This window comes from Phaethon aethereus, assembly GCF_964289735.1.
Source record: "Phaethon aethereus genome assembly, chromosome: 12".
Taxonomy (NCBI): domain Eukaryota; kingdom Metazoa; phylum Chordata; class Aves; order Phaethontiformes; family Phaethontidae; genus Phaethon; species Phaethon aethereus.
This window is the reverse complement of record NC_138588.1, coordinates 3,565,442-3,635,391: the sequence shown is the minus strand read 5'-3', so window position 1 is coordinate 3,635,391 and position 69,950 is coordinate 3,565,442. Positions and strand designations below refer to the sequence as shown.

General features: G+C 53.0%; 4 protein-coding genes across 5 annotated transcripts in view; all 4 read right to left on the bottom strand.

The window, feature by feature from the left end:
* Nucleotides 1–2,625, bottom strand: part of CHSY1 (chondroitin sulfate synthase 1) — a gene marked incomplete at both ends in the record, with an annotated part of 77,630 nt that extends 75,005 nt beyond the window's left edge. Inside the window, one exon of the mRNA XM_082005258.1 lies at nucleotides 2,363–2,625. Coding sequence (XP_081861384.1) covers nucleotides 2,363–2,625 — 263 coding nt within the window. The remainder of the gene's footprint in view (nucleotides 1–2,362) is intronic.
* Nucleotides 2,626–12,699: 10,074 nt separating this feature from the next.
* Nucleotides 12,700–18,591, bottom strand: SELENOS (selenoprotein S; the record flags this gene model as incomplete). Of its 2 annotated transcripts, none has more annotated exons than XM_082005112.1 (6): nucleotides 12,700–12,779; nucleotides 14,806–14,884; nucleotides 14,985–15,074; nucleotides 16,481–16,587; nucleotides 18,175–18,309; nucleotides 18,507–18,591. In XM_082005112.1, the coding sequence occupies 6 exons, from the start codon at nucleotides 18,589–18,591 to the stop codon at nucleotides 12,700–12,702; spliced, it is 576 nt and encodes a 191-aa protein (XP_081861238.1). The 2 variants fall into 2 exon arrangements, with proteins under 2 accessions (XP_081861238.1, XP_081861239.1); XM_082005113.1 differs by having other exon boundaries at nucleotides 14,988–15,074.
* Nucleotides 18,592–19,014: 423 nt separating this feature from the next.
* SNRPA1 (small nuclear ribonucleoprotein polypeptide A') lies at nucleotides 19,015–24,876 on the bottom strand (the record flags this gene model as incomplete). The annotated part of the gene is made up of 9 exons (XM_082005004.1): nucleotides 19,015–19,148; nucleotides 19,724–19,817; nucleotides 20,251–20,326; nucleotides 21,570–21,649; nucleotides 22,189–22,291; nucleotides 23,009–23,055; nucleotides 23,433–23,511; nucleotides 24,049–24,196; nucleotides 24,795–24,876. 9 exons carry the CDS (start codon nucleotides 24,874–24,876, stop codon nucleotides 19,090–19,092), a joined length of 768 nt encoding a protein of 255 aa, XP_081861130.1. The 3' UTR covers nucleotides 19,015–19,089.
* A 5,335-nt stretch (nucleotides 24,877–30,211) lies between these two features.
* PCSK6 (proprotein convertase subtilisin/kexin type 6) lies at nucleotides 30,212–65,647 on the bottom strand (the record flags this gene model as incomplete). The annotated part of the gene is made up of 21 exons (XM_082005241.1): nucleotides 65,221–65,647; nucleotides 59,152–59,256; nucleotides 54,629–54,739; nucleotides 53,839–53,982; nucleotides 53,206–53,282; nucleotides 52,262–52,350; nucleotides 48,685–48,857; nucleotides 44,682–44,894; nucleotides 43,136–43,236; nucleotides 41,446–41,549; nucleotides 40,799–40,916; nucleotides 39,503–39,691; nucleotides 39,124–39,260; nucleotides 36,591–36,770; nucleotides 35,902–36,004; nucleotides 35,143–35,339; nucleotides 34,626–34,713; nucleotides 33,244–33,335; nucleotides 31,894–32,023; nucleotides 30,756–30,868; nucleotides 30,212–30,309 (listed from the first exon to the last, which is right to left on the bottom strand). The coding sequence occupies exons 1-21, from the start codon at nucleotides 65,431–65,433 to the stop codon at nucleotides 30,212–30,214; spliced, it is 2,775 nt and encodes a 924-aa protein (XP_081861367.1). The 5' UTR covers nucleotides 65,434–65,647.
* Between the last annotated feature and the right edge of the window lie 4,303 nt (nucleotides 65,648–69,950).

The window sequence follows — 69,950 nt, the reverse complement described above, 5'->3', positions numbered from 1 at the left end:
ATTTCAGGTTCGTCTTCCTCTCACCACCTCCTCACCTTCCCCCGAAGATGTCTTCCCATCACCAGGATATTAGCTTGTTTCTTTTACCAACAGCGGGGAGAAAAATGCATTTAGCCCTACCGCAACGTTAAGAGGTCTCTTTATTCATCCCTTCTAAGAGCAGACATCATCTCTAGAGGTTGAACCAAAATAGCAGTGCAGTAAAAAGCAATACTTAGATCTCCTTCCGAGGGCAGAAGGAGCCCGATTCCATTAGCTGGATTTGTTAAGTTACATCTTTAGCCATTTTGTTTTTGTGTGAGCAGATGTTGCAGATCTGGTTCTGTAAACCCAACTCTCCCACAGCACAGGACTGTTCAGCAAGCACAGGCAAAGCCAGGGATGAGAATCCTTCCCACAACAGCAGAGTGAAATGCTCCACAACTAACACCCATCCCTGGACAATACTGTGATAAATTTCCCTTTCTTGAATTCTTGACGCAAAATCTGATGGATGTTAGACAAACTATTCTGCCATAAAACCTGTTACGTGATGTCCCAACATGACTCCAGCCTTTCTGTATGTAAATGTAAATTACACGGCTCATGAGATTTGCAATCCAAAACGCTCCATCCCACATGGTGAAGAATAATACATAACCCTGAAGAAACAGATTCTTTCACCCATTTCAAAGCATCAATCACACACCCTCTGTAACTTAATTACAGGTCTACTGCTGAAAGAATGAATTAAGTTTCCATTAAAGCCATCGTTGGTGGACAATACGCTTCAGATTGCCCAAATTAAGCAATTTTACTGCATTTGATGTGTATATAAAGAGAGCTACCCTTTCCGGAAACCAGGGCTGGGCAGGGGGAGGAGGAGATGGTCTGTCATACGTGGTTTTGCCATCCTACTCTTACTGGCCAACAGGGCCCAGTACTTTTCAACCTGGGCAGGCAGGAGATGGAGAAGGGTTTGTTCTAGCACAAGACTAAAGGCGATGTTTTATTAGAGAAAGATCCGCCCCAGAGCTCCTGGCTGCTCCTCTGACGGCACTGACTGTGCAGCGCTCAATCAGAGCAGGGGTATACCCGAGCTGACATTTTTAGCTCTTAACTCTTTCAGATTTCCCGAGCCGACTTCCCGCGCAGCCTCCCAGCACTGCCTGCTGGCGCGAACGCTGGAGCAATAAGCGTATTTCAGCAGAGCAGAGTTTCTCCAAAGCCACAGACACGTCTCTCACAGAAGAGATGATTATTCTGATGCTGCCAAGGCTTTGGACAGAAGTCCCGTCAGCACGCGGCACTCACGGCCATACTCAGCTACGGCTGGAGACCGTGCCGCAGGCGAGCGGCACGTGGTGCAAAGCACAAAGATTGCCCCTGCTCCAAAAAAAGGTGTACTCAGGTAATAAACACATGGCTTAAAGACCCCGGTTCCTGCACTAGCTTCACCAGCCTGAAGCTAGAAGCATTTCACCCAAGCTGACTTCGCCCATTCGAACTGTTTTGCTACCTGGTCCAGCCTTAGCGACAGTTTGTGGCAAGCAGAGGTTGATTTTACTCTTTGTTCCCAGATGCATTTTCTGAGTCTCATTCCTAAGCACATACTCGGCCTGGCGCAGTGGTCTTTTTTTCCCTATCCAGGGGCTTACAGTGGTCTCCAAATTTTATTATTGTCATTTTAGGAGGCTGTCAGGTGTCTTCAGAAGCAGCAGCCAAGGACCGCACCAGCATGACGCGGCCATGCCCAAGGTGAAGCGCTGAAGGCAGCACTCCGACGACCGCCGTGGCCCCGCTGACCGGCGGTGGGTGCCCTCTCGCTCTGGAGCAGCCGCCTGACCCTCAGGCAGGACCACTGGGCCCGTCTGCCAGGTACCGGCTCAACCAGACCATGTGAGGAGTGTCAACGCCACTCGACCCCTCACGTCGCCGCCGACCTGTGCGGGCAGCGGATGAGCTGGGGGCACCTCTCTCCCCTCACCCCACGGTCCGGCCGCCCGGGGAGCGCCGCAGTGCTGCCCACGCCGCGCCCGGGCTGGTGCGAGGGTCTGAGCGCGCCCTGAGGGGGCCCTTCGGCTCGCCCACACCTGCCCCGGGGAAGGGCGAGCGGTCCTCGGGCCGGCGAGGGGGTCTCGGCCGCCGGGGCCCCGCCGCGGGAGACCTCCCGCCCGCGGGCTCTTACCTTAGCCGCTCCTGGGGGGAAGCGGCCGTGCCGACAGCCAAGCCCGTGGACCCGAGCCCAGCCGACCCGACTCGAACCGACCCGAGCCCAGCCGACCCGAGCCCATCCGAACCCAGCTGAACCCACCCGAGCCCAGCCGAACCGACCCCAGCTCAGCCGAAGGCAGCCGCGCGGAGCCGCCCCCCGCCTGCTCACCGGTGGGCGGCCACGGCGCGGCTCCGCAGGTACTTCTGCGCCGTCATGACCCCCACGAAGAGGAAGCTCTGGGCCGGCGGGCCGGGGCGGCGCGGCGGGGCGGCGGCGGGCGGCGGGCGGCAGCCCTGCGGGCGGGCTCGGCGGGGCCGCGCCGCCGCCGCCAGCTCGGAGGCGCGGGGCAGGACGAGGCGCGAGGCGAGCACGAAGCCCAGCACCAGCCCCAGCAGGACGCTGAGCCAGGCGCGGCGGCCGCGGCCCGCCATGCCCGCCCGGCGCCGCGCCGCGCAGGCCCCGCGCGGCTCCTCACAGCGCCGCCGCCCCGCGCTGCGCCGCCGCCGCCAGCCGCGCCGTGTCGCCCAGCGCCGCCATGGGGAAGGGGCAGGGCTGGGACGCGGCGGGGAGGGAAGGAGGGAGGGGGCGCCCGCCTCCCCGGCCCTGCCCCTCGGCACAGGCGCCGTGTGCGGCCGCGCCGCCCGCTCTGGCCCCGCCCGGCCGTGGTGGTGGCGGCGGGGGCCGCTGCGGGCCGGGAGAGGGAGGCGGTGCTGCCCCTGGCCCCTCGCCTCCCGCCGCGCTGGCGTACCCGCGGGCGGTCCCCACGCGAGACAAGGGCCTGGGCCCTGGTGTGGACAGGGGGACCGAGGCCCGGGATGTGACTCCCGGGAGGGGACCGGCTCCCAAAGCACCACCCTGGAGCGGGACGGGTCACGGGCGGGCACCCTGACCGAGCACCCCGGAGCAGAGCCACCCTGACCCAGCGTCCCACCTCAGGGCCCCAGAATTCGGCCCAGCTGCCCAGGCCGAGAGGCTGGGACAGGAGCCCGGGAGAGCGTGGGTGCTCGGATCCAGGGATGGGCACCCCAGCCCAGCACCCCGCACCGAGACGCCAGGATTGGACCCTGGCTCAGGAGCTGGGACTGGGACTCCAGCCCAGCCCTTTGGACTGGGACAGGGAGGCACTGGGAGATGGGCACCCCGGCCCAGGACAGGCACCGGCCACCCGTGTCCAGTGGCAGAAGTGCATTGCCCGTCCCCACAGAGACCCGTCCCAGCTCATGCCGAGCCTGCGCAGCCAGAAACGCGCCATTCCCATCTTGGCAGGGCCAGGTCCCTGCTGCCCAAGGCCTAGAGCTGCCCTGCCGCGGCCCGCGGGTGTGCGCAGAGCCGGAGGGGAGGCACGGCAGTGAGGAGCGGCCCTCCAGCCCTGGTGTGGCCTGGCGCTGATGCACTCATGCAGCACGTGCTCTGGTGCCAGAGGGAGTGAAAGCACAGGCAGCTCTCCGGTTTTTCCCACCTTGCTAATTAAACCAACCAGAAATAGGTCAGGCTGTTTCCATCTGGAGCCTGTAATGACTGCTCGACAGAGGGAAGACGTTAGCTGTAGCTGGTGAAGATTTCTTTTTTCTTTGTCCACACTAACTCTCCATGTGCATTTCATTTACAGAGTGCTTTAGCTTGAAATACTGCAGCACCAAATCCTTGACATTTTAACAGGGAAAAGACACTCCAGTCGTTACAGAAGAACCATACCTAGTACGACCCACGCATCTCCTGCTTATCCTTGTGGTTTCTTCCATTTCCTGCCCACTTCTGCATCTCCAAGTCCCCATCTTTCCCTTTTAAAAAATTATTTATATTGTGGTGTCATCCACAATGAACTCAGAAGCAGAAAGTCTCAGCACAACAGCAGCCTGTTCTTGAGCAAGAACCAATTTGAAAGAGGATGCTGTACCAAATTAATAATGTGCATTAATTAAGTCAGAGAGCACCATACATGACAAATTTTTACGATCCTTGTACAGTAACTGCCACATTTCTGGGAACTAGCAGGTAATACGAAAACAACCTACCTAACGAACTAGACGATAATGTCTTGAAAAAAATGCTTTTGTAGGGGTTTTATTGCTCTTCTGATGGTGCAATCATTATACAGAGGTCAGCACCCATGAACTCCTGTGATGTCAGGAGCAAGGAATAACACAAGGAAAGTGCTGCCACAATTTATGGTATTAAATAAAACGTAAACAGAAACTAGAGAAGAAATACAAGCAATTAACAGGAAAGAAGAGCAGGAGGTCTCCTTTCGGTTGCCCATGGGCAGAATACAGAAGTATTGAGCGAGATGTACATGTGGGAAGAGGAAGAGAAGAACTAAATGGCGAAAGAGAGGGAAAGGAAGAAAGTCCAGGCTGGAGCCGACAGAGGGCAGGGAAAACCAGGGAAGGACAGGAGCACCGTCGCTTGGCAAAAGCCAGCTGAAAGGTGAGAAGAGTTGCTGAGGCCGAGGCTGCATGGCTTCGAGAGCTGCAGACACTGGGGAAGGGTTACAAATGCAGCACTAGCTTGGGTGCAGTGAATGAAGAAGATGCTGAAGATCCCGGAAAGGGCTCCTCAAAGGTTGACCAAACCGCAGGGCAGAGCCAGGGCTGTGCCCGGCTGCTGGGGCTGGCTGGAAGCCCCATGTTTGCTCTGACAAAGCCAGTACAAAGTTGCCTTTCTGGGACCTTCCTCCAGGGAACAGGGAATGGGACCCATGATCCATCTCAGTTTGCCCCATAAAATAACCCCAAGCTGTTATTTATGCCAAGAAACCCTCTTCTGCTATATTGTCCTTTCCCTCCCTTCCATATGGGGAAATCCAGCTCCCCTCTCAACCACTACTGTAATTCCCTTCTGCTTCCCACCATTTGCCAAGCTTCACTATTATTTCTATCGGCTGGTGCCCTGGCCCCTTTCTGTGAAGCCTAGGGTTGTCCTCAGCCTGTGCCACTCTGCCTACACAGATCTTTCACCCTGCTTTCAAAAGCTGCTTCAAAAAGAGACCTCGTCAAACTCTGCTCTCCCCTCTCCCCACGCGCCTGATCATCAGGTCCTGAAATACAGGACACGGACAGATGTTCAAGCTAAAATAAAAAAGCCACTCCTTTCCAAAAGAGGGAGATGTGGCAAGTCCGTGAGCAGGAATGGGATTACTCTCAGCGAGCTCCAAATCAGCAATAAAAATCTCCTGATTCAAGGGAAAGCCACCGTGGCCTATGAATTACAGGAAAAGGCAGAGCTAGCGTGGTTAAAAGGCAATAAAAAAGTGAAGGGTTGGGGCTGAGGAGCTGTCAGTTGGCTTCTTCCCATAAAGAAAAGAAGTTAGTCATCAGAATTGAAAACTTCATGCGACTTCAGCACACATGGAAACGATGAAGCGGAGCAGCACACTCCTGTGTTAGATCTCCGCTGCCCCAATTTCTCATTTGGCGTGTTCCCACCTCCCTGCACCTCCCAGCGTAATTATGGTCCCAGGCCTCGCCGCGGGCAGGGGGTGAGCAGAGCACTTGGGGAAGGGGCAGGAGAAGGAAGGGGTGCTTTCTTGGTGCCAGGATTTAAGCCCAAGAAAGGAGGCATGTTCAGAGTTCATGCGGCTGCTGCGTGAGATCACACCGCTGCTGTAAGGCTGAGGCATCCAGCTGTACAGAGGGGGTAGCACCTGGGAATGCTGCGATGCTCACACGACCTCCCTAAGCACATCAAAGTGCCTTGCTTTATTTCATTTATTGCGCCAAACTCGCGTTTGAAAGTGTCGGGTGGGCCAATGTCCCTTTTACTGCTCCTGCCCCTCCCCTGTTCTTGCATAGGGCAGCGCTGTTTCCACTATAGGAAGAAAAGGAAAATAAAAAGGCAAATTAGGGGAAAACTTGAAGGGCACGGCTTAGTTCTCCTGCTGAATTATAACCCTGCCATTACCTGCCTGGAGTATGTTTTTGATCTGGTTGGCAGAGAAAGATCATACTGCATAATCACATTTAAGTGCCTTCCCCTATTAATACAGCTCTTAGTATCAATAAATAGTTGATGCTGCATATATTATGGCTACTATATATTAAAAGGCATGGCATTTTTCTCATATAACACTGCATAAACACGTTTTTATGGACCATGTTTTCTATTCCACATGGGATTGCTTTAGGAAATAATTCTGAGGGCTCTCCAAAATCTGAAGAGGACACACGTCATGTGTGCTCCATCGCCGCGCTCCCATCCCACTTACTCGAGTGAGATCAGCACCCGGACCAGCCGGCGAGAGCCCACTTGACAGGCCCACACAGTTTAGGTTCATAATCAGATTAACAAAACAGTAATCCTATCTTTAAACGATGAAAAAGCCAAGTCCTTGAAGCAGAGAGCTGTTTTGTGTGTGTACAGAATAGATACCGTCCTTTTGGAATTAAGGAGCTCAAAACCAAAAGAAAAAAGTTTCTTCCACACAGGGGACTCTACCCTATAGAGGAAAAAGGGACTATCTTGCATTATAACCACTTCTTTTTCCCATCAGTTTTGAACTCAGATTTTTCCACAGTGATGAGCCCACTCTAATGCTTACAGGATGTGCCTTCTACATTATACATTCTTTACCATATTTTAAAATAATAGTTAAAGAAGTGAACTACTTCCCAAGTGCGCCAAAAACTTTAATTATGAATGTTCCAGTACTTAAACTGATGCTTTAAAAACTACCCAGGCACTGGAAAATGAGCATACGTCATATATTCAAGGTAGCAGACTCACGGTGGAAAAAATCTAGCTGGGCAACCAGCAGCATTTGTCTCTGTCACAGTATTTCCAGCACTGCTGCATTTTCCCAAATGATGCAGAAACTCCTTCCCCAACTCCAGCACCCACTTTTTTTCCTCATCCTTTTCTGATCCTGCCACAGCCCAGTCCCAGCCTCTCCTCTCAGCTGAATCACTCGGAAGATAGATGCCAGTTCAAAGGACAGAAAAGAATTGTCACCAGTTGCCGCTTGCTAGAAAGCCAGACCAACATTGCCATCCCACGGCCCGGCCCCGCAGTGCAGCGGCCGTGGGGCTGCCCTGGGTCGGCTCTGCCCTGTCCAGCCAGGGAACCTGATTTAGGGCTTTGGAGGTGTGCGAAAGGATGGAAAAACCCTCCTGCTCCCCGCACAGCTCCTCCGTGGGCTGTTCCCCTCAGCCGAGTGGCGGTGGCGGCACCGCCGTGGTGCATCAAAGCCTTTGAGTTTGCATCACGCAGGGGAAGGTGATGTATTTTCAATGTGCTATCGCCAGATTGGCATCAATAAACCCTTGACAAAGTCTAGAACATATATTTGAAAAGCAAGAGCCGAGATGCAATATACCTAAGAAGCAGAAGAGCTAACAAAGTGACAATTACATTACCTAAGAAGCAGTAAGCCGAATTTACGGGGAACGTTACTCACTCTAGTACGTGATAAAGTAAAGCTTTAGGACGAAGGTTAGGGTTGGTTGGTTGTTTGTTTTTTAAATGCATCTTGTAGGGCAGCTTAACCATAGCTCCTCAGTTTAATGCATGCAACAGAGCAGCAGAACTAGATTGACAGACCAGGTATTTCAGTATATCCATTTTCCTTCCATTCTCTTTAAACAGAATTTTCTAAGTTCTTTTCCTTGCCATCCCTACGTTCATACTACCCACAATACCAGCTCTGAAGCTGAGCTCAATAAGCAGCACACAGAAAGAATCTAAATTAGTAAACTATGGTAGATACAGAGGGAAGAATGAAATTATTAAATTATCAGCGGAGATCTTGCTCCATGCTGAAAGTGCTTTTTAGCAGGTATGCACTTCAAAATGCAAATGATCACAGGAAAAAAAAAATGCATGAAAGGAGCACCTGCATACCTGCCAGCCCATGGCAACAGAAACCTGCTACGAAAATGTATATATTCACCACCAAAACTGAGCTGAGCAGACCTATTCCATTGCAGCCATTGGCTGCTTCATAAAAACTGATGGAAGTTTTTGAAGTCGCTGGCTCTGGAGCTGGGAACATGGGCAGGGTGTGTGTCAGGCTTGGAACAGCTGGCTTGGACGCTCACACAAAATCAGCTACAACGGTGCAACGGGGCCAGGACACCACCCAGCCAGCAGCCGTATGCTTTTCCTTTGTGGTTGCAGCGCTGTTCCAAAAGCTAAGCTTTCATTCCAAAAGGGGGAGGGAAAAAAAAAAACCAAAACATACAAACCCAAGTCTTGAGCCCATCCAAGTCTAGACCAACTTTTTCTACAGTTGGAAATGATATAGTATCAGTGTTCAGCGACAGCGTGGACAGAAACATGCTGTGCCCCACTCCTGGCTAACCTGATCCCTGAAAAGGTGTCACTTTTTTAGCCTGCACAAGGGCAAAAATCTTCCAAAGGGTGGATCTGATCTGATGTAGAGATGTGTGCTGATGTGCAGCCAGGCTTCAAAAAACACAATTGCCAGAGATGGGAACTGCCTTGTTGAGCACAGGAGGCATAAAAGGACACCATTGGGATGGTTTAAATGCAGTCATTAACTGTAGCACTGCTGGTAAAACGTATGGGAGACTGTCACACTGGACACCATCCTCACTCAGAGAGCTCTCTGAACGCAAGTGCTCTCTTTAGTCGTCTTCCTAGGGAGAGGAGGGGAAAAAAAGACACAAAACCTGAGAAAAAAACAACCCAATCCAAACACCTGAACTGAGTATGAGCACAGCCCAAGGAGGAAACCAGACTGAGCATAGAGCAACTGCAGAAGAGCCTAATTCCATGAGTTTTGCGTCAAAATAGCACGGAACTGTATAAAACACATTAGATTAGATTTGTTAGTACTAACACTTCACACCTGCATTCAGTCTCTGCTAGGAGAGCAGTTACTTGCAGATATGGGTGCACTTATCATTTTCATTCATACTGAGCTTTGATTAACACACAGGTAATTCTGGAACATGCCGCAATAGCTCTGCTGACAGATTCCCCATTTGCCCTCACTCCCCCAAGTCCATCTTCTGTTGTTCATTATGAAAAATTTCCAGTATAAGAAACATATTCTTTTTAAACAACTAAGTATGCAATGCAATATCACTCTTAAAAGCTTTCCCTCATTTCACAATGTTTTTGAAAGGCATAAATAACACCAAATAAATTTTATAAGAGTAACAACATGGTTTTTGTTCAGTTTTAATTCCAGTGCTCAGTATCTTCTGATGAATACTTAAGAGAACTATGCATAAACTAGACCCCATCTGCAATTGAAAGAAAATTAAAAACTTTGTTCCTCCAGCATATAAATCACCTGAAAGGCAATGAAAAAATATTTAGTTGCATTTCTCAAGCATTTTCAGGATTTTTTTGTGCCTCTCAACACTTGGTTGACTTCAGATTTGTCAATACCCAAAATAGATTACTCTTTGGTGGCTAAGTAACAATACACAGCGGTTTAATAGCATTGCATTAACTCTAAATTTGTTAGCTAGCTTCCTCCAGATAAAGATATTTCCAGAACATCTGCATCAGTAGAGTAAGAGGCTTCTTGCATAACTGTTCTAAGTGGGGGGGGAAATCTCCTGAAGGCTTTTTAATATGATCTTTCATAATTCAAGTTCTTGGGAATTCATACCAAAGCAGGAACAACGGATTCATTAAACAGTTCTCTTTCACCTAATGCCTTCTGCATGTTTCGCTCTTAAGCTATAAAGCAACAAGCAACCACCTCTCCATACTTGTTTGTGGTCAAGGGAGAGCTTTCTATCTGAAGGCAGAGGAAAAACCCTTCCATCTGCTTGTGCAGGTTGTGAGCCAAAAGAGGTGTTTTACAAACTGAGGTTCTTCCTCCCACCCTGTTCAATAGCTTACAAGTGTCTGACAAAGAAAAACTTAGGGACTTGAGGATTAAAATTAAAAAAAAATTAAGGGAGAGAGAAGGCCGAATTTTCCAGAAATGTGTAAACCACTTCATTCTCACTGGATATTTCTTAATAAATCTTAGAATTGGGCAAAAATCCATATCCCCAGTCCTAGCCAGAAGCAAGTCTTGAGACACAAAGATTAGCATATGCTCAGTTCAGACCTGCTTATTTATTTCTTAAAATGCTTTTACTGAATTAAATCAACCCATCCTTACCATTTTATCAACACAAGGAATTCTGCTTCTTTAAGACAACAATCTCCCACAGTTGTTTTTCTGAAGGCAACACCTCAGTTTGTTGCCTATTTCCCCAACACAAGGGGAAAATCTTCCCCAGAGGCATGAGCAAGGTAACAACTTAGTCCTCTTTACTGATGGAGAATCTTCAGATCTTGAAAATATCCTTCCCCACTTCCATTTTTTTTGGCCTTATTAAAGATTAAAACATGAAGTTACATACACTCGTCTATGTTACAACAATGGAAATTTAAGTTTACATACCAAAACACACAGAAGCCAGGAAATGAAAACCAGTTTCCATAGGAACACTAATAGCCTTCTCACTTCATCTTCTACACACACTTGAACACACGTTTCATGGGTGTAAAGCAAAAGGTTCTTTGCCTTTCCATTTTATTACCTGGCAACTTTAAAACTCACTAGTAACATGCTACTGTTATATTTACTGTCAAGAGAAAATCACAGATCACCTGACATATAGAGCAGTATCTACACATCTAACAGTGTATTCAAAGTTGGCACTCATACCTACTGACGAGTACAAATACTCCAAGTATTTAGAAAAAAGTGTTCAAGCAGCCCTAAGCTGTGCTAACAAAACACTGATACATACTTTAATGCCTATATACAAGCTCAGTAACGGTAATCGGACACAGGACACTTGTCATATGCTGACAGGAATGATTTCACTCTTTATCAAAGACAGCCTGGATTTTACTCATCTGTTGCATTCTGTGCTAGAGAGCATCTCAAGGGGATGGGATGTTTGGAAAGCTCAGTTACGATGACCAGCTCTAACTTTATTTTCCATCCACAGTGCTGGATACACACCAGAAGGATGAAGACTTCAGACACTTTCTCCTTACAGTCCCTCACTTGCAAGTTTTACATGTTTGCCTACCCAGAGGGCCTTTTCAGCACAAACCACCCTCAGCTTTTGTGCTGGCAGCAGGGTAAGAACACACCTCAGCATCTAGCGGGGCTGTTCAGGGGTTCCCAACCCGAGACGCATGCAGAACAGGAGGTAGTACAAAGTATGTTCTTACTATCCACCAGGTGTAACCCCCATACTGCACTGCTAAAGCTATACACGGTCCTGCTGCCCACAACACACAGGTCTGGGCGCCGTCTGCGGCTTCTCTTTTCTCTTTGAATATCTCACAGTGCTTGAGTTGACCATGCCTGTGTATCCCCCGCTCCTCAAACCGTATTCATTGACAGTAATTTGTAAAGAAACCCGCTCTGCTCTATTAGAGCAAAGGCCTTTGTTGCATGTTTTCTTGATTTAGATTCAAATACAGCTGGAGCACTTAACCAGTAATGCACTCAATCCAATTTCAGAATCACTTACTGGGGTTGGGGAAGCGAACGGGGAGTTTCATTTTTTAAACTTGGGAAAACTTGATGTGGTCTTAAGCTGAAAGCAATTCTTCTAAAATCGTGATTTGGAACACAGAACATCCAAATAGGACAAAGTTGTTAAAAGCCGAAAAGAAAAGCTGAAAAAACCCTTTTGTTTATGGAGGTAGTCAAATGAAAATCATTTCATTTGCTCTCTCATCTTGCTTCATACACGTTTATTGTACTAGAACATATGCCTTCTATATAAAAAGATGTTGTAGAAAACCAGAAGATTGTAAATAATAGATTTATGATTTGTTTGCAATTATATTTAATATTAATAGTCTCTTGTTTTTACAAAGCAGTTGAAATTAAAAAAAAAAAAAAGGAATAGCAAGAAACCCCCCCATCTGCTGTCTAGCATCAGTAATCCTCACTGGTTTGCTTACCATTTATAAGGAAAACATCATTAAAGGTAGCTTGTCACAGAGACTCTTCTGCAATACTGGCCTTGGGGGCAAATCCATGGAGTTTTTCAGTTCATCTGTTTTTTCTGAAAATCCGTCCTCCTAAAATTCAAGGTATCTGCCAATGATAATATTCTTCCCCTCTAAAGTACCTTCCAGCCAAACACAGTAAATCTGGTAACACATGTCTGAGGATGGTAAAGATCCTCATTTTACAGAGGTAAACTAAGCATAGATAATTAAATTTGCCTAAGGCCAGTCTTTTGAATAGCCAGGCACAGAACCCACATCTCACAATCCCAGGTGATTCACTTCGGCTGGAGACTATACTTCCTCTCTACGGAAGAGTGAAAATGAACTGATTACACTGAAATTGTTTCTTTTTTCATCCTCTCTAAGAGGATCGGGTATTTTTCTTGTGTAGTATCAGCTTCTGTATTACTAGTTGGAAATGGTGTAAATCTGATTTCAGGTTAACACCTGCACTAAGCCCAATCCCAAAGGAGTCACTGTGACATGCAAGCTGTAGGCAGTTAGACAGTGGGTAAGATCAAGCCCGCTAGTGACATGAGACACTAGGGAGGTTAGCCTCATCCACCTGCTGACGGGCCCCTCCGGCCTGGTCTCCAGGAACAAGTTCCACCTCCTTCTCCAGACAGGGGGTTATAGCCTAGAAGTACAGAGGAGAAACCCACTGTATTAATATTCGTCCTCAACAGGCCTTCACCAACACACAAGGAACACAGAAAAAGAAATCTCACAATTATTTGCACCTTGTTCATACTTACTACATCGGCGGAATTTTAAGGAAAATGAAAGCAGAGAAAATATCCGCACTTGAGATGGTTTATTTTTGTAGTGCTAACAGTAAAAGTCATTGCAAAACACTTGTATTTTAATTTGATCATTTCAGATTAAATTAAATTGAAATTAATTACCATTTAATTTCTCCAAGCCCGCACTAAAGCTTTAATGCCGCTCTGCAGAGTAAACAGAGCAGTAACAGTACCTCACAGTAAACTCTGTAAAGAGTGTATCTGTTCTCCAAGGGCCCTAATAGTTAGGTATTTAAAATAATCTTTTATTCCAGTCCTGCAAGGAAGGAATACTCTGAAGGTCAAAAGGTAGAATTCATTACTATTGTAAGATTTTTTTTTTTTTTAAAGAATTTGAAAAGGCAAATATATGCAGTACAGCAAACAGATCCTTTGGTTGAACCTCCCAATGCCATAACTATAGGCTACTTCACTGTACAAGTATGTGCTCGGAAAGACACAACTTGGCAAACGTCCTCCATTTGTTCTGGACAAGGCAAAGAAAAAGACAACTGAAAACCTAGTAGCGTTACTACCCAAGCAGGTTTCAAAGCAACCTGTCCCACTGAAACGTCAAGCATCACCTCCATCTTTGAAGTTTGTTTTTCTCAGACTAGCCAAGTTCTGCTTTCTTGCTTAATTCAGCAGCTGAACAGTGCAGATGGTTCTTTCACTTCATGCTGATCTACCTCATGAGAAGATCAGAGACCTCTAATTCTATAATCTGTTACTTAAGCAAAGATTTTGCTTAGGATGAAACTAGGACAGGTAGCAGCTGGAAGGGTGCCTCAACCCAGTTGCCCTGATCCTGGCTCTTAGCACAGCATTTCTCATCCCCCATAGTGGTGAATATTCTGTGCAAGAGCTATAAAAAGATATTTGACAGTATCAGACATTAGGCTGCACTCATATTAAACAACATAAGATGAATTAATCCGTCAGTTCCTTCAGATGTCATCAAGAGCTGTCAGGAAAAATATTCAAAGCAGAAATTTCAGCACTGAACTATTATTGAAGTTTAATATGTTTACTCAAGAATCTTCAGGTTTCATACATTTAATCCAGTGACTTACTCAGTGCTGCACTCTAAGTGGGTTTCTCTAGTCTGATACGACCGAGGCTGTCTAGATGATCCCCTCCACTATGGAAAATTGTCATAAAAATATTATACCCAAATTAGCGCTTACAGGCACGGCACAGGCTGTTTGACCAGCTAGGAGACTAGCTGCATGGCCGATACACGGCAGTGATCCTAACGTGGGCTATGTAAGGCCACAGAAAGAAGCTCATCCATCAAGATAATTTCAGCGGTTGACAGCGAGTTTAATGATAAGACCTTCTGGCGGTGTGCGAGAGTTGATAAGTTTATACATCTGCAGGATTTATATATTCAATAGGTCATTACTGTGATAGCTGATAAATAAGGTCATATTTTGTGTAATGAAGTCTTTCATCTGCCTGAATCTACCCAATACAAAGCAAAATAGCCTCTTCCTGCATTCAGTTAGTACTACAGGTGATTGAAAGACCAGATATTAAATTATAGGACTTTTACAATAATGGAGGAGGGATCCCAGAAATATTGTTAAGAATCTATAATTCTAACTCACAAAAATCTCAGTACATTATGGCAAAAGCATTTATAAGAAAACTGAAACACTGCTTCCCCAGGGACAACCACCACAGAAACTTCCTGCTAGGTTTTGCACTAAGTGCAAAGCAGGCCACACTGGAGGTGTGGTAAAGATGGTAAAGAGCTTGTTTCTAAAGCATACTTCCTTTCTTCATTGAGGGAGAGAAAAAATATGTATAATGACTATGTACCTAGGTGGATAAATGCTCTGTTTCAAGCTCAGAATATCTCAAGGATTTCATACTTACCACCTCCTCGCAAGGGCTTTTTGTTTGGTTTAGATTTCGGGACTGCTGATGAGGTGGAAGCACCAGATTCTACTTCTTGCTGTTCACAAAAGCAAAAGTTACTCAGAATTTAAACAATGTGAAACTCAGCTAATCTAATCACATAAACATAACTGTAACCTGATTAAAACAGTTGTTACCTGATTCAGTTTCAGGTTTCCTTTATAGCTTTTTCCTTCTTGCATACTTTCCCACATTGCTATCTTCTGCCTTCGCTTCTCTTCTTCAAGCTAAGAAACAAATACAGGATATGCAAGACCAAAATTTCAGAACTAATAGAATTGCCAGTGCTACAGAAACAACAACAGGCTCATCAAAAACCAAAACCATGGCTTTAGCTGATGCTGTATCTCCGAGCTTATGGAAGCATTTACTTTTTTAAACACCCATGTCTTCCAACCACAGAACAACCGCCCTTCCTCAATGTATGACTGTACCTGCAGCTTCTTTTGACCACTTGGCGCTTTAAAACATTTTAAAATTAAAACAGAACCAAGTGGCAAGCTTAAATACCAAGTTCATTAAAAGTACTGAGTAAAGAATATTGCGTATGATAGTAATTTAATGCACAATGTAGAGTTCTACAGAAGAAAATATGTTTTTCAAATGAACAAGACAGCCAGCTACATATTTACATCCCAATGTACATTATCAACAGTTCTCCCAGCTCTCCTCTAAAGCTATTTATCCACAAAACCGAATAAATTAACAGTCAAGACAGACTGCTGCCTTCTCAACAAATAGAAAGGAAACGAGGTAGCTGCTCCAACTAGTCAAAGGAAGCAAAGCTCCCCGAGTCCAAGCACACTAGACCTAGACTTTCTACATAGTGGCTATTTTCTTCCACAACACAACATTTCATTTGTTTTTAACTGCCAATATGTCTTGAAGCATCAGCTATAAACTGAGGTCTGAATGTAGCTGACTGCAAAAGTAAAAACAGAAGAGGAGCTGGAATATAAGCAATATTATTTCTGTGCTGATCACATCCACTTTTCTATGCTGCCCCATGTAGCAGTATGCTATTCCTCGTTACCTTAAGCTGTAGTTCAAACCATTAAATTACAGCAATGCTAAGCTACATTTCTAATAACTTGTATTTGCCATTGAGAACAGAAAATACATGTATGCAGTAGTACAGTTAATCTAAAGGCCAGTAAATGCCCTCCAGCCATTCACTGCGCATATAACTAAGTTTCTGTAGGTACAGACTTACCTGTAAAAAAAAAAAAAAAAAAAAAGATCAGGCCCACAATGTTCCACACACACAACTACTTGTGGAGAAGCAAGTGTCACAGGGATTAGTTACTTCAGGAAGGAGCAGAATACCGCACATATCAATCATTCAAATCAACAAAGAGTATCAAGACATCAGGTCAGCAGAGTATGTAAGTATGTGCTTATGCATCACTGCAGGTCTATCATAATACCTACTGACCACTACTGCTCCGTGGATCAAACCGTATCAAAAGTGGTCCAGGTAAAGGAGAGGGGGAAAAAACCACCACCCACATTGCAGCAGAGGGAGTCAGTCTCCTATTCTGCTGATATCTAGCATAGAATAAACCTTTCCATAAAGCAGCAAAGTACCTGATGACAAATTTATGAGTTAAAGAAAGAAATGCTCTCTGGTTACCTGTCTTTGTTTTTCTTTGTATCTTTCTGCTTGTGCATTCAACTCCTCTTGCATCCTGAGGCGAGCTGCTGCCAAAGCTTCCTGCCTTCTTACCACCACATCAGGTTCTAGGAAATTGGGAGTTTGCAAAGCTATTAAAAATAAATTCTAGATGGCCTCCTCAAAGAATTGTAATGAGGAAAGGCTCCCATCTCTCCCTGCCGCTGTTTTGCAGAAAATCACAGCTCAAGTGTAGTTTCCAGCCAATCTTTTACAGTCATGTATATGCTGATGTAAATTTCATAAGAATTTAGTATTTTTAGAGCAATTGCTTTAACTGTATTTTAATGAATAAGGACACGAATGTAATGAACCCCCAAAAAAATAAAATTCACACTTCTAGGATACTTGCTTCCATTTCTGAAGGACTTGTTTGATACAAATAATTTCAGAAATATCACTCATGCTTTACAGGGACTCCATTTTTATCCAGAGAACTTCTTCTACACAGAAGCATGAGGCAATCAGCCCACATTCACTCCTACTCCTGGCAATTGGTCCTGTTTGTTTCTTTATGGCAGCAAAGCAGTGGCAGATTTAACATGCTCCATCAGCAGAGTAATTACTTACAAGTATCGCACATATCGCAACAGAAAATTGGCAGTCTCAGAAAAATCTACATTGAGTCACTACTTCATGACTGGCCTTTAGGAGAAGTCAAAAGAAAAATTATATCCAAACAAAGGCAAATATTGTTCTCTTTTTTTTCCAGTAGCTGAAGTGTCTCCACATTTATTTGTCTCCTTATATGTTTCCTAAGATCCAGTGATGAATACGTAAAAGAAATTTCAGTACTTTCAGTAATTTCATTTTATAGGCAGCTTTGGCAATTAAATCAAGATTTAATTAGCATTACAAAAGAACACCAGTAGGATTAGGGCACGTAAGTAAAATTTTCTGGGGCCCCATGTACTGCCAGGCCAACATGCCAAAGGAAGCAGTGCCAAGCACTTATTGTTTTGGCAGATACATAAGTATAGTCTGTGCTTTACGGCAGCGAGTCTCCAAATGAGGCAGGATCATGCCCATGTAAGATTTACAATCTATGCCACACTTGATAAGATAACACAGACAAGGGGCAGTTACGCCCTGAATGTACACAATCCTGCCAGAGTAGGAACTGTGAAGGAATAACTGAGAGATTATGAATATCAATAAAAAAATAATATTAATAAAAATATTTTCCCCCAGTATTTAGATTTGGATGTTTTGGTTTTGTTCGATGAGTCTAAAAGTTATTTGATAACTGACCACAACTAACTGTAACGACCATTCTCTCAGCTTCTGCACTATCAAACACCAGCTATTCCCTTGTTCTGCAATGCCCCACTCCTTCACGCCCAACCACGTTACTGTGGGACACAATCCTTCCTTGACAACCTTTTAAAAACACTTCTCTTGGTCCAACTCTTCCCCAGCGACCTCTTCAGTAACACGGTCTGTACGCTTTCATGGGCCTAAGCAGTTAAGGCTGAGTATCGCTCACCGCTATAATCCCTCAGAACTGAATCTTTTTGGCTGCTGTTAAATAAAGACTTGGTGTGTGTGGATCTGAGCAGCCATCTGACATCCCATCACGACTGCGGAGGGCTGGCAGGAGCCTGGCAGACAGAAGCACCACCCCACACCCCTCTAGACAGCAAAGATTTACTCACCCACCGCTGCGTCAGCTGCTCCCGGCCCGCTGCTCGGCCTGGCCGCCAGGCTCTGGGATATCTTCTGGACGAGGAGATAGATGGCGACGACGGCCAAGAGCAGGTACCAGCCATAGCTGGACAGCAGGGAGCCCACTGGGATGGGGACAAGCTGCAGGTGAGAACAGGCTGCGGGGGAAGGAGCCCGCCCGGCCGGGAAGCGAGAAGACGCTCGGGCGGGACCCGGCCCCCCTCCTCAGCGGAAAGGCCAGTCCGCTGGGCTCCCCTCAGTCCCGCCACCCCCGCCCTCCACTCAGCCCGCGACGCCCCACCCGGTCGCGGCGGCCCCTCACCCGTGTGCTGCAGGAACTCGAGGCCCCCAGGCCCCAGCGCCGCCTGGCCAGGGCCCGGCCCGGGCCCGCCGCCCCCGAGCGCCATCGCCAGCCGCCGCCTCACATCCGGGAGCCACCCCGCGCGCCCGCCGCCCGCGCCAATCACCGCCCTCCTCGTCCCCTGCCATGTCGGGGCCAGAGAACCAATCAGGAAGCCAAGCTTCCTTCCCCCCCCCCTTCCCCCACGGGCCAATGGGAAGACGGCAGCGAAGTAACGAGGGGTGACATCATGGCTATGGCGGCCAATGAGAGGAAGAGGGGCAGGTCACAAGGGGGCCAGTCAAAGTGTGGAGGAAGAGCTCCGCCCCCTGCCGCCGCCATTGCAGCTCCTGCGTCGCGCCGCTGGGGAAGGGGACGCCGAACCACGGGGAGAAAAAGGAAACGTTCGTTTATTGAACACGCCGAAATGCGCAAGGACAGGGTCCGGGGGAGCGGCTGCCCGCGGCGGGGCCGGCCAGAGGCCCCTGCAGGTAGAACAGGTCAGCAGGAAAGGGACTCGGGGAGAGGAGGAGGAGGCGGCATGGACCTCGGGCGCAGCCTGGGCTCAGGAGCCGTTGGGAACCACGTCTTCTTCCATTTCTTCTTCGGCGTCCTCCGATGGGCCTGAAAGGACAGGTCACGTTTTCAGGGCGTGTTAGTTTTCACCCCTCTGAGGAGGGGCGGTAATAACATGAATTAAAAACCACTATAGAAAAAAAAACAACCAATCTATGTAGCTCTAATAGACTGAAAAGAGGCAACATGGCCAGTCTGCAGTTAAGATTCATCCATGCAGAGACCTCTCAAAGATCACAGACATTCCTATACCGCAACCTGAGGCAGCAACGCTCAGAACAACAGAGTCCAGACATCCTTTGTAATTAATCTCATTTTTTTTATGAACTGTTTGGAGTTCAAATACACCGAAGCACCTGAGGTTGATGTTTGGCACCTTCCTCTTGAGGGACTCCAGGTGTCTGTACTGCACTCCAGGCAGGTAATATGTCAATTAGAATCTTAACAGATGCGATCCTCAATTACACTGACCACAAAGTTACACACACTTTAAACACTTTTTTTCAGCTCCCTGTTTGGCCCTTCCACCATAACTCCCTACTGAGATCGCATAAAGCATCAGGAAGCGATGAAGAGAGATAGGTTCTGTTTGGGAAAGAAAAGTAGTAAGTGCATGGAGTGACCTGATTTTCGTTCTCTGCCAGGAATCTGACCAGCCTGTAGTAAGCCTTTCAGTCGCTCCACTTCAGCCAAAGTTGTGGCATTTGCTATAGCAGCCTAAAAAACAGACAAAAGAACACAATGTATCTTCACATACAGTATGTCAGTCTGTTTAGAACAAATGTTAAGAACAAGATTTTTTTCCGGTTAAGTGAAGCTAAGCCTCTATAGAAAGTCCTACAAAATTCCAGTTCTAGAAAATTCTACAAATGACAAAGCACAATCTTACTTCACCCCTTATTAAACAAGCTGCTCTATCCTGGGAGAGCTCTAAGCTCAGACCAAAGTTTCATTTAAGTTCTCAGAAAACAGGTATATCATAATAGATGAAAAATTACACAAAAAGCACCTAAACCAAAGCTAGCACACCCTGTTCTGCTCATCTGAACAGAGTCGGGGGTCACCAGGAGAAAGGAAACATTTGTTCCGTTTGGCTCCATGACAGTTTTTCTCCTCCATTTTGCTATAGGTGCTGTCCTGACCTATTTACCTTGATTGCCTCAACGTCCCCTGGGGAGGGCCCAGCTTTCTTTTTGTCAGTTGGCAGACCAGCACCTGGATTGAAGCTTCAAAGGAAAAAACAAAGACCCATTACACCCTTTGAAGAGTATGTGCTTCTCTGACTTCCAAACTAGGTTTGGAAGCATTTCATTCAATCAAGTGTAGTATCTTATCTTTGTTAACAAACTGATACAGAGATGAATTGCCTCCTTCAGAAACACCAGCAACTTGTCCTCGCTGTCCCACCCCCTCCCACCTTTTCATCTGCTCATAAAGAGAGGCAGACCTCAACTTTATAAATTAAGCAGTTGACAAAAGCTGTTCGATTTGGATGTTGTTGAACACTCAAGGTGGTCTGTTGCCATTACAAAAGCAGGGTGGATAAAGAAAGAGTAAATGAAATAGGGTTTCCTGTTCTTCTGTGTCTAATATATTACAGCAGCCTACATTAAAGCCTACACTAGACTGGATGTAATCTTAACACTCAAAAGAAAAAGGTTATCTGTTGCAGCTTTAAGGAGAAAAAAAGAAAAATCTGTAGTCTGAAAATGGCTGTAATCAGCTGGAAGGAAAGTCCTGAAGTGCTGACCCAGCATCAGAGTGCTGCAACCTCTTTTGCAGATACAGAAAGATTTTCTTCCTATCTGTTTATTGAGCTACTTAGTTCAATCACCTACTTGTTCTATCATAGACCTGAACCCCTTTCCACTCATAAACTAGAGCTAGAGTCCACCTATTATAGTTTTAAATGCTAAATACGTTCAAGATATTTTTTTATTTAACTACGAATTTGGAAATGCTCTTGCCATATGTGATATGAATTCTGATTTCCAAACAGGTTGATGAAAGAGTAAAGAAAACACACAATGTACCACCACCTAAGAACTAAACTAAATAAGCATAACTTGTAATAGCTTAACTGGAAGATTTTCATCTGCATTTATCCTCATAATTACAGCAGATTTTACAGTTTGTATTCCCTGGCAAAGCAAAAAAAATTAGTTACCAATCTTCTGGGGAAAAAAAAAAAACAAAACAAAATAAACAATGGCCACATCTCTGCAGTTACATAACAAGATAAAAAATAAAATCAATTGACTTAAATAAATCCACCCTGACCAAGTATCTCTTTCAAAAATATTTCTGAGTTGTATTCACCACCATCCAAAAATCGAGATGCTTGGACAAGGCACTTCTGGCTACCAAAGCTTCTACGGCATCCTGCCAGTAGCTGGCAGCTGCCAGCACACAAAGAAAGTGGTGTTTCTGAAGGAGAATGCCAGTGTAAATTTGTTTTTTTCATCTTACGTTTTTGTTCTCCTGGCAATATCCTTTGCAAGCTGTGCACCCCGTTTGCCCTTGAACATTTTCTCTGCCTCCTGTCGCTCCTACAGCGATACCACACACACAAAGTTAATTTAAGAACATTGCATTTTGCAAAGCTTCTGTCCTTGCAAAGAAAGGCGCTTTGGCTCATCTTCATCAGTGAACACTGGTACGTGGAGACCAGATGTAAGAACAAGCACATAAACATTGCCCAAATGCTCAGACTCAAGACGTAGCAACCTAGAGCTCTTAAAAGTGAGAACTCTTTCCCACACTCATCTTCACTGAAAGCAGAGGGCTCTGTTGCGATTGCTCATTTCTTTCTCTAGAGGTCTGTCTTTCTACCAACACCAGAGGGCCAGAAAAGGATCAGACTAAACAAAGGTAGTAAAACTTAATTAAACATAATTAAACAGACTATATCCTTAACATAATGAAACCATGAAAGAAAACAAAGAGCATGTTTTTTAGAGTCACTTATGGTATGTAGTTTCAATAAAATTTACAGCTACGGCAAAAAGCTTACTGTTACTGCTGAATTTTCAAGAAAAAAAAAAAAAAGGTATTCATCTTGTTCTGAGTCAAAAGAAAGTAGACTTACTTTGAGTTTTACTTTTTGAAAATCCAGCACTCTGACCTGGGGAACTTTGTGGATTACATACAATCTGTAATGCTTCTTATTTGTTACAGGATTCCTTAAAATGCTACAAAGTAAATAAAGGTTATAAAGAGGTTCTTAAAAGAAAATATTTTAAAACACACTTATATTGAAATACAGTAATATACTTGAAATGCATTCATGTACCTTCTGCTATAACAGACAACAAATAAGCCTAGTGACAGTGTTCTTTGATATTACGAAAACTATAGCAAACACTTGCACTTTATCTTATCAATTATGTAGATTTGACTGAAGAAGAACATAAAGAACCACCTCAAAATGTTAAAAAAAAAAAAAAACAACCCCAAATAACTAAACCATCATATTTCTGACCTGGATACTGATCAACCAAAAAATCATGGGACAAATTGCTTTTCTTTTTTTTGTCCTTCACACTGAACGTAATGTTACTAAAAAGTCATTGTTTACATGTATTTTAAAGTATTTTGTAACAACAGTTTAAACCTTTAGCTTTTAGATTTTTAAACGTTAAGGTTACTTCAATGCTTGCATATCGGTTTATAGAGATGTTACATCTCACTGGTCCAACAGTCTGCCAGTAATATAAAGCCTCACCCATTAGATACTAGGTATCTCTGAAGCGTAGTGAAAATATCGGTTTATCGATTCAATTTTTAGGCAGAAAGAATCTGCCATAGCTCATAAAAAGAAGAGCATTCCAAATCAAAGCAAAGAGCCAGGCCAGCAGCAGAGTTCAAACAGCAGAGGAAGAGTAGCTTTTCTTTTCAAGATTACATACCTCAGGTAAGTCAATGATTTAATAGTTGATAACGGATCCAGCTCACCCTACGTAATGGGAACACAGTAAGAAATCGTAAGTCCATTTAGTGAGACTCAAACACTTGAAAACAAAGCTTCTGAACTCATACCTATTTTAGAGAACATTTAGAATTACTAATTGGTACTAATTAGAATGACTGCAATTAGTTTAACAGGAAACCCACTAAGAATTTGTGACTGCTGTTCCACTGCATGCTGCAAATTACGCTCATTAAAATATGTACACCGTTTACTACTACCAAAAGTGTATGATATTACTCTAAAGAAAAAGAAGCAACTATTACCAAAAGCATATGACACTACTCTCAGGAAAAAGGTTAATTAGAAAGATGACAAACACAAAATTTAAGCTTGTTTAGATTTATCCTGCATCGATAGCTTACCAATTCAGTAATGTTGTTGTTGGTAAGAACGAGCTCCGTCAGGCTGGGCAGAGCCTGTTCGAGGTTTTCACCAATCCGACTAAAGAAGAACAAAACCCACAGGTTTAACTTAGGGCAGAAATTAGCAACGGTGAAAAGACATGCAGAAATAATGGTAACAGAGAGGATCTCCCTGTAGAACAACCCCGTCTGACACTAACAGACATTTGGGTTAGCATCTCCTACAATACTTCTTCTAATAAAGCTAGCAATAGATACCAACCATCACTGTAAGAGCATTAGATACAATATGAGATTTATGTTCATTCACTTGCAGGTATCCCTGCTTTCTCATCTTTATGGGGATGGTTACTGAAATCCAACATTCTGGTCAAATTCCAAACTCTCTATCTCATTGTCCTGTCTGAAAAATGAAAACTTACCTGGGACAGATTTTTGCAGTGAAATCAGGCAACTTGAGGAGGGCCTAAGCAGTACGCAGTACTGATTTTTTTTTTTTTCCATAAACCAAAAACTTCTACACCTACCCAGCACTGACAAATGCATGTACACCTCTCTCCCAAGAGCATTATTCCTCTGCCCCAGGGTCCCATCTGGCCAAAATAAAACTGCTTACCAAATCCTATTGTTATTCATCAGAAGAGTTTTCAGCCTTCTCAGCAGAGGGAACCCATCTAGTTTACGGATCTCATTGTCAGAGAAATCAATTGCATCAAACTGGTCCAAAGTGGCACCCAAGTTCTCAATAACAGGGATTTTATAGCCTGGGGAGAGAATGCAAGACGGGAATTAGATGGGGCCCACAAAAGAGGAGAACAAAGCAAGAGGCAGTGCATAGGGGGCATAGCTGGATGGACTGAGGATGCAGATAGTCTCAGCCAAAACACCACTGGAACAACTCTCCACACCACACACAGACCAAACTCTCCCCCTCAAAGCCAACAGACCCCACAACCTTTTCAAAGCACCACTCTTCCTCCCCCTCAGCAAGCACCCCCAATCCCTCCCTATACAAGTTCCCTCAGTCCAAACGCATCCTTCTGGCCCTCGTGTGTCCCACTTCCACCACTGCAGGTTCCTCCGACGCCTCCCCCCAGACTTCCCTTCCATTGCATCCCCCCACGCCCACCAGGTTCCCCTGCCACTGGAGCCCCTTTAACCGCCCCCCGGCCACTGCAGCCCCTCTGACCACCCAGCACCCGCCTCCCCGACTTCCCCAAGCCTGCTGCAGCCTTTCCTCCCGTTGCAGGTCCCTTCACAGGCCCCCCCAGGCCTCGGCCTCCCCCCGCAGGCCCCTTCCTGGCACAGGCCGCATCGCCTCCACGCCCCTCGCCCCGGCACAGCCCCGCCGAGCCCTCGCACCGCGCAGGTCGAGCTCGCGGTCGCGGACGGCATTGGTGTACTGCGCCGCCTGCTCAATCAGCTCCGCCGTCAGCTTCACCATCGCGCCGGGCCCCGCCGCGCCGCTCCGCCACCAGGCCGCGCCGCGCCGCGCCAGACCAACCCGCCGAGCGCCGAGCCGGGCCAGGCCGACCAGCCGAGCGCCGAGGGGCAGGCACCGCCCCGCGGCCCGCCTTCTCTTACCCGCCCCTTCCTCGAGCTGCCCGCGGCGCCGCGGTCCCCCCTTGCCCCGGCCCGGGCAGCCCCCGCTCCCCACCTCCCCCGGGTTGAAACCTCCGGGCAGCCGGGAAGGCCGCGGCCGGCGCCGTGCACAGCCGCCCCTGCTCCAGCGGCGGTAGCGCTTCGGCGGCCGGTCAGCAGAGGGACCCGGCGCCCTGCGAAAGCAGCCCCGCGCGCCCTGGGGGGCCTCCCCGTCCCCCCAGCGCACCCAGAGCGGCCTGCTCTGACTGCAGCAGCACCGGTGAGGGGGGCAGCCATCCCTCCGGGGAGGCTGCTGGCAGCAAAGCCTCTCCGTGCTGAGGTGAGGGTCCTCCAGGCTCCCCGCCCGGGGGGGTGCGCTGCCCTTGGCCACCCCAGGCCTCCCTCCAGCACCCAGCCAGAGCCTGAGCACAGCCATCAGCAGAGCAGGGGCTTGGCTTTGCTATCAATCAACAGCAGCCTAGAGCAGCACAAAGATGTCACCTGAGGTTCCCTCTCAGCTTCTGGTGTTTGAGAGCACAGACTAAATCTGCAGAAATGGAGGCAGAGCAGGCTGGGAACCCGCTCCACTGGCAGCAAGCTGGCTGCTTGCCTTTGGATAGAGTTGGCTCCTGTGTGCTTAGCCGGTGGGACTGTGCTTGTTCAAACACGTGCTGCTCCCTGCTACGCAGCCGGGACAGCCTCGCACAACAATTACAGCTCTTGGTGCTTTTGCTCCTTCATCCAAGCAGCAGCTCAGCCTTTGCTCCTGGAGACAGGGCTGCCCATAAACACCTTCCCCCTGAAGCATTTGGACAGTTGCTCTGGCACTTCCACATGCATTCCTGGTCTCGGAGAAGCCGTGATGGGCTGGGAACACACCGCAGGCTGCGGCATGAAGCTCACCCTTTTCCTGGGAGATAAAACGCGCTTTCAAGTGTCATCACATCCCCTGTTACCCACTTTAGGGATTTGGAGAACAGCAAGGAAGAGCTGGGGATAGCACCGGGGGAGCTGAGATGGCTCAGTCTGCCGTGTCTGGCTGGGCAGCTCCAATTCAACATAAAGCAGGTCGCTAGGTCCACGCTTGCTGCCCGGCGTCAGCACTGGGCTGCTGCGGCCGAGGCGCTCAGCCCCGCTGTCAGGCCTCGGCTGGTGGCAGCAGGGCTTTGCAGGTGAGTGAACCACGGTGCGGATGACGACTGAAGGTAGCATGGAGGGGAAGCAGTTGAGCACCCCCAGGTCCCAAATGCTGCTGAATGTCACCAAGCCACCGCTTCTGCGGCCCTGGAGAAATAATTCTCCAGCCCTCAAGGCCCCTGAGCGAGATGAGGCAGAATGATTTCTGGATCCACTGCTATCGAGGGAAAGATTTTTTCGTGAGCCATGACATTTCCATGAACCCAAAGGATGTGATAATAGGTTAAATGCTGCAGCCACATTTGGCACTGCACAGTGATGGCTCATACTTTTCTTTTGGGAGCATCTAGCAACATCACCCTGAGAGTGACGCCTGGCTCATTCCCCAGGATTACAGCGTCAGAGCTGGCTCTGTTCTGGCTGGCGATCCCTGCGGAGGTGTCAGCTGGGGTCAGGCAGCTCCTGTGCTCCTTACTTTAAAAACACCCTCACCAAAGCTGCATATGAAAGCATGTAGTCAGGTTTTTAGAACATCTGCATTTGTTTAAAAGCAGTTAGGAGAGAGCAACAAAAAGAGAGCTGTCATAAGGAAAAATGAAGAATTAGCAGCACTGTTGTACGTGACTCAGGAATCATGCGGTGGTAAAGACAACAGAGTCTTTAGTCATTTCAGGCAGTCGTTAAAAGGAGACCCTCTTCAGCCTCCTGGAAAGCAGGTCCTGCCTCTGACAAGACCATATAAAACACAGACCTTTCTCCCTTAGCACAATACAGCTGTGTGCCTCAGCTCTACAGCCATAATAGAATTGTAATTGAGAGCAGACAGATTCGTGGTCTTAGATGCTGTACATGAGCTCTTAAAAGCCCTTTCTTTGTAATGGAAAGTCAAAGCAATGATTTTTAAGATGTGCATTCCCCACCTGCCAACTATGAAATGGCAGATGGCTGTGAATGCAACCTCACAGCCAAACAGCAAACGAGGAGTCAGGCTGCACTAAGAAGATTTTCCAGAAAACAGCTATTATAGATTTGGCTTTGGTGCCAAGAGACAATAGAGAAACAGGCTTTAATAAATTGCCTAAATATGCATTTATCTTGAAGACACAACCACTTTGATCCTCTGAGCATACCAGTGTCAGGGAGACTTTAATAGCTCCAGGCAAGCATTGCAATAACTTGGATAAATAATCTGAATTTTATTACTTTCCAAGAATGATTTCTGAGGGAGTTAGTGCCCTGGGAAACGCTGGAAGCTGATGTTGCTGCACAAACCCGATGTGTAGAATTTGTTTCTCTTTCCCTGGCAGGCTGGAGGGCAGCAGAAAGCAGGATAAAGCTGGGACTGCTGGGGATCGGTCATCTTAAATTGCATTGCTTCACTCAGTGTGTATTTTAAGTTATGCCAAGGATGTAAGGGTAAACATCTTTTTTTTTTTTAGCATTTCAGTACATCTAAATATACCAGTGAGCAATATTTAGAGGCAGGCCGCTGTGAGCCAGAGAACTGAAAGGCAGAGCTGACGCAGTACTCCTGATTCACAGCTCCTGGTTTTTGACTGTGTGACACAGCAACAGAAAGGAAAGTTTGTTATTTTGTTGTTATTCTGACCTCTGGTTTGGCCTGAGACCTAAAGGGGAATCCGGGAGCAACAGAAGGAATCACATTTTGTGATAAATCATCTGATCCATTCACATTTATCATCTGATAAAAGTGAAGACCTGTAAGATGCAGCAGCCCACAGCAGCACAGCTCTGAGAAAGCATCTTCCCTCGTGGGAGGGCTCAGTTCTTTTTTTTCCCCACTTAAAAAGCTCAGTTCCATATATCCAGGCACTAGCCTGGGCACCTAGCCTGTGCTTAAACATTGCAAAACCAACACAACAAACAAAAGGCTCCACAGCTCCCTCCACTCCTCGACACCCCAGCGGCTCCTCTCCTTCCCAGCCAGCCGAAGGGGGACGGTGGCCCTGCGGTTCCCAGCTGCTGGGAACGGCCGTGGGGCACGGCGGGCCGCAGGATGCCCCCGTGTACGGGTGGGGAAGGGGAGCAAGCCCTCCCGCCAGCTCATCCGGCTGCCGATGCATCGCCGCACGCTGTGCTCCCCCCACAAGCAGAGAATATGCCCAGCTGCGCCCCAGCACAGCCCCAAACCCCGGCCAAACGGCCCTGGGTGCACTGGAGATGCCAGCCCACCCTGGCACGGGGCAGGTATTTGGGATCTGGGTTTCCTTTGAAGCTAAAAGACCTTTTTGAGAACAAAAATGAGGTTTTTGCAGATGCAGCTCATCTGTTCCTAAGCTGTTTCTTCCGCAGGTGCTCCAGGCTGATCAGGAGCTCTGGCCAGGACAGGTGCTTTGTGCACCAAAATAAAGACGCGCGGAGCATCGCTGCCCTACCCTGCCTCTGGTCGGGATGATGGCTGCATGAATTTGGTTTTAAAAAGCACAGATTCATTTGTCAGGGGAGATCAATAGTTTATTAACTTAAAGGTCAGTTCACCAAAGCTCCATCTTTCCTTGGGTTTGGTCCAGGCAGGCGAGGACCGGTGATGGTGTGGCTCTCCCCTCTTCACCTGGCTGAGGTAAGCTCTAGCAGGCAAGCCCAGGCAGGGCGCGTGTCGTTGCAACCGAAACCAAGCGGGGATTATCCCAGCTCCGAGAGGAACCGGTGACAATTCGTACTGTGAATTTCATTGGCAAAAGGTTCAGCTCGTTAAAACTGTTAACAATGAAAATTAGAACATGCAGCGTAGGAAAGAGTGTTTACATATGTCTGGTGCAAAGAGCGGCTCTGCAAGGTCAGAGAGGAGAAAAGGAGAAGGACATAAGACACAAAAAGATTCCCCACTCCCATATAAAAAATAGTCTACAGAGGAAAAAAAAAAGGATTGTATAAGTTATTTTTTAAAAATCTGTAAAACAACATAGCCAAGGATATTTTAAACACAATTATATAAACACCACATGACTTACTATTAAGAGAGAGCATGAAAAGGTTTGTTTCGGGGAAGGGTTTTGTAGAATTATGAGTTTCCTGGCCAGATCTCTGGAATGTCTCTTTTGGAAACAGATGCCCAAGAAAAATCACCGCTGTGAACAGGAGGATTTTGTGAGACAGAGGGGTATACCCAGCGAAACAGGGGGAGGATCAGAACGCAAAATGCCAGAAGAGATTCATTGGGACACCATCTCGTTTAGAGGAAGGATCTAGCTCGTTCCAGAACTGAATTCATCAGCAACTTACTAGCAGTTCCAGGAGGGAAATACATTTCGTGGTAAGGCTGTGACCCCACAGGCTGGTCCGTGTGGACGAACCCCCCCCGAGTCCGTAAGACTCCCTGTAGGCACTCGGGTTTTGCCTGCCTGCAGTTAGCCGTGGGGCAAAGCCCGGCCGGACTCGCGGGGCTGACACGCCTGCAGAGCCACCTGGATCAGCTCTTGCTTTGGTCCTCAAATCCCCAGTTATTGCCACGGCCAGAGAGAAACAGCTACCGACCGAATCCGAACAGGAGTGCCAGAGCGGGCTTTAGGGCACCGCTCCGGGAACCACCTAATTCATCGTTTTATATATGTACAGAGCACGGCACCGGCTGTTCGCAATGCAGGTTTATATCAGCCATCACCTAGCAGAAAAGGGTACCAAAAATTGAGCCAGAAACAGCTCTTTCTTCGCAGATGTGTGAAGTTCTGCATCCTTTGCAGCGAGGGCTCCCGCCAGCTGCTTGGAGCAGGCAAATCAGTAGGATTTCTGCGAAGAACCAAGCGTGTGTACATGGATCATGCATCGGTCCCTGCTCACGAGGAGTGTTTGAGAGTATTAATATCACCGCTCGTCTGCTGCCTTTCAGGGCTTGATCATTCAGGGTACGATCCAACCTCTGCTTAACATATTGCTATAGAAACGCGCTGACAGTGATATTAAAGCTATCAAACTTACGAGCAAATGCTTGACAGCACCATGTAAACTCTCCCAAAGCTGAAAAAATAAACTTTTGTCCTAAACATTTGGCAAAACTGGGCTGGCAGTTGGTGGAAGTCCTGGATGGATGCAGCCGCTGAACTTTACCCGGCCATAAGACACGTCTGACAGCAGAACTGCACAAACAGCTTCTTTTCACAGAGCTTGTTTGATTTCACCATCTCACAGAAAGTCTTGTCAGCTGGGAGGTCGAGGCGAGGAACAAGGGAAAATGAGAGCAGATTAACATTTTAAATAAACAAACATTGCACGTAACAGGCGGTGCAATTCGTTCCAGTGTTGGAGGAGAGAGAATTGAAAAGGCGTCACTTTTTAAGGGCATCTTTCACATTGTTGTAATGAAGGAATAAAGCAGCTTTGCAGCGAGTGGGAGAATTAGCCCCAAGACTAAACTGTAATGAAATACAAACGCTTGGATGCTTTTGAGCAACAGGCAGATATCCAGCAGCTCTGCCAGGTAAGCCGCCTGCCCACTGCAGCCGGAGCCTGGCTCGCTGCAGCCGTGCCCCAGCAAGCCCAAGAGCTGCAGCTCTTTCGGCTTTACATTGTGAAGGGAATCCCCCAAAACCCTCATTCTTGCTACCGGGGAAGCACTATGGTGCCAGCGGTTCTGCCACAACTACTTACCGTTGGTGCAGGTTTCATTTGTTACACAGGAGCCGCCGAGGAGGCTGAAACCTTCTTTACACTTGAGGCAGTTTCCACTGGAGCCCTCGCAGGCTGAGCAGTGGTCATCGCACCTGGGGACAGAGACCCTGCCGTGGCCTGAACCGGCACCGACACCCCGACCCCAGCCATCTGAAATGGGCCCTCGGCCAGAAAACATGTCTGCCAGCACTGCAACATCCAGACTGAACCAGAAGGTGTGGAAAACAGCGAATCTGAAGCTTGAAAAGTTACCGAAGCCCTGGGAAAAATGGGCTCGGTGGTGCCAGCTATAATGCCCAGTGACATCCCAAAAGGGCTCCTCTCGCCTGCTGGGAAGGCTCAGCGGGACGTGCACCTCTCCTCCCAACAATCCCAGTTAGGAAAAGGGCTGCAAGGGGAATCTGTGCCTCTTCCACCCTTTTGCTCAGGGAAAATAGCCCAGCAGCTGTGCCGGCCGCCTGGGGACAGTGGCTTCCCAAAATCCCTGGGAAGGGGTGCTGGTCCCCTTTTCCTGCCTGCTGGATAGCCAGCACGGGTGAGCGAAACCCTGGGCAGGCAGGGACTGTGTTGTGTGTTCCCAAGTCACCTTTCATCCTTCCCTTTCATGTTCGCTTTAATGAGGCTGAACCCGCTCCCACTCCCCACTTAAAGCACAGAGAGTGGGAGCAAATTGCTGCCTCCCGGCATCTCCCGGTCTCCTGCACACAGCCCCCGTCCTGGGCCGAGGAGCGGGCGAACGCTCCACCAACACGGCCGCGGGGCGAACGGAGCAGGTTTGATTGAAAGCTGGAATATTTGCCTAAACATCGCTGTTCCTCCCACACCTCCTCCAAAGAGCCCAGAGCCAGGGCTGAGCCCCTTCCACAGTAGCCCTAAGACACCTTGGCTGGCTGGCTCTGGCGAGGGAGCGTGCAGCTTCCCTGCTCTTAAATCTATAGGGCAGGGGCATGTGGGGTCCAGCCCCACGGCTGCTCTGGCTCCCTCACCCCTATTTTAATTTCCCTAGTAAACAGCTCCAGCTGCAAGCTGTTTTCAGCATTATTTTTTTTTATCATCGCTTCCAGCGCTCCCCGTCAGCCCCGGCTTCGCTCCGGTTGTGATCGGGGAGGTACCGTACCTCTTGCAGACTTTGTTGGGCAGCCCGTGGCTGTCGGCGGGGTAGAAGCCCTCACGGCAGGCAGGGACGCAGCGCCAGTGGGGTGCGGGGGCCTCGGGGCCGCAGGGTGCGCAGTCCTCCTCGCCCGGCCCTGCAGAGACAGGGGAGAGGGCAAATGGCCTGGGCGGTTTCGGAGACAGGAGCCACGTCGCACCAGCATGGCGGCAGCCCCACACGAGGTGGGGAGCACCAGATCGGCTCTGCCCTGCTCGTGCTCATCCCATCCCAAAAAACCCAGCTCCCATCCCAAAAAACCCAGCCAGGACCCAGCATCCTGCCCCTCTGCAGAGCCAAGAGCTGGCCACAGGGGCTCACTGGGGCACGTCAAAATCCCCTCCGGGACATCAGCCACTGCTCCCGAGTGTGCGCCAGTTTAGCTTTCCCACCCCGTGCAGAGTAAAATAGGGAAAACGAGATGCTAAATTGGGCTGCGGAGGAGCTGGAGGAGGGAAGGGCTCCGGCGGGGAGCTGGGAAGGCAGAGGGCCCCACTCTGACGCCGGCGTGTTGCGGCTGGACGGGAAACCGTGGTGATGGAGGTGGTATTATTAGAGGCCTTCCACGAGCAGGGCTTGAGAAATGGTTATGCAGGAAAAGAAGACAAAAAAAGGCTTGAAAAATAATTGTGGTGAAGTACATTTACACTGACTGGAATAAGAATTAGAAGGGAAGTAATTTGCTTTAGGGATTAAGAGCCCGTTCCCTTCCACGCTTGCCAACAAGATCAATAAATATTTTGGATTTAGTCTCAGGAAATTACCCATGTATGATAGATGAGATTCACGCCACTGAACATGAATTGTCTAGAGATCATATTATCATCAGATCTACCATGATTTCGGGGGCAGACGCAAACATTAACAATGGAAAATAATTAGACTTTCAAGAAGTGAAAAAGTCAGGATTTAAAGGGAACGCCGAACGACTTCGGGCAGCGGTGGGAAGCCAGCAGCGGCCAGCCCGGCCCCGCGGAGCGGCCAGGATAACGCGCCTCGGCTGCCTGACATTTTTATATGCTGCAAAGCCATCTTCCATCACTCCGGGAGGGTTTTACAGCCTCCCCCGCAACCTTATTAAACTAAAGCACCTGGCTTCAGAGGGATTGGTGAAAAAAAGAATGGCACTAATAAAAATGTAAAAACTCCCTAAAAACCTTTCCAATACGAACGTATTCTCAGCACCTTGCGGGATGCACTGGAGAGCTGGGACCGCTTCCCCTCCGGCATGCTCTGCCTTGGCTCGGGGCGGGTACAGTGGGCATCGGCTCTTGATGCACGAAGGGTTTGGGGTTTTGCGTGGGATGAAGGACATACCTGTGCCGGCGGAGCAGGTCTCGCACCGCCGGGGCTCCCGGCTGAGGTACATGGCGGGCTGGCACTCCGGCACGCAGCTCTCTCCTGCCAGGCTGCCGGGAAAGCAGAGAGGACGTTTGCACCTGAAGCTCCAGGCTCTGGGAACTCGACACAGCCCGTCCCCATCTCCGCATCCCCCAGTGCCCTACAGCAGCCTCAGCCCCCGGCGCAGGAGGTGTCGGAAAGCCAGCTGGAGCTTCAGGAGAAATTGAAGTCCTGTCTGGACCAAACGGACGGCTGCAGGTTCCTTAATTAAGTATACAGGAGGAAATAAAATTGTTTTTTCCCATGGGCAGCCAGCCAGGTTCTCCCAAAGACCTTTTGCACCATGAGCCTCCCCAGAATAAAAGGAAATTGGTTCAATGCCGTGGCTGGGCTGCTGCTGCTTCGCCGCGGCAGGGATGATTTGAAGTCCCGGCTTAAAAGGATATTGGACAATAAAAAGCAAGCGCCGTGCGGATTATGTCTGACAAGTGCCTCCACTTTTGCTCTTCCGAGGGAGTAGATAATCTTCTGGCAGCGGCAATTTCCTTGTCTGAGAGAGCCCCTCTGCTACACCGTGGCTCTGGCGCGCTTACAGCGAAGCAAAGCGCTACAGGATCATACTTCCAAGTGAGCTCAGGGATGGAAAACAGCTTTTCCCCGGTGCCGGTGCCGCTGGCCCCATGGCTCCTGCAGGATGCAGAGCCCAGCCGTGCTGGCCAGTGGCACCGGCACCGGGGAAAAGCTGTTTTCCATCCCTGAGCTCACATTGCTGGAAAACCACTATCCTACACCAGCCCCACTTGGGTAAACTGTTCCTGCGTGGATGAAGAGAAGGGAAGGGCTTCTGCACTTTGCAGGGAGCATTTTCAGCCTGGCTGGAGCTGCTCAGCCCGGCACCGGCTCTGCCAGGTTGGCAAAACCAAGGGCCGCGTTTGGCTGGGACGGTTCTGACGGAGCCTCCTGCGACTTGGGAGGAAACATGCGCTTTGCAACGTGCAGCGTGAACGTTTTCATTGCTTTTTTTCCCCCATTTGAGATGCTGTGACACCAGGAGCTGCTCTGGCCGCAGGTCACCAAATCTGGACAAGCACTTCTGAGCCCGCAGCACAGCACTTACCCACCAGTCTGGCAAGCACTGGAGAATAGGAAATTAAACTTAAATTGTGCTTTTCAGCTAAGAGAGGGACACGAAGCACCACCTTTAAATTCCCAGCACCCTGTGCCACAGCTGTAGTACCACGGAAGCAGGATCCCCGGTCTTTAACTAAGTCACTCTCTAATTTCCCATCTGTTTTCCCCAATTTAAACCACAGGTACCAATGCTGCAGGTATAAGCTCCTCCCGTGCTGGTATTTTACCTGAATCCATCTTTGCATGCAGTACATTTGTCTGCTTCGCCGACACATTTTTTACAGCTTTGATGACATTTCAGACAGCGTTTCTGACCTTTCAAAAAACAAAGCGAGGCAGGGAGAATAAAATCCGGACAGTGATTTGCAAGCGGCAGTTGGAGCCGCAAAGCCCCGCTGCACCCCAGCACCGGCTCCCCAGGGAGGAGAGGCACGTCCCCCACCCCGGCAGATCCCTGCTATTGCAGACGACCTTATCTGTCATTGCTCGCTAAGAAGAAATATGCTTTGCAAGCAGCTAGGATCATTAATTACAGTCTTCTAATTAAGAGCTGAGTTGAGCTTTGCACCACCCTCTGCACACCCAGAGGTTTTCCTCCTCCCCTCACTGGGCAAAGCGGGGCCAGAGGGGAAATTCAAAGCCAACACTCAAAAATCAAGGTGTTTTCTCCACCCATAGCACTTAAAATAGAAGCAACCCCTGCATATCCTCACGCTACTGTTTGCAAGTGATAAACATCCTTACGTTCCTCGGCGTAGAACCCGGGCGGACACAGCACCACGCAGGTGCTCATCTCCTGGTGATGGTAGAGGCTCCGCTTGCACGCCGTGCACTGGGTCGGTCCCCTCCCGACGCAGCGCTCGCAGCCCTTGTAGCACCGGCGGCACCTCCGGGCACCTTTGTCACCAAAAAACCCCGCAGGGCACGAGCTCACGCACATCCTGGGGAAGGAACCAAGAGTGGCCGGGCTTTGGTGCCAACACCCGGCCACCTCCCGGCAGCCTGGCACCCACCTCCGTCCCGTGGCCCACAGCATGCGGGGCATCCCTCTGCCTTGATGGTGATTTGGGCTCATTTCCTTCTTATTCTTAAGATTTAGGGTGTCTTGGATGTCGTGGCTCTGTAAAGAGCCGGGGACTCTCTTGACTATGGGTAAACTTTCCCCGTGCCAGGCCAAGAGATTGAGGGGTGGAAACCCCAATTCCGGAAGCGATCGGCACCTCAGCTAGCTGTCCCCTGGGCACGGGTGACCCCAGCCGGTGAAGCCAGTTCTTCTTCCCCCCTCATCATTACATGGCCAAGGTCCTCCAGGGCTCTCCACCTCTGTGTCCCCTGTGCCATCGTACCCTAGTCCAGGGCAGGGATCCCCATGCCTTCTCCTCCCTCCATTTTCTCTCCCATACGTTTCTTCCCCTGTGCAGAAACCCATGCCACGGTGCAAGCCCCGGGGAAAGGTGCTGCCGCCCTCTGGGGACCCCACGGGGACACCCCACCACCCCTCACCTGCCGGTTTTCACGCTGCCCAGGCTGTAGTGGATGCAGTTCAAGCACTGGTCGGCGTTGGGGCCGTCGCAGCCCTGGTCGCCGCACTCGGGGTGGCATGGACCTGGATTGGGGGTGACTGGCTCAGCATCCCCGCGATGCTGCTGCTGGGATGCTCTGAGTGCACCCTCCATGGACCGACGAGCGTGGGGAAGGGGCTGGGGACTCTCCACCTATCTTATCCTATATCTCTTATCTTATAGATCTTACAGATCTTACCCTTATCTATCCTACAGAGCTGCATGGCTCTGGTTGCTTGCCTCTCCTCCAGCTCAGCCTCCCCGGCACCAATCCCACCCGGCCATCCTCCAGCTGGACACCCTGGCGCAGGAGCAGCTTTGGAGGAGGGGCTGGACCCACTCCTCAGGGACCGGCAGGGACACGCGCCCGTGCCCACACCATGGGGGGAGGTGGGCAGAGGAGCTTTTTTTATTCCTCAGATGGCTGCACCACCAATTTGTGGCAGGAGCGCCGGGACGGGACGTTTCACTACCTTCTAATTTCACCGTCCCGCTGCCCCGCACTGGCCGCAGGCACCGCTCCTCCCAGCCCGCCGGGGCCCCGGGCAGGATGCGGCCTCGTGGCTCCCCTGGTTGGCACTTTCCCAGGTACTTTGAGGGCGGCCACACGGCGGCTCAGCTGGTGCTCACCTGCGTACTCCTCCTCCTCCTCCACCACCTCCACCTGGCTCTGCAGGAAGGCGGCTCTCGACGGCTCCATCTCCAATGCCAGTGCCTCCAGCGTCCTCCCGCGGGGCTGGGGGCCGCCCAGCGTGGTGTAGGGGTGCTCGGCTGTCCCGTAGAAAAGGAGGCTCCACTCCTTCAGCTTCCCTGTGGGACAGGTGGAATGTCACCCATCCCGCGCCCCATCCTGCTCCTCCCTGGGCCATCTGGCAGCGCAGCCCCGGTTTTGGGTGAAGTAGGAGGATTGTAGAATCATAGAACAGTTTGGGTTGGAAGGGACCTTTCAAGGCCATCCAGTCCAACCCCCTGCCGTGAGCAGGGACATCTTCAACCAGACCAGGTTACTCAGAGCCCTGTCCAACCCAACCTCGAATGTGTCCAGGGATGGGGCATCTGCCACCTCTCTGGGCAACCTGGGCCAGGGTTTCACCACCCTCATTGTGAAAAATTTCTTCCTTAGGTCTAGTCTCAATCTACCCTCTTTCAGTTTAAAACTGTCACCCCTTGTCCTATCGCAACAGGCCCTGCTAAAATGTCTGTCCCCATCTTTCTTATCGGCCCCCTTTAAGCACTGGCAGGCTGCAGTAAGGTGTCCCCGGAGCCTGCTCTTCTCCGGAAGGATGAACCAGACCATCAGGGCTCCACCACTCGCATGGCAATGCAGAAGCAAACAACAAACACCCAGGAATCTTCACCAGCCCCTGCCCTCCCAGCCTACACAAATGCAACCATTTAAGGTACCCAAGAGGGATTTTTTACGTTACAACTCGCCTGATGAACACAGCATGACCATACCCTTCATGCCCAACATGCGGAGAGAACCAGCAACTTTAAAAGCTCCATAATGGAGGATTATTTCTGTCCAGCACACGCCAGGTTACTTCTTGGAGCTGTTGCTCCAGCCACCCCGTTATCCGACACATCAGAGGTCTGAGCTCGGCATCCCCCAAAACACCACGGGGGCCATCAGAGCCTGTGCAGCACCCGGGGGCTGGGGACCCCTCATGGACCTACACCCACACCAGGGTCCTCTCCGACCCACACCGCTTTGAGGAGGGGGTCCAAAAATCACTGCTTCTTTCCAGCGCTGTTTGTCTTTCAATTCCCCATCAACGTGAGCCACTTCATGCCTGCAGCACGCTCGGCTTTAATCCCTGTGTTTCCAGGAAGGGCTTAAAATTTCCAACACCCAAATCCCTTGGCTCTCTGAGCCCTTCTGGACATGCTTGGAAAGGGCTGAGAGGACCCACCCGCCGCAAGACGGAGCAGAGCCTGCGCAGGGGCGAGCTCGGGCGGCACCAGCCGGGGAAGAGCTCTGCCACGCGCCTCTGCCGAAATTATTACATTTGCTTTAAACCTAAAACATCCCGCGCAAGGAAAGCCGGAGCTGCGTGGGGCTGATGCGGGGGATGCAGCAGTGCCAGAGACAGGACACCCACAGTATATAATTTGTCTTAAATTAACCCGTTTAATGGGATTAATTTAATTTCTGTGGCAGGCTGGGAGCATCTTCCCTCTTTTTCCTCCCACTTTGCCCGCTCTGCTTCAAACCCAGCACAGACCCTGTGAGGGGGGTGACTTAACACGCCTGTTCTCATTTCATTTTGCAAAGCTGGGTAAGGCCAAGCCCTGACGCCTGCGAGGGGCTCGGAAACACCCGCCGCAAACTATAAATACAGGGGAAAAAGCAGCTCCGTGGGCGCTTCGCTGCTGCTCGCCGAGTTCAAAAGATTTCGGGTGAAGGCAGCAAACAGAAACACTTTCTGCAGAATGAACCCCCACGTGCGCCTCCCGCCAGAAAGTCGCGTGGGAGAGATTTTTAATATACTCTTGGCTTCCTATCAATGATCGTGTGGATTTTAACACCCCCGCGACGCACGCCGGCCCCAGGCAGGATGCTTCATGCCTCGCTGCCACCAGCCAGCGAGGCGGCTGCTCCGTCCTGGCGCGGCTGGATCCCGCCCGCCCGGCTGCTTTGCCAGGAAGGGGTCAGGGAGCAGGCGGCCAAGCCGGGGAGGGGGTGACACATGGGGACACGCAGGGGGGCCGGGCGCAGCCCAGCCGCCCCCCGCCGGCGTGGTGGCAGCCCGGAGAGGATGTCCGTCCGTCCGTCCGCAGCCCGAGGGGCATCGTCCCCTTGCGCCGTTGCACAACCAGCCCACGCGCCAGATGTCCCAGCAGCGAAAACAAACAAACAACAATTACAGATCTCGAGTTTCCTCGTTTTGACTCATTACGGTTTAATTTTGGAAACCTGGCTCCTGGTTGCAACAGGTTTGCTGGTGGGACAAAAGCCGCTCCCGGCTCAGCCAGACCGGCAGCCTCCTGCACTCAGGGCTCAAGTTTTATTCCCATTTTTGAAAAATTTGGGCAATACAGTTTTGCTGAAGTCCATAAAACTCACAGCAAAAGTTACGGCCAAGCGAAGCAGCCTGCAGAGCTTTGGCAGCGAGGGGGACCAGGGGGGCGCTGGGGGCCATGGGGGCCGGGGGACTCTTACCTTGCACCGTGGGGTTGCGCACTTGGGACGGCGTGTCGTGGATCTCCAGGGTCCACTCCCCTGCTGCCCGCTCCCCCCAGCAGTGGACGGTCATGAACTCCCAGCCCTTGAACCCCTCGTTGGAGTGGTCGAACACCCTGCAACGGTAACGCCGAGCATCAAGAAGCGTGACTTTGAAATTCTTCTTTAATCAGAAAAGGTAGATAGGTAATCAAGGATTTTAGGGATCCTCGCATGTACCCACCCTTGCACGGAGCCCTCCTGCAGCCGAGACCCGAGCATGCCCCCCGCCTTCCCGAAAAACCTGAGCAAACTTGCAGCAACCCCCTAAACGAGGACGCTGCCCAGCCCAGCCGTGCGCTGCTCCAGCCGCTCTTACCTCCTGGCGAGGAGCTGCGACCTGGTCCCCGCCGGAGAGACGAGACTGATCTGGAGGTCGCCCCGGCGCGGGTGCGAGATGCTGAGCCGCACCACGACGTGCTCCAGGTAGAGCACGTGCTGGTCGCGGTGCTCGGCGCAGGCGCTGCTGAGGGTGCTGGCGCGCAGCACGTGGTCCGCACGGATGTACCTGCCAGGGACGGGCAGAGCCTCGCACTGGGGGACAGCAGCGCTCCCCGGTTCCCAGCACCATGGGCGCCCACTTATATTTCAACCCGGTCTCCTACTGCTTCACGACAAAAATTCTCTCACCCTCCATTGCAACACAGCGTCCTAGCACGGGGGTTTGCTGAATTGCTCGACGGTAACAAGATGGGTTTGAACTGCCTCCAAGATCTATGCCTTATGGGCTGCAAGGGCGCTGCTTTATTGTAATTATCAGTGCAGCGTTCCTCTTTGGGTTGTAATTAGTGTCTGTATCAGATAAATAGTTTCATGAACACACTTGGCTCCAAATTAATTCCTCTTTGCATACGCGAGTCTTTCTGAAGGAACTGTTTTCTGATGAACAACTTGACTTGCTCTACAGCCAGGCAGCAGTAAACCAGGAGGGTCCATTTGGTCAGATCCCTGATCCCCCCCTTTAACCTAGCAGGGACAGACCTACCAAGGACAAGATGTGAACCTAAGCTGGTTTGAACCTAAGACAAATTCAGAAAGACTTTGTTCAGGGTCTGGGTACTGGAAAATTCGGAATCCTTGCAACAAAGCTCTGGGGTTTGGTGTCTTTCATCAAGACAAGGTATTTGGTGGAAGGGGGAGGAGAGCTCAGAATATCACTGCTCATGTAGGACCTAGTGGACAAGTTGGTCTTGGTCTCCCTAAGCCATTTCCAAAATGGCAAATGGCACCATCAGCCCTCAGAAATTCCCTACTGATCACCCACCTGGGAAGCAAAAGCACGGAAAGGGCAAAAATAAATCACCCGCCATCAAAGCTGGCCCTGGATTGCCCCTGCAGGACCTGATCCGAGCTGAGCCATAGGCACAGACCCCGGGTGGGCACTTCTGGCCCAGTAAACAGACCTCGGGGTGGACGGTGCGAGTCACTCTGACCATAAAATCCATGAACATCACCTTGCCTGCACATGGGTTTGTCCCGGCCACCCCAAATCCTAATTTTCCTTTCCAAACGCTGGGACAGTGGCTGAGCCTTTGCATCGCAAGAGCCAGCTCCCCCAAAGTGCCTTCCAAGTGGTCGCATGCCCCCGCAGAGACCCCCACCCCACGACACTCACTTGGGCACCCTGTCCAGGCTTCCCACGCAGACGTGCTGGGGAGGAACTGCCTTCCACTTCTTGGCTTCCACCACTATAGCGTCTGCATCCACCAGACCAAAGCCATATAGATGGCTAACTGGAAAGAGAGAAGACTCAGAAACCCACTGCCTTCCAAGCAGGGACCAGTAGCTCCTCCTTGGCTCTTGGCAGAGCATCCTCTGACTGTTGGAGAAGGTGTGGAGCTGAACCCGTTGGGGTTCAAGGTGCTCTGACATGTGGAGCTCATCACGCTGCCCGAGTTACACCCCAAATCCATGTTGGCACCATAGAAAACCCACTGCTGGGAGCAGCCCACCAAAAGGAGCAGCCACCACTGCAGCTCAGGACAGCAGCACCAAGCAAGGCTTCCAAGTCTTCACCAAGAAGGCTTCCAAGCCTCCACCAGGGAAGGCTTGCAAGTCTTCACCAAGCAAAGCTTCCAAGCATCTCACCCCATGAACCACTGCCCTCTCCTCCCTCCACTCATCAGCCTGATGGTAGAAGCCCCGGAGCCAGCTGGGAGCGGCCATGAGGGCGAACGTTCCCACAAGCGAAGCTCCGGGGACCTTTATTTACCCTTTCGTGGCCCTTTTTGCCATGCCGCCGCCGCCCCCGCGGCCCCTCACCTTTATGCCCTGCGCCGTTGGTCTTCCAGTCGGCCGCTCGCAGGTGCACCGGCCGCGAGGTTTTGACCAGCAGATGCTGGACATCCCTCCAGGTGAGCAGGGGGCTGCAACAACACTTGGCTCACGGGGCAGCTCTGCTGCCTTCAATCTCCCCAGCAGCAGCAGGGACCCCCACTGGGTAAAAAGACCCCCAAAACCCTCTTTCCAGCTCCAAAAGAGCATGAATCAATGACTTAAATGCTAACACCCTGCCTGGAGGCTGGCCAGCAGAGGGGGTTGCCCCAGGGAAGGATGCCACGTGCCCACAGGCACTGCAGGATTTATTCCTGGCCAAGGGTGTTCAGGTCTCACACTCTGGGGTACAAGAGGAGCAAATCAGGAAGGTTTTCCTTATTTTCTTGCAGGAGATCAGGAGCGAAGCACATCCTGAGGCAGGGTGCTCGCCAGCTCGCCGATACACGCTGCTGAGCCAACCTTCCCTTCATAGGAATAACGGCAAAAATTGCTGGAAGAAAACCTGGGCTGCTCATTTAACAGAAAAATGAAACCCCAAGCGTTTCCAACAACCCCCAGGCAGGGTTTGCATGATGTTTGTGTGTTCAGGGTGCCGGACACTAAGCGCTGTGTGCTTTTGAGCCCCCCACAAGACTCAAGGAAGAATTGTTTGTGCCTGCCTTATATTCAGTTCTTCACCATCTTGCATTGGGATTTATATTGCTCTTGAGCAACATTTAAGAACAGAAATTCAATTTATTCCTTCTTGTCATAATGGAGTGCCTGAGCACCAAGCCCTGGTACTTAATGTTGCATTTTATGCCTCAGCTAAACAATACAAAAATTACATCTAACGCTCTTAATATATTTGTAATGAAAACAGCATCTCCAGAAACGTGCTCACCCGACCTGGGTGCTGGGATTAAACTGGAGGAGAACGACTGGAGCCAACACACTGCGACAGCCAACCCCAGACGTGAACACAACATCACCCTGTGGCTTATTTGTAGCCTTATTTCTATTTCAATCCCATTAAAAAAATAATAATAGTGAGAAGCTCATGAGAAGAGGTTCCATGGAGCAACATGGGGATCCCCAAGGGGTGAGCCTGGTCCTCTGCGGGGCTGCTCCTGGGCTGGGAGACCACGATGGGTCTGGGATGGGATCAGGATGGGACTGGGATGGGGACAAGAGGCAAAGAGCAGCTCTTTTGGACTGGGAAGCGTGTCACTGCTGGTCACACCACGTGGGTTTTTGACATTATGCAAAAGTAGTCCTTTTCCCCCAGAAATGAAGCACTAGCTGAAAACCATCACTTCCACAGACATTTTCCATTTTCCATGATGTTTTCTGACTTTTTTTTTCCAGGAAGTATTTATAAAGCTCCTTGTTGGAGCTGGCTGTCAGCGGTTTCAACGCATCAAATGAAAAGCCTGACTTATCTCGCCAACCCCAACTTTTCAACAGATGTCAACAAGTGAAGAATTAGCTCAATAAAACACCTGCAGGAAAATTAGATGCAAAACAACAACGCTGTATCAAACCTTGCCAAAAAGGAGCAATTTAGAATAACTTTGCCCCATTTTGAGTTGCTCCAGAGGAAAAAAAAAAACCACCCTTTTTCTTTCTGGCTTTGCCTGCCAGCTACTAAATTTGGAAACATCCCCCCACAAGCCGGCGGCGAGGTTACACTTACTTTGCCTCCAAAGCCAAGGCGATGACGCCTGCGACCATGGGGGCGGACACGGAGGTGCCGGTGTGGCCGTCGGTGCAGCGGTGCCGGAGGTCCGTGGTGACCTGTGGAGAGAGGAGCTGCAGCCCCGTGCTGCCGGAGATGCTCCCGGCGCCAGCGTTACCCTGTCGAGCACCCCTGGGTGCCCGGGATGCTGCCAGCGGCAAGCTGAGCCTGCGGGTACCTGAACCTGCTGCAGCTCCCACGCCGCCGGGGTGCTCTGGGCCCCAAAAAATGGGCTGCAGATACATTTGGCATATGAGAAAACACCCCTGCTTATATTTTCCTTTCCTCAAAGGTGCAAAAAATATCTGAAAGGGGGGAAAAAAGGCAATTTTGCTGTGGGTCAACTGGAGGAAAAGCCATGGATGGAGTGGTGTGAGCAGGGCAGGGCTGGTGTGGGTATGCGCCCCTGGGTGCATGTTGAGCTGTGTCATATTAAACACTTTCCTCAAAACCTCCAGTTCCTGGTGTCAGGCAAGAATTTCTATTTGCATGGGGAAAAAATGAAAAAAAAAAAGCCATTTCCAGGTTTTTCATTTCAGGGCGGAGCACGATGCTTGGGTACCAAAAGCTCGGAGAGAGCAGGTAGGCAAAGAGGTGCTCTGTCGGTTACGTTTTTGAAAAGCTCCTGGGTTTTGCATTAATCTGGTAATTTTTGGAGAGGGGACACACACATGCCACCCAGTTTCTCCCCGAGGTGCCCCTGGAAGCTGCTTTTTTGCCCAGTGATGCTCCAGCCTGAGCCATGTAAATGCTCCTTAGGGCCATGAAAATCACCCCAGCGAGGCACTTGGATTCTGGCACTTAATCTCCTAGGGACCAAACAAATCACTCCTGAATTTAAAAAAAAAAAAAAAAGAAAAAGCGACTTGTATAGACCCCATATTTTTTGTCAAAAATCTGATTTGGGTGGAAAACTCCCTCCCAGATCGGGCAAGGCACCGTGCCGGTGGGGGATGTTTTACTGCCCGAGGTTCGGATGATGAATGGGGATGTCGGTGACGAAAGATGAGATGAGACCACAGCAGCTCTTGTGACAGGGCAAATACAGCCTGGGCAGCAGGGAAACCGGACTGATCCACGCGTGCACACGCTTTCAGGCCATTCCTGGGCTCCAAAAAGTCTCTGGTCCCTGTTTGGGTTTGACACATCCCTGCCAAACACCTCCATCCTCCCACCTTTTACTCTGTTTCAGGCTAAAAATCCTCAAAATTCCCTTTTTGTAAGCACGGGACAGCGAGCAGGCACTTTGGGGGACAGGTAAATATTTGCACAGGTATATTTGCAATCCTCCAGCCCTTTCAGCCATTTACCAGGGAAAATGCCACATCCCTGAGCTCTTCCCAAGGACCAGAGCAATTTTGACCCCACCATAAAAAAGCACGAGCGAAACCCACTGGAGGGCTAACAGCAAAGCCTGGCTCTTAAAACTGAGCCGTCATCCAGCCCGGCCATGGAGAAAACATCCAGGGGATGCTGCCCCACGCGATATCAGGGTAAAACTTACTATTTTCCGCTCATAAAAAGCCCCGCTGCTGTAGGTGGTGGCGAGGGTGGAGGCACATTCCTCCAGGTACCAGGGCTTGTAGCCGTTCTCGGTGGTGCTGCTGATGGAGATGGTGTAGATGCTGTTGGTGTAGCCGTCGCAGGAGCAGTAATCGCCCTCTCTGCCGCCATTCCCCGACGCCCAGACGAAAATGGACCCCAAGCCCCTGCGGCCCTGCGGGCAGAGAGGGGATGGGGGGTGAGAGGAGGTGGCTGGCCGGGACGAGCAGCCGTCTCGGCACGGGGCGGAGGGGGCAGCCCCCCCACGGCGCCGGGATGCCGTCAGTAAGCCTGGTTTTTGGGTCAGGAGGTAGGGTTTGGTTAGGGTGGAAGGATGGGTCCCATCCTGCCCAGCGCTCAGCCCCCTGGACCAGCCCCCGCAAACGTGCCCCTCAGCTCGGCCAGCCCCAGGCGATGGGGATTTGGCCATCTTCCAGGGGCTCTCACGGGATAAAACATCTGGGGTGCTCAGAGCCCCTGGACCAGGCGGTAACACCCGGCGCGGCGCTTTCTGGGGTGCAGGGATGGCCCCGCGGGAAGAACCGGCAGGAAACTGCCCCAAACCCACATCTCCCTCACCCTGAGCCCACAAAGGCCCTTGCAACCCCCCCCCCCCAAAACCATCAGAAAACTTCCCCCGGTCTATCTTTTAGGTTCCTTTTGTTTGTTTTTAATTTTTTAATCCCAGCCTTTTCTCCCCACCACCGCTTGGCAGGAAGATCTGATGGAGCCGTCCCCACCGGCTACAGCTGCGGGAGCCCACCGGGAATTGGGGGGGCGGGAGGGGCGCGCCAGCCGCCCAGACCTCCCCGAAGCCGGGGGAAAATCCCGCCCGGCGGCGGCGGCCGCGGTGCCAACGAGGGGCCCCGAACGAAGCCGACAGTGCGGGGGCGAGCCCCGCTTTCCCCCGCCGTCCGAACGGCTGCCGGGGTACCCGGGGCACCCAGGAGTAACCCCGTCCCGCGGGGGTTCACAAACGGGGTGCTACGCTCCCGAGGAAGGATTTTGGTGACCCAAGGGGGGTTTGGGGCAGGAAATGAAATGGCTGGTTCGCTTCCCTGCCCCGTAAGGCAGGGCTCTCCGGGGAGAGCGGCACGCTGCCGGGCTTGGCAGGCGATGGAAGCACACGGCGGCGGAGCAGCCCCGTCCTCCCCGCAGCTCCTCTGCCACGCAGAGATTTCAGCGCTAGCCTGGGCAGATCTGGTGTTTACCACCCTCCCGCTGCTCTGCAGTGGCTTCCTCCACACACACACACACACACACAAAAAAAAGGCAAAAAAAAAAAAAGCAAAAGCAGCTTTGCTCCGGAGGAATTCACTGGGATTTATTGTGGGTTTTAAGCGCTGGGAGGGGAGGGATGGTTTATTACCTGTCTCGCCCTCCTCCTGGGGCAGCAGCTCTGAGCTGACCCTGCCTCTGCAGACACAGGCTAAGTCAGGCCCTTTCCTTACTTTATGAAAGTTTTCATTATCTGGGCTGCCTCCCAGCCAAACTGGGTGGGTATTTCCCTAGCAAAGATTAATAGAGCCGTTTGGAGCTCTGCAAGAAAAAGTGCAATTGCAAAGGGAATTATTGCCCTGCCCCGCATCACGGAGAGCTCGAGCCAGCTCGCCAGCCCACCAAGCCTGCTGCTGGCATCTCCAGCCCCGTTTTCCAGGGTTTCCTGGATCTCCGAGGCAGCAGCATCCCACGTGCTCGGCGCAGGCAGCGACCATCCAGCTCTCCAACACTACAATCCGTCCGTCTCTGTGGCCCAGCCCCGCTGCGTGCAACCCAGGCTTTCCTAAATCGCCCATCGGAGGAATAAAACCAGGTGCCGACTGCCAAAGGCGTGCGGAGACGCAGCAATGATTTCCCTTGGGATAACTCGATGGGGAGCCAGACCTCCCTTGCATCCCGCACCCCGCGCACTGCAGCCACGGATGCTGAGAAAGGCTGCTCGGTCCTGGTCCGAACCTGCATACCTGAGATGCCCGGGCAGGGCTGCGCCGGAGGAAAACGGGCTCGGATCCAGCACAGTTGCACAAGGACACAAACAGGCACAAAACCGACACAACAGCAATGCACGTCTACCGCCTTACGGCACTTCCCGGCGGAGCAAGAGCTCGCCGCGTATTGCAGCTCCCTCAGATTGGAAAAAAACACGCTTCCCCTTTGTTCTGAAACAAGCAGCTACCAAGATTTCCACGAGCAGAGCCCAAACACCCAAATTCTTTATTTGCCATCCTCCTAAGCCAATGCCATCCCAGCAAGGGGCTCCTGGCCGCTATAAATCTGGATCCGGGCATCGCTTAAACTACTGGGACTCCCTCCCTGGCCAAGGCTGGGGACGAGCCGGCTCACCCCGGCAGCGCGTCGGTCGGATGCGGGATGCACAGCATCTCCCCGCTTCCGCAGCGGTGTTTGCCCCACGGCCCTCCACGAGAGCCCGGGATAAACATCCCCTCGTTAGCTCTGGAGCTAATAAGGTGTGGCTGGAGGAGCGAGAAACAAGATGACAAATTACCCCAGCGCAGCCCTATTGCTAATAGATAAAGGTTATTTTAATGTTTCCATTAAAAACTCAATTTTAAGGATTTATAACTTGGTTACAGCTGTTTGCTCGGGCTAAAGGTGGCGGCTAACTCTCTGCTTGCGGCTTTCCTGGTTATTTAAGAAGTCGGCAATTAAGAGCTGCCCATGCGGGATAGCGGGTGCCGCAAACACGGGTGGCAGTGGGGGGATTGGTGTCACCGGGGGGACAGAAGCAAGCATCCCAAAACAGCGGGGCTGTGCCGGGCAAGTACCCTGCTGCCGCCCATTCGCTCCCGCGCGGAAAAATAAGGTCTAAAAAGCAGCTTGTTCCTCCGTATTTACATGGCGTGAACTCCCCGGCACTTCAATGGATTCCTCGGCAGGCTCACCGCCCCGGCAGGAAATCAAGTAAATAGTGGGAAAAGCACTCCACCCTATTTTTAGATAACAGGCAGGCTGCGTCGCCCGGGCCGCGGCTGCCTCGGGCCCGGGCGTGCTGCGAGGGCCGGCAGCGGAGGCAGCGAGAGGGGCGGCCGCGCTCCCAAGCCCCCGGGAGGGTTTCAAAACCCCAACCCCAAAGTCACCGGAGCACCCGGGGGAGCACCCCGGGGTGGGGGGGGGGGGAGGCAGAACCCGCTGCAGAGCCCCAAGCCGCCGCGACACTTACCCGCGGCGCCCACCGAGCTGCCACGAAGGGTCTTTTTCCCGGTGCTTTTAGCCAATATTGGGCATTTTTTAAAAGTGCCCAAGAAGGGAAGGGGTGCGGGAAGGCCCCGGCGGGGACTGACAGCCGTCAAGCACACGTGACACCGGCTGAGCCCCTCTCGCCGGAGGCCTTCAGGGACAATAATCTGCATTTTTCCTGTGCCCCCGCAGCCGGGTCCCGCAGCAGCACCCGCGCGTCCCCCCGCCGGCCGCTCATTCCGGGGGGAAAACCAGGGAAACGCTTAACGCCATGGAGACCCCGGGAGGGGACACTGGGGGCCAGGGGAGGGTGAAGGAGGGGGGATGGAGGTGCCAAGGGGGACATTTCGAGGTGCAAAGTCACCCTCCCAGAACTGCTTTGGGTTTCTCGGCCCGGCAGAGCTTCGCAACTCAACCTGGGGCCTGCCTGCTCTGCCGGGGCTCTGCCCGGCAGCCGGCGCTGCCGGGTGCTCCCGCCGGGGCCAGCCGTGCCGAGGGGTCCCGCCGGCACCGCGCCATCGCCGGGCACCTCCCGCCGTCACCGCCCTCAGCCGCAAAATCCACCGGAGCTCTTAGGGACGCCGGGGAAAACTAGGAAAAATTAGAGATGATTCGCTCCCCCCCCCCAGCCCTAGCGTTGCCATCGCCTCGGGGGGCCGAGCCACCCGTCCCCGCGCCGGACCCCGGGCCGGCCGCAGCCCCGGCACGCGTTCCCCACGGGGCAGGAGGAGGAGAGCGAGCGCGTCTGGGCGCTGCGGGATCCACACCTTTTTAATGCCATGCTCAAAAGCCTGTTTGGCTAATAGACCAGGTCCATCAACTGTCTTCCCATCATCATCTGGCCCCCAGCTCGCGCTGTAAATGTCAATGTAATCGGGTCTGATGCCAAGCGACTTCGCTTCAACAACATCTGTTACATCGCCATCTAACATACGAATGCCTAAAAGCACAAAAACATCAGACATTAGGGCTTAATGGCTTGGATGAAAGTGCGAGGATTGCAATCAAAGGGCTTTGTTAACGGCGGCGGAAACCACACGGCTCAGGCGGGCCTGGAATAGCTCCAACCCACGGCCCCGCGCGCTAACGGAGCCCGGCAGCGGGATGCTGGGGAGCTATTTTGGAAAGTTTTCTGTGTTGCTGGTTTCGTGGCAAGGGATGGAGAGGGGGGCTTAAAATTCGCTTCTCCCTCCATCAATGAGGATTGAGCAGTGGGAGCGGTGCTGCGCTTCCCAGTGGCAACCCCCCCCCCCCCAAACCCTTTTCCCCCGCTTTTAATTAATTAGCTAACTCATCTCATCACCTAGAAGGTATCAGTGTCTCCCAAATGGCCACAGGCCCCCGGCTTTGGGCACGTCAGTGGGATGAAGCCTCTCCCCACAAGCAGGAATGACTGTGGCTGTCCCTGAAGCCCACCACTGCCCGGCTGGTGCCAGCGGTGCCCGGGATGGGGAGAAGCCCCAGGAGAAGCCTCAGGCTGCAGTTTGCACGGCCAAAATCCCTGGGATAACCTCCCTTCCAGCCGGGAATGCAGGGCCGGGGCGGGCAGAGCCCACCAGCCGCGCTGGGACTGGCTGGGGGATTGCTGCACACTCCCAGCCTCCGACCGCTCTGTTATGGGCGTTACAACCCCCTCTGCTCCCCATTGCCTCTTCCCTGCCGGATTTCCCCCTCCCCACGGCGGGCAGAGGGTGCCAGCCACCCCACAGGGCTGCCCAGAAACAGCCCTTGCAGGAAAAGAGATGCTGGAAATTTCAGCATCGTATTTTGCCAGCCAGGGAGAGTCCAGTTTATGAAAATGCATTTCCCTTTCCATATGTATTTTTTTCTTAAGGCAAACACATGCAGGCAGATGTCATTACAGCTGCAGCTGTGCTCTGGACACAAGTCAACTCAAATACCTCCTTCCGATGCTGTCCCCAACCAGCCAAAAAACAAGCCTAGAAATATAGAATGAGGGAGCTGAGCAGTTCCCAAAAACTTCCTCTCTTTGTTGCGTTAACAAGAAAACACGAGGAGAAGGGGCGAAAAGCCGAGCCCAGCAGCCGAGCCACGCTCGGCTGTGGCACAGCAAGCCAAACCAGCTGAGGGATGGGTTTTTGTGCTTGCTAAATGTGGGCACATTCATCAGCGAGCCCAAAGTCAGCCCAAAGTCAGCTCAAAGCCAACCCGAAGTCAGCCCAAAGCCAACCCAATGCCAGCTCAAACCCAACCCAAAGCCAGCTCAAACCCAACCCAAAGTCAGCCCAAAGCCAACCCAAAGTCAGCCCAAAGCCAACCCGAAGTCAGCCCAAAGCCAACCCGAAGTCAGCCCAAAGCCAACCCAAAGTCAGCCCAAAGCCAACCCAAAGTCAGCCCAAAGCCAACCCAATGCCAGCTCAAACCCAACCCAAAGCCAACCCAGAGTCAGCCTCCCACAACACATGGAGCCCTCGGTTAAGTCACGGGGAGCAGGAGGGAGCGGGGAAGGACACTGCAAAATAAATAAGCTCTTTGCCAGGCGGGGGGCAATACCGGCCTTCGAAGCGGGCGTTCGAGGGGAGGGGAAAGGAGGAGGGGGAATGGCGGGAGCCTGTTTTGTTTCTTGAGCAGCAATGTATTTTGCCCAGAGCGAATGAAAAGCAACGCAAGAGCGCTGAAGAGCAGCCAGTAAAATTAGATGGTAGCTCCCCGAGTGTGACAAATAGGCTTCCCCAACAAGTTCTGCTCATTAATCGCCGCTTTATTTGCGTAATCCATCTAAAATCACTCTCACTGCAGCTATAGCGTATTTTCCTCCACGATCCCAAATTCAATACGGCTACAGGCTTTATCCTTCCCCTTTGCCTGTTCACACTGTGGGAAGCCCACGGCCCCCAGCCCTCTGCCAGGGGCCTTGCCTCGCTCAACACCTCCCCGGCACGCCCCTAAGGCAAGGCACTCATTAAAGGAAGCAAATTAAAATGAGACCCATAGGTCGTTATAAAGTCAACAAGTAACGCTCGTCTCCACAGCTGCTGCGGAGAAATGGGCTTGGAAAGCAGCATGAAGGCAACGGGCCGATCCTGAAGGATGTGAAACTGCCTTAAATCTCCCCAGGAGCTTTGCCTCGCTCTGCTGCCGCTTGGTGCGTGCTTGGAGCCGGGCTTAGAGGCAAGAAGCCATCCCGCGTGCCGGAGGGACCGGGGATGGGATGGGGTGGGATGGGATGGGATGGGACAGGACGGGGGACATCCCGCAGCCTTTGCAGCCCCTGCCACTGCCCCATTCACCCTCCCCAGGATTATTTCTTCCCTCAGGGGATTCTCCCGGCACAAGGAGCTGCTGACGGCGCTTGGCCAGGAGCAGGACTCCCTGCAGGCACCACTCCCATGCAGACACAACCCTAACGAAAGCTGCTTCTTGCACAACCAGGATAAACAAGCCAAGAGAAGAAATTGAGCCCCGAATCCACCCATGGGTGCTTGGGCCCATGCTCCCGGCAGTGATGTCTCCCAGCGTGGGGTAGTAGCAGGGGTTGCAGCAAAAGCCCCTCTCCCGTTCCAGTCGTGCCGGGGCTAAAACCACCCGTGAGGATGCGGCTCCAGGCGTTTATCCCCTACGCGCTCCCACCAGCCACGTGGGTGGGGTGACACGCTCCCACCCCCTGACACCCCATCTCCCCAGTGGGTGCTATACCAGCCTGGGCTGGCCAGAGCAGCCCCAGTTCAAACCAGCCTCCAAAACCAGCTGGGCTACTGCAAATGAGCTCGGTGATGCTAATTACCATCAGGATCCAATTTGGTGATAAAGATTCATTTGCTTCCTGTGCATCGCATTATCTGAGGGACCGTGCAAAGGTCCCCTCACCCCGTGCAGCCCCGGCCCCCCACCTCCTTGGCGCTTTCCCCACAAGGGTGTCTTGTGGGTCCTCCCAGACCCCCCCCCCCGAACGGTTCATCTGCAGACGTTAACCTCACAAACGTGTGGTTTCAGCTCCGACGCTAAACCGGCGCCACCGACCGCAGCAAATGCGGCCACCCCAAAAAGGACAGGTCCCCCCAGGGGCAGCCGTGGGCTTTTGGGGACCACGTCCCCGATCCACGTGCATCCTCCCGGCAAGGATGCGGCCCAAGCAGAAGGTTTCCACTCCAAAATACATGGAGCCAGTGCTCCCCGCACCCCACATCACCCATCCTCCCCCAAGCCGCGCCCCTGGGGCTCCCTGCAGCTGGGGCACCAAGGAGGAGACTCTCTCCTGGCAATATTTGGGGGGAACAGCATCCCCCCACCCGCCCCGGGAGCCCCACGGCACGGCCGGCGCGGCCGCGGTCGCCGGGAGGGACGGCGAAGGGCGGGGGAGCCGCAGGCAGGCGCCAGCCTCACCTCCGATGCGCGCGTTGTAGGCAATGCCCACGATGCAGTACGAGTTATTCGCCGCCGCCGCCACCTCGCCCGCGCAGCGAGTGCCGTGCCTGCAAAGAGAAATCCCCCGTCAGCCGGCGTCCCGTGGAGAGGGATCCCCCCAGCCACCCCCCACCCCGCACCCAGAAACCGGCCCCGAGGCCAGAGCGGTGCAAGGAAGCGCCCCAAGAGCTGCAGAGCCCTTATCCAAAACCCAGCGCGAGGGCTGGGTGACGGAGGAAACTACTGCAAAAAGCAATCTGCTCTTTGCATTTTGCACCTAGATGCAATCTGCTCGTTGCTTTTCGCACCTAGATGCGATTTGTTCTTTGCATTTTGCACCTAAATGCGATTTGTTCTTTGCATCTTGCACCTAAATGTGATCTGCTCTTTGCTTCCCCGTTTCCTTTCCACGCGTGCCGCCACGCGCCCATCCCGCTTTAACCGAAGCCCAAGACGTGCAGCCAACTCTTGACACCTAAGCCACCCAGCCCGACCCAGAATCACAGAATCGCTGAATCATTAAGGTTGGAAAAGACTTTTAAGATCATCAAGCCCAACCATCGACCCAACATCACCAAGCCCAACCATTGACCCAACATCACCAAGCCCAACCATTGACCCAACATCACCAAGCCCACTGAACTCAGGCGGTTTGAGCCCTGACCAGGGCGAGGAACCCCGCCGGTGCCTTCGTTCGATGGCCCCAGGGTTAGTCAGCAATTGGCGTGGTTGCCACAGGCTGGATTTGCATTAAACGCAAAAATTACTCCGTCCAGAGCCCGTAAGGCAGCATCGTCCGCAGCGCTGGGGATGGGGAAAGGCCACGGACCTGGAAGACACCCCGAGGAGGACACCCAGCCCCGGGGACCCCCGCGCATCCCAGCCACGCAGGCACCGGCTCCCCGGCAATCAGCATCACGTACTTGTTCTCGTTGCTGGCGTCGTAGCGCGGAGTCGGGTCGTGGTCGTTTCCGTTGACATCGTAACTTGCAAGAGGGTCCTGAAAACATGTTGCCACCATTAGATTTGACTTACCAGCACGGCGCGGGACAAAGCGGCCTCGGCAGCGTGGTGGCTGACGGAGCCGGGCAGAAAATGCCGTTTTCCCCTTAGTTTCTGACTATGTGCTCAGGATAAATAGTTTTGGGCTGCAGCCCTGCGTGTTTCCCAGGGGAAACATCCCATTGCCGTGGGGACAGCTCCTCCGAACCCCAAATCCTGCTGGGTCCGGCTCCCCCCGTCCCCACCGCGGCTGCTCGGGGTTTGAGCTGGGGCCGAGCGGGTTCATGCAGGTTTTTGGCTCTGCCCTGGGGAGCCGGAGGGAGGCGGCCGCTTCCCAGGCAGCTGCAAAGGGAGTTTCCCCCAAACCCTCTTGTCTAAAAACCTCATTTCCGTCTTAAAAACATCTCGAGCTTTCAAAAAAACACACATTTTCTTCTAATCTGCCAATGCACAGACTGAAGCTGTGTTTACACACTGAAACTCTCCATAAACCAATTCACCGTGAGGACCAGCCCCTGCCCCTCCATCCCCAGCCCACCCAGCCCGCAGCTCACATAGTTTTGCAGGAGGTCGGGGTGGTTCCTCTCTATGCCATCATCCAGTATGGTGACCACCACGTTTTTGCCGGTGTAGCCCCTCTGCCAGGCTGCCAGGACGTTCATCTCCGACCTGCAGCGACTGCTTTTATCGCCACAGTGCTACGGGGGGGGGAAAGAGAGCTGCAAAAGGGCTGCAACCCCATTTTGGCCCACCTAAGCGAGCAGCCAGGCTGGGAGCCCATTTTTAATCAACCAGAAAATATATTTACATCCCACCCCCTGCCGCATAACTCGTAGATTTGTTATAACTTTACTCCATGGATCAAAGCCATCCAGCAGCAGTTAATCCAGGCAATGCTATGTCTCTATTACTCTTTTCCTCTTCCATTTCAAACACTGCGAGCTCTTCGGTTTTGAAGTGCTCATTTCCTTTCTGTGCTTAATTTTCAAAGAATTTCCCTGCCAAATACAGATCGATGAAGCAGCTAGGAGAAAAATGGTATTGCAAATAGACGGTTGCAGCTCTTGGATGGGTAAAATGCATCGGCGCTGCAGCCGCGCTGCTCCCAAACCTTCGCTGCGCAGACCGTAACGAGGAGCTGCTAATGATGGCGAAACACTTAAAACTAGACTCTCCCGTGTATTAATTTACAATTTTAAAATCCTGCTGCCAAGCACATTTGCTGATGTTAAGGTGTTTCATTACTGGCTAGGCTGAGCGAAGATTGATGATGCGTTTGATTAAAAATAAATTAACCCCCGTGTCAAGCAGAGTTCCTCCATGGGGCGGCGGGGAGATACCCACCAGGTACCACATGTTGGGCCACACCGGGTCGTTGAAGGGCAGAGCGTGCGGCTCGCCTCGGACCTGCCTCTTCACCCGCCGCTTCACCTCCTGCTGCTGCAGCCAGTCCACCTGCAAGCAGAGCCCAGGCTCAGCACCGCCCGCGGGCACAGAGCCCGGCATCGCCCGGGGTGCGGGATGCGGAAACGGCGCGAACCGCAGCCTGGCCCCGTCCCAGCATCAGCCCGGGCTCCGGCAAACCCCGCCGGCTCCTTCGGCAGGGCTGCTGCGGAGTCAGCGGCTTCGTTTGCAGGGAGAAAGGCTGGATGGACAGACGGACAGGGCAAGCTCAGTTCTTTGTAGCCTCTGAGCCAGGGACCAGATTCCTCTCCCGGCGCAGCAAAACCCTTGGGCGTAAATAACGTCGCCTCCAAGCGCGCGCGCCTAAACCCCCCCGGCTCAACGGAGCGCTGAAGCACGCGCTGAAGTCCCACTACAGACGAACCACATATTTCAGTGTTTAGTCAAAGTGTTGGAGCAGACTCAGGTGCTTGGCTTAATTTTGGGGCTGATCATTTCCCCCGGCTGGGAGGCGGCAGCAGCAGCTCAGCCCTGAGACTTCGCCACCCAGCTCCGGGGCTGCTCGTCCTTCGAGCTCCTCTCCTCCTGATAAAATAAAAAAATTGGAGGGCTTTGCCCAAGCACAACACGTGTTTCCCAAAAACACAGGATGACCACACACGGTCATGGCAGGTCTCGGGGGATGCGGCCGGCTCTGGAGAGGCGTTTTTGGCACTGGCTGCGGGCGAGGCGGCCGCGGGGCTGACCGCTCTGACATTTGTTTGTTTTTCAGTGGGGCATGACATGCGAGGAGATCAAATGGGAAATGAGCCGGAAAAGGCCGGGATTGGGAAACGCTGACGTTTGCCCGTGCCGCTGCAGCAGGAGCTGCCTAAGGTGCTGCTTTGGGAGCAGCCGCATCCCATCCCTAGCAAGCGTTTTCTCTCCCAGCCCCTTCATCGCCCACAAAAAGGGCTCTCCTGCCTTCAGCAGGGAAATGGAACCAGGTTTACTAACAACAAGTTGTAAAAATGATTTATAGACCAAATCTTTATGCGTGCTCATGGTGCGGGGAGAAGGGAGGCACCAGCCGATGAACTGGGAGGGCTCAGCAGCACGTCCCTCCTCGCCGGACACTTTCTTCCCGAAGGCTCGTGGTCTTTTGGGAAGGGCAGAGCTGCTCGTGGGGATGTCTCTACTCTCGTGACTACAGTTTTGTAACAACAAGACTAAAAATCCAAAGTGCAAATTTTTCTTGGGCTAATTTAAATGAAACTGATGGCTGAAGCAAGTTCGTCTTGCATGGTTTATAGCTTTCTGACTTGGGTGCAGGTGGATGGGGAGCTGTGCGTATCAGAAACCTGGCAGTTTCCAGCCCAGGGCTTGATTTTTAAACATCTATATTTTAAAGAAAAAAAAACTGTTGAAAGGAAAAAAATATATATTTCATAGAAAAATTAGTTTCTACGCTGCCTTGGCTGATGACAGCAGCTTTGTTTATAAGACCATGGATTTAAGTGTTGGAAGCAAAAAATGCAACTTCATGGTCTAGTTAAAAAAGAAACAAAACACTAAATAGAGGATACGGCCCAATTACCCAGCTTTTCTCCTTAAAACGGGGCTCCTCGGCAGCATTACCACGGGTCTCACTGCTCCAGCCACAGCTGTCACCTTTCCCTGCGCTTTGCTGGATGCAGGAACCACGGGAAGATGCGGGATTTCGTGGGGTTTTGCCAGGACTCGTGGGGACGTCTTCATCTTAAGCACGCTCCTGATCGACCCCGGCGCTGCCAGCCGGGAGTCGATGGAGAAGTCTTGCGTGGACACAGAGAAATCAGCAGTTTAAGGGCATTGATTTCAAGGTGGGGGGTGGCTAAATTGCTAAATCGCTGTGGCTGGCACGGGAAGTCAACAGGCGAGTGGGAAGGAGCCCGGGGCATCCCCGCAACGGCTCCCGCGGCTTGTGAAACTCGGATCAGCTTCTGTCACTCATCCGGGGGGGGGGAAAGCTTCTCGGAAATTAAAAAAAAAAACAAAAAACCAAACACGTCTTTTTGCTACTAGAAATGGCCAAAACTGTCGCAACACAGTCCTGAGCCCGGGGGGTCCCTGCTCTACCCCAGCAAACCCTAATTAATAAAAAAACCTAATTACAGCAATAACGAGGGGACTGTGAGTGCCACCAAAGGACCCTGCGAGGAGACACAGGTATCACTGAGCCGAACCCTTCACCCTTGCTGGAAACACAGGGGCAGCTTTTTATGTTCCCCCTTTGAGGTTTTCAGCGGATGATGCCCGGATCCAGCCACCCAGGGTAGCTCCACCGAACACGATAACCAGCACAGGCGAGGATGCAGCTCCCTTTGCAGCTCCAAAAAAGCAATGGCTTGCTTTATTCCAGTGGATGTGCAGGAATTAAAGCGGAGATCCAGGACAAATGAGATGGCTCCAGCACACGTTTGCCATAAAACACGGCAGAAATAATTTAGGTGGGGTTGATTTTGCTATGGTTCGTGGCCAGAGGCATGAGGACTGTGGCCATGACATCTTTGGATGAGGTTTAAGAGCCTAGAGCAGCGAGGGTGAAGGCTCAAGCACCGTGAGGACCAACAGGAGCAATGCCAGCGAGCTGGGAAAGTTGACGGTGATGAAAGTTGCAAGATGAGCCTGTACGAGGGGTGGCTGCTCCTTCCCACCGCCCCTCCACGCCTCTTACTCACCACCACAACCTGCCCCAAAATTGCTGGATTTGCTACACCCTTCCTCCCCCTCCATCACCTGCCACATCCCTTGGCTCGTATCAGCCCCAAACGGAGCAGCCACCAGCCGCGGGGGTCTCTTGGGGCAAGAGGGGAGCTCGGCAGCAGCGTGGTCCCACGCAGACCAGGACTCTGGGTGCTGCCCTGTGTTCGCTGGGTGCCCCCTCCCCAGCTGCCCATGACCTTGGGATGGAGGGCTTGGCCACAGTCCTCTTGCCAGGACCTGGCCCTTGTGCCACCGACCCCCACGGCAGAGGGGACCGATAAATAACGGCGCTGGAAACGATATCCCCTGCCAGGCACAAACCACCCCGCATCTGAAAATGATTGAACTTGCTGCTTCTTCGGGTTTTCTGCAAGATTTTCCATCTTTGCTGCCGCAGCTCGTGTCTCCTCGTGCCTCGTGGTGGTGGTTTCAGTGCGTACTGAGCCGGCGCCGCCCAAACGCTGAGGCATCTCCAAAACGATTTGGCATCTCCAAAATGATTTGCGAATGCGCACGGGAGAGGGGGAGAGACAACGCATGCCAAGAGATCTTCCACCCCAGGTGATAACAAAGGGTAAGAGAGCCGGAGCTAATCGCTCTAGCTTGCGGTCCATAGAGCAAGGTAAGGTAAATGGTAATAAGACTAAAAGCCAATTGACTTGGTTTGCATTGTAACTAGACTCATTTAAATGGAGGTATTTCAATTGCAGAGCTGAACCCATTCATGCCTGCGCACCTCCCCGAGGCCAAACAGCTTCGGCGGGAGCCCGGCACACCTCCGGGGCACCCGCGGTTCCCCCGCCAGCGGCGCCGGTGCTGGGCAGCAGCCACGTGCGTGCCTCCTCAGAAATGGGCTGCAGACCCTGTCCCAGTATTTAACAGCAGATCTCTCTGGAGAGCTGGCTGGCTGGGGAAAGCAGGGTTGCTGTGTGGGTCTGGAGAGATGCGGATGGGATGTGCTGTGCTGAGGGGTTGGAAATGTCTTGGGAGTTGGGAGCATCCCAAGGGTGGCCGGGAGCATCATCGGTGCAAGCACCAGCAGCTCGCTGCAGCATGGGTACCTTCACCGCAATGGCCTTTTCTGCATTTATTTCCCCCCTCTCCCCAAAAAAGAGACCCTCCCCACACGTTAACCCTTCCCGTGCTCTGCAGAAGTAGCATCTCGCAGGGCTCGGATGCCGGGTGGAGCTCAGGGAGGCAGAAAGCTGAGGCAGAGCCGCAGCCCCTCCCCACCATCCCCAACCCAGCTCGCCCGGTCTCGCCGGCCCCTCCTTGCCTTTTCTTCCCCCCTACCCATTACTCCTGTCAATTCAGCTGTGCTGAAAATCCCTTCGGGTGCTTGCTCTAGGAAAAAGCAATGCAGAGCGATTGCCAAGGATTTCACACATAGCAACCATTGAGGCAGCAAGTGTTGTGGCAACTGGATCAACACCCCGAGCATGCAATAGCCTTTCTGTCCTGGAAGGCTTTTCCCCCCTTTTCTTCCTCCCGGCTTTCAGGCAGATGTTAGCGTTTAGTCACTTCTAAGTATTTTTCATCACCGATCGCCGTACCCACGTCCAATGAGTCACCCCGTGCATGCACAGGGCTGCTGTTCAAAGACAACATGTCATTGCAAGAGGCTTGGGCTCACGCTTGACCCAGACCAAGCCAACAGGTTCCTCCGGGGGCAAGCAGGGACCCCCACCACTCTGCTGTCCCCACAGAGGCTGGGGACCCCGGGCTGCCCAGCCCCATACCTTGGGGTCCATGCGGAGGAAGTTGTGCGGTCCCCGGCTGCTCAGCGTCGAGCGCTTAAACGTCTTGCTGTGGTGAAAGTGGTAGTAGTTTTCCAAGCTCCCGATCTGCAAAAAGAGAATTTTTTTTTCGAAAAATGATGTTTTCCCGTGGTTGCCCCCCATTTCGGTGCTGGCAGCATCCCTTTGTGCATTGGTGTAGCTGTGCCTCGGACCACAAGCCCAAAGCTCCCTGGCAAAGCCGGGGTTCAGGGAGGGGATGCAGGATGCTGGCACTACCCCCGCCACCGCCGCGGCGGCAAACGGTGCCGGCGGCCAGACGCCGTGCCGGCACGACAGAGCCCGGAAAACATTTTAATGAATTTTCACCCATTAAATGCATCTTTGCAAACTGCCTTCCATCGGCTCCCAAGCTGAAATAATGAGCTAAAGATGAGCTCAGCAGCTGCGGCGGAGCCAGGAGAGCTGTGCCTCATCGTGCTGCCTTTCCCCACCCGACGCTCCAGCTTCGCCCCGGCAGCAAGAACAGCACGGTGAGGAGAGGTGAATGCAACCCCTGCTAAACCTGGGATGTGCAGGATATAAATATGCTTAGCCTGGAGTCAGGGACGGCAGCAGGAGGAGTTTAGGGAAAAAAAAAAATATCTCCAAGCAAACCACCCATCCCTCCCAAGGGATGTGTAACCCATGCCCCAGCCTAGGGTCCCTCCTCAGGAGTAAGGGCAGCCTGGGAGTGAAGGCAAGCTGGGAATGGCAGCCCTGTGGCTCCCTTCAGCTCAAGGAAGCCCCACGCTCCTCTTTTACAAGTTTTTCCCCTTTTTTTTTCCTTCCTGCACAGAGCTGAAATGCCCACATTTGCTGGAAAGTGCCATGCCAGCCACACCACCCTGCCAAGCCCCGGGGCGGCTGCGCCGCCTCCAGCCCTCTCGCCCCGGCAGCTGGCGACGCCACGACTCCTCTTTTTCCATCCCAAAAGGATGGATGAAGTCCTGGGGCTACGCAACGAGCTGGGCGATCTCAGCCAGGCACCACGTGACGAGCATCCCACGGGGATTCACAGCCACAGGGATGGGAACGACCCAAAAGCTGCACTCGCTGGCATGCAGCTCCCAGGTCACACGATTTTGGTACAAATTGGGTCTCTACTATTCCCTTTTCCCTGAGGTTGGTTTTCTTCCCCCTCTCACCAAAAAAAAAAAAAAACAAAAACAAACAACCCAACCCTGTCCCGTGGCCAGGAGCTGGGTGCTGCAGGGAGCCAGTGGCAGTCCCTGTGCTGGGCTCACAGGACCCGGGCCAGCCACGCCACGAGCCCCCATCTGCGACCCAGGAGCCGGGGTGACGTCCCCGAGGCCAGACCAGAGCTGGCTGCAACAGGACAGCAGGGAGCAAACAGGTTTGTCTGGAGCAGATGTTAAAGCAGATGATGACAACTACTTGCATCTTTATCCCACCTCATTCCTTGAGATGTGCCAGTGCCTCTTATGAGCATTAAACACTTCGTTTTGCTCAGCCTTCTGTGCCAGAATGTCATTTCACCAACTTTACTGGCATTAGTGGGATTTTGGTAATTTGGTTCCACTCAAGTTCATTTAAACCCTCCCTCCCCACCACCACCACTTTTTTCTTTGCATTACAGCATACCTTTTTATTTTAGCATATTTTAGCATTTTCTCTAACATCTACACGCACGGCGGTTGCTCGCTGCACTTTGTACTTGGCTTCTAAGACCCATTCCTTAAATCCACTCGTACTTAGAAAAGGGAAGGAGGATGCTCCAACCTCCCCATATTTTAGGGAAACCTTGCGCAAGGCCACCCTGCCTCTTGCTCACTTTGCCTGGAAATCCCGATCCCACAGCCCGGGTGGTTCAGCTCTGTGTCCGCTGGCTCAGCCTGAAGTTTGCAGGGCTATAATATCCAGTTTATTCTCATCTCCGGTCCCTCCGGCACTCATCATAACAGGATCACGCTCTATAAACAAGCATCAGCTGAAGAAGTGCTTCTGTTCCCCACCGGTGCAGGCACCGGGCTTTTCGGAAATAAATGCAAAACTGCCATGGGATGCAAATCAGCGAGAGGATGGGGAGGGAGATGCCCAGTGAGAGCATCAGGAGAAGCACCCTGTGCCCCAGGATCTTTATTCTCCTGGGATTTATTGAAGGGAAAACAAGAAAACCCTTCTCAGGTTGGGGCTAACTTGAAAGCCGGCCCCTCTCTGAGCAGAGGCTGGACCCAGTGATTTCAAGTCTCCCTTCCACTGAAGGTATTCTAAGGTGAAAAATTCAAAAATGCCATTTTTTAAAATGGAGGAGTATTTGTTCTCCTCCTTGAGGTCAGTCAGCTCAGGGAGGGCTCCACAATGCAACCCCCGGGGATGGGAGTACTGGAGATGCCCAAGAGAGTTGCGTTTTCTCCTGCATACAGCACCAGCGAGGCCACCGCCATGGGGACCCTGGAAAACGCTGTGGAGCACCCAAGAGGCACACAGCAGAACTCTACCAAGGGCTGATGTTCCCGGCCACCAAGACAAGCAATGGTACCCATCAGCTCTGGAGCAGCCAGAAGACAGCCGCCTGCACTGAAAGGTCCCAGCTCCACCGCCGAGGAGATAGTCCAGCTTGCCACCAGCTGCGGTTACGGAGCCCAACCACCCACAGCCCAGGAGACCGCAGCAAGCAGCTCCAGACACGCTTATTCCCTCCACAAGCACATTTACAAATACCGACCTTGATTTTTTGGGGCATCTAACTTCTGCTGAGAACGTGCACGGGAGGTTCTAATTTCCACAAGGGTTGATTTTGATTTTCCTGATCTATCTGCAGTTTTGGGCTGAAGTTTCAGGGGAAATTTGACATTTTTTGAAGCAACTGGATTTCATACCTCAACAAAAATGTGGGTTTTTTCTTGCCCCCATTAAGGCAGAGGAAGCCCTGGCTGGTGCTGCCCTGCTCAGCTGGGCTGCGGGTGGAACAAGCCAGAAGCAGCACAAACACGTTTTGCGCCCTGCAAAGCCATCGTCACTACGCCGAGGGTGCCAAGGGCTCCGCTTTCAAAAAACCACACACCTGCCAACGTCACCTGCCCAAATGGGGAGGTGGTGGGATCTTCATCCTTGGACAGCTACGAATCTCTCCCGGCCAAGGCTCTGCACAGCCTGATTTAGCCTCAAAGTTAATTGAGGGGTTGGACCAGAGACCTCCAGAGGTCCTTGCCAACAGGAATTACTCTACAAATACAGTTCTTAAGTGTTAAAAAGTGCTATGATTGCCAGGGGTTTGGCCACCTCCTGATCTCCTTTTCTATTCCCCTTTTCCCCTTCTCCCCCAAATCCCAGTGCTGCCTCCGAGCACCCTGCAAGCAGGGCCGGGGCAGGGAGAGGCACCCAGGAGATGCTCCTGCGCAGCACCCGGCTCTCCCGATGCATTGCCAGGCAGAGACGAGCCCAGCGCCCGCCCTGCCTCATTAACAGCCATTAGTATTTCGAGCAGGTTCTAGATCACTTATAGTTAACGAGACACGGCAAAGCAGAGCTTTTTGGGAGCTGGACACCACCGAGGGCAGCACTAGAGCTGGTCAGGGCATTGCTGAGCCTGTTTCTTCCCTCCCCATCACAGTAAAGTCCCCCAGCACCTCGCCCAAACGAGCCCGTTTCTGCAAAACGCAGCTGCGTCGGCGTCCTGCGGGGTCTGGCTGGGGAGGCCGTGGCTGCTCCTCTCCTGGGAATGCCGCTCGTCCCCACCGGACACAAAGGCCCCAGCGTTGAGCTCCTGCCTTCGGGAATGTCATTCTCAGATGGTCACGGCCAGATTCAGCCCAGTAAGGACTGAGCCCAGGGCTGCGAGGGCACCGTTGCTCCAGCATCCTCTGGACAGCAGGAGCCCAAGAAAGTTCCAATTCCAGCCCAAAATGAATCCTGCCTGCCTTCCGCACCGCAGGTGAGATTGCCGAGCATGCGCGAGCCCTCCCCAAACTTACCGCGTTGGACACCGCACGAGTTAAAAGTCATATAAATCCTGTTACTGGGATAGGAACAGGCTCATCGCCACCCCCGGGACGGCAGCGGAGGCACTGCCCGCAGCACCGGCACCGCACAGCCCTCGCAGCGCCCTCGGCCAGGGCCTGTCCCGGCTCGCCCCGGCACAGCGCGGTGAACAAAGACCCAAAGACCCGTGCAGAGGAATGAGCAGGCGTTTGGAGGTGTAAAAGGTTTTCCTTCTGCTTCACTTTACTAGAAGTTGATGCAAATGACTCCCCAAGGGAAATGTCACTCTGCCGTGACCCAGAAGGGTTTAAGGGTGTCTTGATGCATGGGAACACGGGGGTCTCACCTGGGACACGGGGCAGACACCTATGTGTACAAACCCCAGCGATGCTCTCCCCAGCTAGGAGCTGGGAGAGACCCCAGGATAGCATCTCGGAGGAAAAGAGGTCACCAGCCACCAACGCAGGGCTGAGCCTCCCTTGCACCCAGCTGGGTCACTCCGCGACCATCGCCGCTCCCCTCCCTCGCCACACTGGACTCCACCGCTTGCCTCCACCCAAACATCTCCCCAGGGCAGGGTGACATGCCCTGGGCAGGGTTTCCCAACAGGATCAGGCCCCCCCGGAGGGCACACCTCCCCGGGGACGGTGCTCTCCCCAGCAGCCCTGTGAGCTGAGGATGCAGCAGGGGAAGCCCAGGCACACCACGAGCCCCCGGGCACGACGCAGCAAACGCCACCCACGAGCACAGGCACGCAGGGAAAGCGGTTCCTCGGGGTTTGGCCTTGGCCAAGCTCCCATGGGAAAAGCCCGAAGGGCTCAGGGGTGGGCTGGAGAGCTGAAGGCAGGGCCTTGAGAGCCCCTGGGGAAGCCCCAGCGGTGCCCGAGCTCCCAGCATCCGCGGGAAAGGCGGGAGCCAGGAACACCCTGATGCAACTGCAGAAATATTTCCCTCGCTGCTCCCCAGCCTGCGCCCGGCTGCCCTGGGAAAGGGCTCAGGGAGGAGGGAGGGATGCTCCGATGCGGCCACGTTGCGCCCATGGGCCAACACCACCAGCATCGTGGGGACGAGCTCGGGAAGGCTGGGATGCCGGGGCGGGAGCAGATGCTCAGGCAGGCAGGGACACAGCAAAACCCCGAACCAGGAGCTGACGTTAGGCTGATGCAAACCGGGAGAGTGGGAAGCTCAATCAAGATATTCCCTGGCTGAGCAGGGATAAACATCGAAAAGCCCTTTGGGTTGCACAACTGCATTCACCCGGCCCTGCGGTAGAGGCATTTAAATAATATCAGTGATTTTCTCCTCGGCGGGGCAAGAGCCAAGCACGGCAGGTAGGGAATGGAGAGTGGGATGCGAGGGTTATCCCCCACGGGAGGTCACAGACACCCGTGCAGGAGACTGTGTCCCCGATTCAGCCTCTCCCCCAGCATATTTGTTTACACAGCACCCGTGACTTTAATGACACTTAACAGCAGGGTTGCGATATAAAGCAAGGTTATAATTTATAGTCCAGGAGACACCTTGGGCAGGAAGACAACCTGAAGTGCCACCCAGCCAGAAAAGCGCCAAGCAGCCGGGCAGCACGGGAGCCACCAACTCCGGAGCGAACTCCGCGGACACCAGCCCACATCTGGCTTTACAGAGAGGACGAAGAAATAGAGAGGAAAAGGAGTTTGCCGGGATGAAAGTCGCCTTTAAGCCATCCGTGTGCTGCGGGGGATTGAAAGCAAAAGTTCTTCGTGTTCCCAAAATCTCCGATAAACCCGGGCCAGAGAGTCCAAAGTTTGTTAAATCCACAAATGTAACTTTTCCGGAATGGGAGGAACTTGTGCAAGCCCCGGCCGGTGCGGAGCGGGGCGAGGGCACCCCGGCGGGGCGCGGGGCCGGGGCTGCCCCCCCCCGGCCCCGGGCACCGCTGATGTCCTCCTCCCGACGGCTCCGGGGGGGCTCCGGGGCCCGTCTCCCGCGGCCACCCCGCTGCGGGGAGACCCGGCAGCTCCGCGGGACCCCGGCCTCCTTCCCGGTGCCGGGACCTCCAGTGCGAGACACCCCCCCCCGGCAGCTCCCGCGCCCCCCGCAGCCCCTTACCTGCCCCAGGCTGATGTACCCATAGGCGGCGGCGAGGCGGGCGGCCTCGGCGGGGCCCCCCCGCACCCGCACGGCCCAGTGGTTGGTGTAGACGGTGCGGGAGGGCTCGGCCGCGGCCCCGCGCCCGCTCAGCGCCAGCGGCAGCGCCAGGGCCAGCAGGCAGAGGCGGGCGGGCGGCGGGGCGGCCGCGCCGGGGCCGGGAGCGGCGGGCATGGTGCGCTCCGCGGAGCCGAGCTGGGCGGAGCGGGGAGCTGCGCCTTTTAAAGCGGCCCCGGAGCCCGGCGGGGGCGGGGGGATGCTGGGGGGGGCGGGGGGGCAGGCGGAGGCGGCGAGGAGGGCCCGGCCGGGCGGCAGCGCCGGGAAAACGGGCGCCCGGAGGACGGGGCGGCTCCCGGGCAGCCCCGCTGCCCCCCGCCGAGCATCCCGCCCGCCACCGCTCCGGCCGCCCCGCAGCCCCCCCGCGTACCCTCTACAGTTTCCCGGGCGGCCCCCGGCTTGTCTCCGGACGACCCCCCACGCATACCTCTGCAGCCCCTCCGGGCACCCCCCCCGCGCCCCCTCGCATCCTCCTTTGTGCCTCCGCACCCCCCGGGCACCCCGGGCATGCTCACCTCCCCCCCGCACCCCCTTCGGTTCTGCTCCCCGGGCAGCCCCTGCACCCCTCTGGGCAGCCCTCCTGGCCCCCCCGCCCCCCTGCAACCCCCTGGCATTGACCCCCGGGCATCCTGCCTGCACCCTCCCTATTCCCCCCGCATCCCCCCAGGCATCCCCCCAGGCATCCCCCCATCTCTCTGCACCACCCCCACCGGCATCTCCCACTGCAGCTCCCCGCCGCGTCCCTCCAGCACTGCCCCCGGTATCCCCCCGGGCATCCCCCCACTGCGCCCCCGGCACCCCGCCTGCCCCCCAGGCAAACGGCAGCCAGCTCCTCGGGGGCTCGGAGGGGGGCTGACGGGGAGGGGTTTTGGGCAGGACACTCTGGGCAAGCCTGGCCGTGGTGGGCACGGGCAGCGGGGCTGGAGCACTGTCTTTGCCTCCCACGGGCGCCATTCAGGGGACGGCGGAAAGCTCGTGGGATATTAGGAAATAGGCTTTGTGAGGGAGAAGGCAGCGTTGCGTACAGAGGCTCGGCAGCGGGTCAGTGATGCTCTGCTCCGCAGCCCTCCCTGCCAGCGCAGGCAGAGGCCCGCAGAAAGCCGGCAGCTGCCCGAAACGAAGCGGTGTTTCACTCCCGTGGCATCGGAGCTTCACCTACATCACACCAGAGCTTCGGAAATGCCCCTGCACAGGGCTCGCAGGGCCCCGGTGATGAGCCCTGCCAGGCGCCCAGCCAGGGTGGCCTCCGGCCGGCTGCGATGCCTGGAGCGGGTGTCCTCTGTTTTCCAGACCCTGCCCAGACCTGAGAAGCATTTGGGGCACAAGCCACAGCTGCCCACCAAAGCACTTGGTGGCCTCACAGCTGCCCCCAGCCCCATCTGTCTGGATGCGGACGCCTTCCCAAGCCCCAAACAGCTTTGCAAAACCCAGCTAGGCACAGTCCCCGGGCGAGGGGGCACCCGGAAAATGAGCAGCAGGGAGGGGGCAGGGGCTGGGTGAAGGGGGGCACAGAGTGCATCCTGCATCCCATCGCCGGAGCCAGAAGGGAAAATCGACGGTCTCACCCCCTTGGGTTTGTACCGGCCCTGCCAGTGGGCAGCTAGTGACAGCCCGAGTTCAGAGGGAAGTCCCCCAGCTCAGCGGCGAGATTAAAACCAAGGAAAAGTTATCAGGAGCCTGTTGTGCATCAGACAGGGCCAAAATCCTCCAGCAGCTCCTGGGCTGGATTTGGCCCATTTGCAGGCAGCAAATATACAGAGAGGGGCAGACGGAGGCTCATCCCATGCGATGAAAAATATCAGCAAAATGGGGATTTGGAGGGCTTGTGTGTGCAGACGGAAAGCTTTGTGCCGGCACCGGGGATGGGGCAATTTGCCACCACAGGCAAAGGGGAGTTCAGAGACACTCTGCACCCGCCGTAAGCTGTTGCTTGTGGAGATCACCACGGGTATCAGTCACGGACTCGTCATCCCAGGCATCCTCGCAGGGCCGTCCCGTGTGCTGCCTGGGCAGAAGCGATGGGTTTGTGCACGGCCGTGTCTTCCGATTAAGCAGCGAAGGATGGTTTCCATTAGTACAAGCACGCTGCGAATCCAGTCCTCACTTCCCACCTGGTTTATGGGCTTTTCCTCCAGTTTCCTGTTGGTTAAGGTGCATGAGATGGGTGAGCAGGGATGAGCAGGGCTGGCGGGTGCTGTGCGTCCTACGCGTGCGACGCACCTCGGGAGAGACGCAGCGGGGCAGAGCCAGAGGAAGGGTGGGAATAGATGAAACAAACGCCATCCCTTCGGTCTCGCAACACCCGCCTCGCTCTGCCGGGGAACGTCCGCGGGGGCTGCCTGCTGCCGGGCTGCGAAGGAGGGAAGGAATGTCGCCATGGGGAGCAGAGGAGGAGGAACGGGCACCGGCAGTGGCAGGGAGGGTTTAGGGTCTGATTGGTGGGAAAAGCTTTCGGATGGCAGAGTGAAGATCGGAAAAGGGTTGCCTGGGGCAGGATGCAAAACCCCATCGCCTCTGCATTTGGTGATGAAAAATGAGCAAATCCCAGGAGGGCCGGGCCCAATCCATGCCTGGGAGCGCTCTGCACCCCACAGGCAGCAAAACCCGCCAGCGTCCTGCACCCCAAACCTTCCATCCCGAGGCCATTGACCACGACTCCCAATGTATCAGCCTGGGGGATGGTTATTGGTACCGGTAAAGCCTTGTGCCCTGTCATGGGTCCGGCGATGCCCGGCTCAGCCTGCAATAGCAGGTGAGGCAGGTAAGAGCCTTGCCCGAGCGCTGACTGCAACGCTGGGACCCGCGTTTCAGTGCCCCCGGTCCCCGCACCGCTCCTGCCTCCTCTCCCGCTGGCACGATTTCGAAATTCAGAGTGTATCCCCTTATGTCCTGGATGGCAATTTTCCCAGCCAAGCCCACGGGATTTACCAGGGGTGTCAGGAAAACCAGACTTTGGCCCCACATGCTTTGCAATGAATGTAGACTAAGGCAGAGGCTCCGTTTTAACTCTTTTCCTGGGATTATTTGAAAACCCGGAGAATTACTGCAAGACACTGGCGATGCAATCAATTTTGCGAGCCAAGCGGTTAAACAGAAGCTGCTGCAAAGACAGCGCAGAAAGAGGCGCTGCTGAACCAGTAACGTTCAAACCCCGCTGAATAAAATTTATAATAATCCTGGCAGTTTTATATCTGTCCATGAGTTACAGTTAAAATCCCAGCACATGCCACGCACGTCGCTTCGTACAGCAGTAAGATTACAGTGAAAAGTTTTAGTAGGATGGAGCTGGACGGGCAGGGGAGAATGTCATTTAAACCCTGGTTCTTTGAAAACCGAGCCCTTCTGTGTCTTTTTAAGGCAAGTTCAGAAAAGGAAAGTGCAAATAAGGCACCCGAAAGCTGCTATTTTTTGCAGGGGAGGGATGGCAGGGCTGGCGCTGGGCTGCCCGCCCCGGGCAGCGAGACTGTCGCCCCATCCCTGCCTGCGGCTGCGGGGCAGGCGGAGGGAGCGGGGCAGCGGGAGCTGTGCCTCCGCGTGCTGAAGTGCAAGAATTTAAGCAAACAAAAGCCGTTTTGCAAACACACACGGCCCAGAGGTGCCCCCGGGGTGCTGGGACGGGACGGCCGCTCGGCTCGGGGACATCGGCCAGCCGGACCCCCAGCGTGGCTGGCGGGAGCTGCCGGGTGAAACCCCGCAGGGCCCCGGCCGCGGGAGCTGGGGCTTTATCCTTTGTGTGATCAGGGCCTGTCGATGCTGAGATTACAGCAAAAATCAGGTTAAATCCCATTTATCTGGCCCGAGCGGAGCCTGTGTGCGTATCCTGGGGACGCGCAGAGCCGTGCGCGGGGCCGTCGCAACGCTGGTGGCTGCAAACCTGCCCCGGCCGGAGAGCCCGGCAAACCCCGGCCACGCGGCTGCATGCGGTGGTTAATAAAGGGCACACGGTAATTAAACCGGCGCACCTGGAAATAGCTCTTTCTGTAGCTCCCAGGCTTAACCAAATGAGTGAAATTTGCACCGGCATAATTAAAGCGCTGTGGTTCACGCTCCTGCCTGCACCGGGGAGTTACTCTGCAGCTTGACTCTTCGCTCTCCAGTGAACGACCGTGCGGAAAAAACCAACCAACTCCGGCCCCCGCGCGGCTCCAGCGCTGCCTGACCCGACCTCTCGCCACCAGGGTGTTCATTAACACCAGTCCATTAACACCAGTTTATTAACACCAGCCTTTAAACTGGTCCAGCAGCCCGACGTCTCCAGCGTACTCCTGCAGCCGCGCCGGCACACGCGGCGGCGGGATGATGGCAAAGCACGGGGCTCTCAGCCGCTGTCACCGCCTTTGTCCAGGGACTTCTAAATCTGAATGAGAAATTCATATTTTTGCAGTTATATTCCTGCTCCTCAAACAACCTCTTTTTTCTCCGCTTGTCCTTTTAGGTGTTAAAATAACCCCAGACTCACTAGTGACCAGATGGCTTGGTTTCGGTTGTATTAATGGTAAAATCCTGCGTGCAAGTGAGCTGCCCGTGAAGCTTGCCAGCAGAAAATAAGATCTTGAGCCCCTGTGGAGCAGCAAGCCCACGGCTGATGTGTCACGGCAGCACACGGGAGCTGGCAATGCCACCGCCGCTGCCGC